At 43.9% G+C, this 72,089-nt stretch overlaps 3 protein-coding genes and 3 long non-coding RNA genes across 14 annotated transcripts in view; 2 read left to right on the top strand and 4 right to left on the bottom strand.

Moving 5' to 3' along the window:
• LOC118371893 (GTPase IMAP family member 7-like) overlaps positions 1 to 1,172 on the top strand; it is a 3,007-nt gene extending 1,835 nt beyond the window's left edge. The window contains exon 2 of the mRNA XM_035757537.2: positions 1 to 1,172. This exon is cut by the window's left edge and continues 480 nt beyond it. Within this exon, the coding sequence (XP_035613430.2) occupies positions 1 to 527 (527 nt within the window). The 3' untranslated portion in view covers positions 528 to 1,172.
• Positions 1,173 to 1,316: 144 nt separating this feature from the next.
• Positions 1,317 to 4,655, bottom strand: LOC118371894 (ER lumen protein-retaining receptor 3-like). The gene is made up of 5 exons (XM_035757538.2): positions 4,231 to 4,655; positions 3,401 to 3,501; positions 3,151 to 3,309; positions 2,303 to 2,555; positions 1,317 to 2,204 (listed from the first exon to the last, which is right to left on the bottom strand). Exons 1-5 carry the CDS (start codon positions 4,319 to 4,321, stop codon positions 2,161 to 2,163), a joined length of 648 nt encoding a protein of 215 aa, XP_035613431.1. The 5' UTR covers positions 4,322 to 4,655; the 3' UTR covers positions 1,317 to 2,160.
• An 11,850-nt stretch (positions 4,656 to 16,505) lies between these two features.
• Positions 16,506 to 59,296, top strand: LOC118382145 (inward rectifier potassium channel 4-like). Of its 5 annotated transcripts, none has more exons than XM_052518881.1 (4): positions 16,506 to 17,585; positions 48,683 to 48,852; positions 50,862 to 55,250; positions 59,199 to 59,296. In XM_052518881.1, the coding sequence occupies exons 2-3, from the start codon at positions 48,815 to 48,817 to the stop codon at positions 52,435 to 52,437; spliced, it is 1,614 nt and encodes a 537-aa protein (XP_052374841.1). In that variant the 5' UTR covers positions 16,506 to 17,585; positions 48,683 to 48,814; the 3' UTR covers positions 52,438 to 55,250; positions 59,199 to 59,296. The 5 variants fall into 5 exon arrangements, with proteins under 5 accessions (XP_052374841.1, XP_052374839.1, XP_052374840.1 ...); XM_052518879.1 differs by lacking the exon at positions 59,199 to 59,296 and adding an exon at positions 58,341 to 58,389; XM_052518880.1 differs by lacking the exon at positions 59,199 to 59,296 and adding an exon at positions 58,169 to 58,217.
• LOC127930032 (uncharacterized) lies at positions 44,092 to 47,314 on the bottom strand. The gene is made up of 2 exons (XR_008136572.1): positions 47,192 to 47,314; positions 44,092 to 46,424 (listed from the first exon to the last, which is right to left on the bottom strand). It is a non-coding gene; the product is annotated as an uncharacterized LOC127930032 (long non-coding RNA).
• LOC127930028 (uncharacterized) lies at positions 55,147 to 57,963 on the bottom strand. 4 transcript variants are annotated; one of them, XR_008136558.1, is made up of 3 exons: positions 56,582 to 56,721; positions 55,466 to 55,895; positions 55,147 to 55,293 (listed from the first exon to the last, which is right to left on the bottom strand). It is a non-coding gene; the product is annotated as an uncharacterized LOC127930028 (long non-coding RNA). The 4 variants fall into 4 exon arrangements; XR_008136560.1 differs by having other exon boundaries at positions 55,230 to 55,379; positions 55,552 to 55,895; XR_008136559.1 differs by lacking the exon at positions 55,147 to 55,293 and having other exon boundaries at positions 55,515 to 55,637; positions 55,724 to 55,895.
• LOC127930031 (uncharacterized) lies at positions 58,002 to 59,406 on the bottom strand. Of its 2 annotated transcripts, XR_008136570.1 has the most exons (5): positions 59,328 to 59,406; positions 59,156 to 59,241; positions 58,726 to 58,983; positions 58,384 to 58,555; positions 58,002 to 58,126 (listed from the first exon to the last, which is right to left on the bottom strand). It is a non-coding gene; the product is annotated as an uncharacterized LOC127930031 (long non-coding RNA). The 2 variants fall into 2 exon arrangements; XR_008136571.1 differs by lacking the exons at positions 58,384 to 58,555; positions 58,726 to 58,983 and adding an exon at positions 58,212 to 58,383.
• Between the last annotated feature and the right edge of the window lie 12,683 nt (positions 59,407 to 72,089).

Here is a 72,089-nt window from a genome sequence, read left to right as displayed (position 1 = left end):
GTAGATGTCAGGGGGGCTACCATGTCTTCAACAACAGCAACAAGATAACAGACTGCACTCAGGTCACAGAGCTCCTGGAGAAGATAGACAAGATGGTGACGCAGAACGGAGGTGGCTTCTACACCAACGAGATGTACCAGGAGGCAATTCTGGGAGAGAGAAGGATGACTCCATTGAAGCAGGAGGAGGATGGGGTGAAGACAGGGCCAGAGCCTCAGGGACCGGAGGCAGAGAGAATGAGAAGGAGGGAAGAGGAGGAGAGAAGAGAGGAAGAGGCAGCCAGAAAGAAGGCAGAGAAGTTGTTCTGGTGTGAGCTGGTGTCTGCCCTGGGGAAGGGGGCGGCAGAGGGAGCTGGAGTAACAAGCAAAGGGAAAGGGAAAGCAGTGAAAAAGGTTAAGGCGATAGAGAGGGCAGCAGCTTTGGCTACCACACCGCTGTCAATCACATCAGCTGCCAAAGTGGTGGGAGGAGCTGTGAGAGAGGGAAGTAAAGTGCTTTACAAACACCGCAAAACTCTCCTACACTGACGGGGACTTAATATCCACTATTATTCACTGTATGGTGCTGGGTTATCAGGTAGAAGATGAGGGTCTTAAATAACCCGTCTATTTTTTTCTGTCTCTGAAGTGCAAGTGTTCTCTGAAAAATCCTCACAATGACTTCATAAGGCAGGCTTGCTAAAGAGCGTCGATGCACTTTCTTCCATTGACAGTCATAGTTGATGAAGCTATTAATGCACTAACACACGGAGGTAAATGATCAGAAAGTGAATAAGAGTTGGTAGAATACAAAATGCAGTGTAATACCAGTGTAATGGAACTGCCACCATCATCCTTAGTAGAAGCCCAGCCCTGACAGTTGAGGAAGTGATTATATTTGACCACGTTGTCATAGTGCCGCGGGAGTAAACAGGCATTCATTATCGAATACTCAATAGAAAAGTGAAGTGTGCTGTGAATTTTTTTTAAATGGTGTGAATCGCTAGTGTGAGTATGCAGGAGTAAACATCCTGTAGTGATGAAACACAATTTAAAGTAATCAACACGAAGAACCAGTAAATATACCTTTTACGGACCTGATTTACAAATGGTGAAGGTTCTTTGTATTAAAATGTTGCTCATTACAACATGGGTGCCACAGCTGTAAAAGGCCCATATACACATTTAGTAGTACCAAGACACTTAGTGCAAGTACCTTTCCATTTTGTTGAAGCATTCATCTGCATTTGCCATTGTAATCCTGGTCTAAAAATGTAGTCAATAAATGTTGAGATATGAATGAACTCTAGTTAGTGAGAAATAACGGTTGATGCCTCATCGCATAGAAAATATATTTAGTTTGAACTGTGACATCACACAAATGTGTATTCGTTCTGCTTAATGAAATGCAATAATATTAAAGGAATGGAAATGACTGGTAAAAATCAAAGTACAGAATACAACGTATTTAAGAAGAACCTTGGTTCAGTCAAGAAGTGGACGGATATAAGAGTTACATACATGACAGTGGGTTCTGTATGGCATCTCCATGGACTTATTATCAGAAAGGGAAGAACATAGCACAACTCTTGATACAGATGGCAAATATCACCCAGAGCAGCTTAAATACAAGACTCCCAATGAACTCTGCTTGGTGAAACAATGGAAGCCTTGAAGGTTGGTCACTGTTATATGTAGAAATGGTAAAAAGACAGGAAAGCAGAACAAATGTCTCACATATATACAATGTTTACACCATTCTGATGTAATAAGACGTTCAAACTATGCCATTTACTAGAAAAGGAAAAATAAGGCACAAACTCCATTGGACTAATTGAAGAGGGACAATATCTGCCTCCATGAAAAAAAGTATAATAAAAAAGAAAATTCCCACAGTATTCAATTTACTCAATTCCCATTAACATTCAGTTCCACACACTCATGCACAAAAACATAGGACAAAGTTCTTTGGTCATTTTAGTCTAGGGAAAAGCACACCAACAAACACACCAGGTACCAACATCACGACGGTTGCCCTCTGGGTACAGTATATACCCCCCAGGGTATACAGGGGGTACTGTGACACTGCAGACTGTAGTCCATTACTAAGTATAATTGGAGGGCAGAGGTGCTTTCAGTTACTGAACTGCTCAACTGTCACTTAAAACAGCACTGACTCTCTTTAGATGGGCATGGGCAGGGACATCTTTCCACTTCCTCTGAGCACTGGAGAGGGACAGAGGCAAAGAGGGAAAGGGAAATGGGATGAAATATGTACTAGAAATACAATACAAAGTCAAAATCCCTCTCTGGCTCATACTTACCCCTGGTAACGTAAAGGTAGAAGAAGTCACAGTAGAAAATCGTCTGCACCACACCGGACACCACAGCAATCTGGTCAAAGAAGCCCTCGGTGTGGTAACGCCACACCCAGTTGGCCAGGTACAGGGCTCGGTAGAGACCCAGGAAGAACAGGTAGTGGGTGGTGATGGACTCTGCCTCGCCGGTCTTGGTGATCATGAAGAGCTGGGGCAAGATGGCCACCGACTCCAGGTAGATGGAGAAGGTCCACAGGATCTGTGCACCAAAGATATGCAGTTGAGACTTCTAGGCCAATATTCCACAAAAGCAAATATTTGGAGTTTTAGTTGCCCCTCATTTACATTATCTATACCATGACATGATAGAATAGCTCATTAAATGATATAGGTAACTAACAAAATAAAGGAAATGCTTGAGTAAATGAGGGATACAAAGTATTTTTAAAGCCGGGGCAATTAGCCATCTCCTCATGCTTAGGGTCATGTATAAAAATGCCCAGTTGCCCATTATTTTGGCTATCATGGCTAGAAGAGCTCTCAATGACTTGAGTAGAGGTTTAAAGGGTGTGTGTGTCTCAGTCACCAGACCGCAACACAATTGAACACTTATGAGAGATTCTGGAGCGGTGCCTCAGATGCATTTTCCACCACCATCGACAAAACACCAAATGACAGAATTTATTGTGGAAGAATGGCGTCGCATCCCTCTAATAGAGTTCCAGACACTTGTAGAATCTATGCCGAGGCGGCTCGTGGTGGCCCAACGCCCTGTTAAGACACTTTATGTTGGTGTTTCCTTTATTTTGGCAGTTACCTGTATGTTCAGTAAGTATTGAACCTGGCACATTTACCTCCAGTGGGGCAAATGCATAGTTTTCCAGGAAGGAAAGCCCAGCCACAGGCACAAGCAGGAACTCAACACGGAATGAGTCACTCTCTGAGTTGAAGGTGCTCCTGAAGCGCATGTAGATCAGGTACACAGTGGCATATGCCAAAGCCAGGAACACCACCTGAGCACACAAGACAGAGGGAAGGAGTTTAGGTTAGAACACAACTAATTGATTGGCTGGCTTCTTTGTAGGATACTATTGTCTACCTCACCTTCATAACTGTGTTGTAGATGGAGATTAGGCTCGTGAACAGGTCCAAGTATCTTGTAGTGAAGACTAATGCAAAAAGCACCTGAGACTTCCCAGAAATACCTGCAGAAACACACAACAGTCATTAATCGCATGTATGGTGCAGCAGGTAGCCTAGTGGTTAGAGCGTTGGGCCAGTAGGAAAGGTTGCTAGATCGAATCCCTGAGCTGACAAGGTAAAAAGAATGTATCGTTCTGACCCCGAACAAGGCAGTTATCCCACTGTTCCTAGGCCGTCATTGTAAACACGAATTTGTTCTCAACTGACTTGCCTAGTTAAATAAAAAATAGGCAACCATTTAATTTCATGACCTGGGGATGGCAAAACATCATCAATACGGATATCTGAGGTAGAAAGCAGACCAGGGTGCGACTCCCTAAAGCAAATATGGTTAGACTGAACTCTTTGCCACGTAACATTATTGTGCGTCCACGTAGACAAGACAAATTGATTAACTCTAAACAATTGTAGTCATTGTTGCAACAAAGGAACAAATTAACTGCTGAGTGCATGACATGACGTGAGTTTTTCAGACCAGTACTAAGAGTGTGAGGTCAACTTCCCAACTGAGATGGCCAGATGCATTACTTGCCTGGCTACCATGGATGTTAGTTTCTTCTCAAAAACGAAGTAGGCCTATTTAGCGAACATAGAGGTTTGAGTCGTCAGGCAATGTGTCCCCAAGTTTGTTAAACAGATATTAGGCCTCTGAATGAGCAAGTCAATCAATAATTTACAGCTAGACTTCCCTATAAACAAGTGCATATGAAATAATCCCACTGTCAACATACCAGCACAGGATTTGGACCTCCATATCTTCACTAATAGAATGATGATAGCAACGATATGTGACACGTCACCGGCTAGACGGAAGATATTCATAGTGCTGTTTTGGTATTCCAAAAAGAAAGAGCCGAAATATTGGTACAAGTCTGTAAGAATGAGGCCTCAATGTAGTCTTCAGTCGATGTCAAAACAATAACGTATGTAAAATGATACTCCTCTAAAAAAATATATAATAACTCCAATGTTCCCAAATGTTATGTCCTCTTGTTCTTTGGAAATCACTATAAATGCTCATAAACGTTCATTCTAGATATTCTGCACAGGGATTCCTCTGCAGCACTTTCCGCAAAGGGCTGGGAAAGTTTGTCAGACCTGTGGCGGTGACGTGGCTGCCAGTTTCTGCAAAATCCGTATTGCCTCTGGCGCTCAAATTACAGCCAGACTGGGGCGTGAAAGCATGAGCATGTCACTGAAGTGGGCTGTCACTAAAGAAATAGTCCGTATGTGACCTTCAACAGCAGATGGAGACAAATAGCAGTAAGTAAACAGTTTATTTTACAGGACTATCTCTCGATATAAAACGACATTATTATGTAGTATTGGTTGTGGCCAATAACTCCATCATTAACCATCCCCGTAGACTCATGATTGTAGGCCTAAATGCTTGTGAAATTCATGTTTGTATAAGGTACCCCATCTGCTTCAATTTAAGTAGTTAATTCAGTGTTGGCTGCGGTTACCATTATGTTTTTGGCTTAATAGTCTTGTTCACCAGTTAAGAAGAAGCCTGGCATATAGTTTAGCCTACTGTGTCCTAACTAGGGTTGCAAACGGTCGAAAACCTTCGGGTACATTTCTGGAATTTTCCTGGAAATTTTCCATGGGAAGTTAAGCCCGGGAATTTTGCTAAAATTCATCAAAAAGGTTAGCTTATAACAGTGAACCTTTTTTTTGTGGGATACACATAAGGCAATTATAGGTCTTGTGCCATATTTTGGTTAAACTATCCCCAATTCAATGGAATTGCAACCCTCTGCATTCTTCCATCACAATGTACAGCTGATTCTCAAGATCTTGGACAGGAATGGCATGCTATTGAGCCCACATTACTACACTGTCTGAGCCAAGGACTACATGCTTTCTGGTAAGTTTTCATTACAGTACTGGGTGGGGTGAATATATTTTATATGTCATGCATGATTTAAAAAAAAACGAGTAAATAGTAGCCTACAGCAAAGTTTTAATTTTTAAATTTTTGATTTCACCTTTATTTAACCAGGTAGGCCAGTTGAGATCAAGTTCTCATTTACAACTGCGACCTGGCCAAGATAAAGCAAAGCAGTGCAACACAAACACAGAGTTACACTGTCACGGCTGTCGTAAGAACGGATGTTGAGTGGATGAATTCAAAGAGAAACTTAAATCAAAACAAAATATATTGTAGCGACCCGCACAGACAGCTGTATATTATGTGTTAGGCTATTAGTGGGTTGTGTTGTACTTACCAGTGTTTGCGGGGTCCGACATGCCAATCAACCTGCTATCTGCCAATCACGGGAATGCCTGGAATGTTCTGATGCCAGGCATCCTGGGGGTTGGCGGAGGGGGATTGGGCAGGGGGATGGAGCATTGGCATTTAAGACCAGGTTTAGCCATTGTTCTCTCTCTTACGTCTGGCCTTCACAAGAGAAGCTCACGGTTGGTTTGTGGGGTATCTTTCATTTATTTGAGGTGGGCTACTGCCCAAATGGGGGACTGGACTGGACACCGTGCCTGGACTGGGCACCAGCGCAGAGGAAGGCTCCTGCCCTGGAGCTGGACTGGACACCTTTCCTGGAAGCTCCAGACCGTGGACCGTCGCAGGAGGTTCCAGACCGTGGACCGTCGCAGGAGGTACCGGACCGTGGACTGGCGCCGGAAGCTCTGGACTGGGAACAGTTGCCGGAAGCTCTGGACTGGGAACCGTCGCCGGAAGCTCTAGACTGTGAATTGGCACTGGAGGCCTAGTGCGTGGAGCCAGTACAGGACGTACCGGACTGGGGACACGCACTTCAGGACGAGTGTGCTGCAGCATTCTCATCGCTACCACCTTTGTCCGGAGTCTTTCATCGAATTCCTCCTCCGACTCCCACACAGGCTCTGGTACTCTCCGCTGCTCGACCGCCAGCTCCATGTATCCCCCCCCCAAAGAATCTTGTGGTTTCTTTGGCAGCGGACTGACAACACGCTCCTCATGAAGAATGCGAGGAACCGGCACAGGACATACCGGGCTGAGGAGGCGCACTGGAGATCTGGTGCGTGGAGCCATCACATATGGCACCGGACTGATGACCCGCTTTCTGTGTATGCAAACCCTGGCGTCGTCGCTGTCCTCCATTATTACCTTCCATCTGCCACCAAGGCAGGGTCTCGCATTCACCCATCACTTCTTCCCATGTCCAAAACTCCTTTATCTCGTGGATACGTTGCTTGGTCCTCTTTTGGTGGGATATTCTGTCACGGCTGTTGTAAGATCGGGACCAAAGCGCAGCGGATGTTGAGTTCCACATATGTAATTTAAAGAGAAACTTAAACAAAACAAAATATATCAATAAACAAACAACTAAACGTGACTACGTGGTGCACATGCACAAACACAAGGTAGATTGGATGGGCTATTTACAGATGGGCTCTGTACAGCTGCAGTGATCGGTTAGCTGCTCAGATAGCTGATGTTTAAAGTTAGTGAGCTTCAGCGATTTTTGCAATTCGTTCCAGTCATTGGCAGCAGAGAACAGGAAGGAAAGGTCTTGGCTTTGGGAATGACCAGTGAGATATACCTGCTGGAGAGCGTGCTACGGGTGGGTGTTGTTATGGTGACCAGTGAGCTGAGATAAGGCGGAGCTTTACCTAGCTTTACCTACTTTACCTACTTATAGATGACCTGGAGCCAGTGGGTCTGTAGCGAGGGCCAGCCGACGAGAGTATACAGGTCGCAGTGGTGGGTGGCATATGGGGCTTTGGTGACAAAACGGATGGCACTGAGATAGACTGCATCCAGTTTGCTGAGTAGAGTGTTAGTTGCTATTTTGTAAGTTACATCGCCGAAGTCGAGGATCGGTAGGATAGTCAGTTTTACAAGGGTATGTTAGGCGGCGTGAGTGAAGGTGGCTTTGTTGCGAAATAGGAAACCGATTCTAAATAACATTTTGGATTGGAGATGTTTAATATGAGTCTGGAAGGAGAGTTTACAGTCTAGCCAGACACCTAGGTATTTGTAGTTGTCCACATATTCTAAGTCAGAACCGTCCAGAGTAGTGATGCTAGGAGGGCGGGCAAGTGCGAGTAGCGATCGGTTGAAAAGCATGCATTTAATTTTATTAGCGTTTAAGAGCAGTTGGAGGCCATGGAAGGAGTGTGTTGCATGGCATTGAAGCTATTTTGGAGATTTGTTAACACAATGTCCAAAGAAGGGCCAGATGTATACAGAATGGTGTCGTCTGCGTAGAGGAGGATCAGGGAGTCATTCGCAGCAAGAGCGACATCGTTCATATATACAGAGAAAAGAGTCGGCCTGAGAATTGAACCCTGTGGTACCTCCATAGAGACTACCAGAGGTCCAGACAACAGGCCCTCCGATTTGACACACTGAACTCTATCTGAGAAGTAGTTGGTGAACCAGGCGAGGCAGTCATTTGAGAAACCAAGGCTGTTGAGTCTGCCTATAAGAATACAGTGATTGACAGAGTCGAAAGCCTTGGCCAGGTTGATGAAGACAGCTGCACAGTACTGTCTTTTATCGATGGCGGTTCTAATATTGTTTTATACCTTGAGCGTGGCTGAGGTGCACCCATGACCAGCTCGGAAACCGGATTGCACAGCGGAGAAGGTACGGTGGGATCCGAAATGGTCAGTGATCTGTTAATTAACTTGGCTTTCGAAGACTTTAGAAAGGCAGGGCAGGATGGTTATAGGTCTGTAACAGTTTGGGTCTAGAGTGTCACCCCCTTTGAAGAGGGGGATGACCGCGGCAGCTTTCCAATCTTTAGGGATCTCGGACTATACGAAAGAGAGGTTGAACAGACTGGTAATATGGGTTGCGACAATGGCGGCGGATAATTTATTAAGAGAGAGTCCAGAGAGGGTCCAGATTAGAGAGGGTCCAGATTGTCTAGCCCAGCTGATTTGTACGGGTACAGGTTTACAGCTCTTTCAGAACATCTGCTATCTGGATTTGGGTGAAGGAGAGGCTGGGGAGGTTTGGGCAAGTAGCTGCGGGGGTGCGGAGCTGTTGGCCGGAGTTGGGGTAGCCAGGAGGAAAGCATGGACAGCCGTAGAGAAATGCTTACTGAAATTCTCGATTATCGTGGATTTATCGGTGGCAACAGTGTTTCCTAGCTTCAATGCAGTGGGCAGCTGGGAGGAGGTGCTCTTATTCTCCATGGACTTTACAGTGTCCCAAAACCTTTTGGAGTTAGAGCTACAGGATGCACATTTCTGTTTGAAAAAGCTAGCCTTTGCTTTCCTGACTGACTGTGTGTATTGGTTCCTGACTTCCCTGAAAAGTTGCATATCGGGGACTATTCGATGCTAGTGCAGTCCGCCACAGGGTGTTTTTGTGCTGGTCGAGGGCAGTCAGGTCTGGAGTGAACCAAGAGCTATATCTGTTCTTAGTTCTACATTTTTTGAAAGGGGCATGCTTATTGAAGATGGTGAGGAAATTACTTTTAAAGAACGACCAGGCATCCTCTACTGACGGGATGAGGTCAATATCCTTCCAGGATACCCGGGCCAGGTCGATTAGAAAGGCCTGCTCGCAGAAGTGTTTTAGGGAGCGTTTGACAGTGATGAGGGGTGGTCGTTTGATCGCAGACCCATAGCGAATGCAGGCAATGAGGCAGTGATTTCTGAGATTGATTGAAAACAGCAGAACTAACTGTGAAGATAGATATGTGTTTAAATAATTTCTAACTTGTTAACAATTTCTACTAGTTAGTTTTTGCTACCATGTGGGGTTTAGCTTGCTTGAGCCTGCTAGAAGTGTCAATTCACCTTCCATACATGTTTCATTTTAAAACATTTATCTTACAAAGGAGTTGTTTAACCTAACTGCTTTTCTAATCTTTACAGGAAAATGCCATGGGCACTATCTGATGTGTGGAGACATTTCGCTGCAGCTAATGTAGAAGGAAAAGTTATGTACATTTGCACATACTGTGCCAAACCATATGCGAAGAATGCAACAAAGATGCAGAATCATCTGGCCATGTGCATAAAGTTCCTTCAGCGCTCACAACAAGCAACCTCTGACAAAAGTCCCTCTACTGCTATTTGAGGTGAAAATTATGAATCAGATACCTTATCGATAGCAACAGCTCGTGGTCCTCCAGGAATACAACGTTTTTTTTTACTTAATGGAGGAACGTAGTCAGAGAAATGCTGATGGATGTCTTGCTCGAGCTGTGTATGCAACTGGTTCACCTCTGATGCTCACAGGCAATGTGTTTTGGAAGAGATTTCTGAATGTTCTTCGCCCAGCATACACTCCTCCAACCAGACATGCTTTATCTACTCATTTGCCGGATGCAGAGTTCAGCAGAGTTCAAGTGAAGGTCAAGAAAATCATAGAGAAGGCAGACTGTATTGCAATTATCTCTGATGGGTGGTCAAATGTTTTCGGGCAAGGAATAATTAACTACATCATCTCCACCCTTTAACCAGTATTCTACAAGAACACAGACCAAGGGGACAACAGACACACCGGTCTTTACATTGCAGATGAGCTGAAGGCAGTCATCAATGACCTTGGATCACAGAAGGTATTTGCACTGCTGACAGACAATGCTGCAAACATGAAGGCTGCTTGTCCTACCCTCACATCACACCCATTGGCTGTGTTGCTCATGCATTGAATCTGCTCCTCAAGGACATCATGGCACTGAAAACAATGGATACACTCTACAAGAGAGCCAAGGAAATGGTTAGGTATGTGAAGGGTCATCAAGTTATAGCAACAATCTACCTCACCAAGCAAAGTGAGAAGAACAAGACCACCACGTTGAAGCTGCCCAGCAACACCCGTTGGGGTGGTGTTGTCATCATGTTTGACTGTCTCCTGGAGGGGAAGCAGTCTTAAAGAAATGGCCATATCACAGTCTGCTGATATGGACAGCCCCATCAAGAGGATCCTCCTGGATGATGTATTTTGGGAGAGAGTGGTAAGCAGCCTGAAACCTATAGCAGTAGCCATTGCACTGATTGAGGGAGACAATGCCATCCTGTCTGATGTTCAGACTCTGCTTGCAGATGTAAGAGAATTAATCCATATTGCCCTGCCCACTTCACTGTTGCTCCAAGCAGAGGAAATTGCAGTTCTGAAATACATCAAAAAGCGTGAAGACTTCTACCTGAAGCCCATACACACCGCAGCATACATGTTGGACCCCAAGTATGCTGGCAAGAGCATCCTGTCTGGTGCAGAGATCAACAAGGCCTATGGGGTCATCACTACCGTGTCTCACCACCTTGGCCTGGATGAGGGAAAGGTTCTTGGCAGTCTGGCAAAGTACACTTCCAAGCAAGGGCTTTGGGATGGAGATTCAATATGGCAGTCGTGCCAACATATCTCATCAGCCACCTGATGGAAGGGACTTTGTGGATCTGAGGCTTTTTCCCCTGTTGCCTCCACCATCCTCCAAATTCTACCAATATCAGCCGCCTCAGATCGCAACTAGTCCTTGTTTGGGAACACACTCACCAAAGCACGCAACAGGCTGACTAATACAATGGTTGAAAAATTGGTGGCCATCCGGGCAAATTTGAGGCTTTTTGAGCCTGATAATGAGCCATCCTCAACATTGTTGGAAAGTGACAGTGAAGATGAGGACTCAGAGTCTGATGTTCAAGAGGTGGACATTGAGGATGTCCAGGGAGAAGACATGGAAGCCTGAGAGGAAGACAACCAAAGCTTTAGTTTCTAGACTATCAATGTTGAAAATGTTTTTGGGAGATGTGATGGATCATTGGGGATCATTCAATATTCCCTTTCTTTTGTTGTTCAGTGAAATCATCCCATGTGAAGAGTCAACTCATTTAATTTAAGTTCAATTCGTAACAATTGTTATTACTTTCGTCTATTGGAAGGATTTAATCATTTGCAATTATGTCTATTTATGATAAGGCAAAAGGTTTATGTTTCAGTCGCCATATGATATGGTAAATATATCCAATGCAAAAAACATCTACATTAAAATGGTATTAATATTCATTTGCAAATATTTCCATTAATTTCCATACATTCCCGTTCATTCCCATGGAAAGTTTCCACCTCTGAATATTTCCCAAAATGTGCAACACTAGTCCTAACCCACGCCACATACACTTTAAGTATGTGGACACCTCTTCAACTGAGTGGATTCAGCATATTTCAGCTACAAATCAAATCACATTTTTGGATTCAGCTATGGCAGCTACACCCGTTGCTGACAGGTGTATAAAGTCAAGCACACCACCATGCAATCTCCATAGACAGATATTGGCAGTAGAATAACCTTACTGAAGAGCTCAGTGACTTTCAATGTGGCACCATCATTGGAAGCCACCATTCCAACAAGTCAGTTTGTTAAATGTCTTCCCTGCTAGAGGTGCCCCGGTCAACTGTAAGAGCTGTTATTGTGAAGTGGAAACTTCTAGGAGCAGAACGGGACCGGCGAGTGCTGAATCACGTAGTATGTAAAAATCGCCTGTCCTCGCCTGCAACACTCACTACCGAGTTCCAAACTAGGAGCTCAATGAAATGGGTTTCCATGGCTGAACAGCTGCAAACAAGCCTAATATCATCACGTGCAATGCAGAGCGTTGGCTGGAGTGGTGTAAAGCTCAGCGCCATTGGACTCTGGAGCAGTGGAAACGCGTTCTCTGGAGGGATGAATCACACTTCACTATCTGGCAGTCCGACGCACAAATCTGGGTTTGGGGGATGCCAGGAGAACGCTATCTGCCCCAATGCATAGTGACAACTGTAAGGTTTGGTGGAGGAGGAATAATGGTCTGGGGCTGTTTTTCATGGTTCGGGCTAGGCCCCTTAGTTCCAGTGAAGAGAAATCTTAACGCTACAGCATACAGTGACATTCTAGATGTTTCTGTGCTTAAAACTTTGTGGCAACAGTTTGGGGAAGGACATTTCCTGTTTCAGCACGACAAAGCCCCCGTGCACAAAGCGAGGTCCATACAGAAATCTTTTGTCGTGATCGGTGTGGAAGTTGACTGGCCTGCACAGAGCCCTGACCTCAAGTAGAGGTCGACCGATGATGATTTTTCCATGCCGATACCGATACGATTATTGGAGGACCAAAATAAGCCGATATCGATTAATCGAATGATTTCTATATATATATATATATATATATATATATATATATATATATATATATATATATATATATATATATATATATATATATTTGTAGTAATGACAATAACAACAATACTGAATGAACACACTTAATATAATACATCAATAAAATCAATTGAGTCTGAAATAAATAATGAAACATGTTCAATTTGGTTTAAATAATGCAAATACAAAGTGTTGGAGAAGACAGTAAATATGCAATATGTGCCATGTAAAAAATCCTTGCTCAGAACATATGAAAGCTGGTGGTTCCTTTTAACATGAGTCTTCAATATTCCCAGGTAAGAAGTTTTAGGTTGTAGTTATAATAGGACTATTTATCTCTATACCATTTGTATTTCATATACCTTTGACTATTGGATGTTCTCATAGGTACTTTAGTATTGCCAGCCTAATCTCAGGAGTTGATAGGCTTGAAGTCATAAACAGCGCAATGCTTGAAGCACAGAGAAGAGCTGCTGGCAAATGCAGGGCAGTGCTGTTTGAATGAATGCTTACGAGCCTGCTGCTGCCTACCCCTGCTCAGTCAGACTGCTCTATCAAATCATAGACTTAATCATAACATAATAACACACAGAAAAACAAGCCTTAGGTCATTAATATGGTCAAATCCGGAAACTATCATTTTGAAAACAAACCGTTTATTCTTTCAGTGAAATACGGAACCGTTACGTATTTTATCTAACGGGTGGCATCCCTAAGTCTAAATGTTGCTGTTACATTGCACAACTTTCAATGGTATGTCATAATTATATACAATTCTGGCAAATTAATTACGGTCTTTGTTAGGGAGAAATGGTCTTCACACAGTTCACAACGAGCCAGGTGGCCCAAACTGCTGCATATACCCTGACTCTGCTTGCACAGAACGCAAGAGAAGTGACACAATTTCCCTAGTTAAAATAAATTAATCTTAGCAGGCAATATTAACTAAATATGCAAGTTAAAAAATATATACTTGTGTATTGATTTTAAGAAAGGCGTTGATGTTTATGGTTAGGTACACATTGGTGCAACGACAGTGCTTTTTTCACGAATACACTTGTTAAAACACCCATTTGGCGAAGTAGGCTGTGATTCAATGATAAATTAACAGGCACCGCATCGATTATATGCAACGCAGGACAATTAGATAAACTAGTAATATCTTCAACCATGTGTAGTTAACTAGTGATTATGTTAAGATTGATTGTTTTTTATAAGATAAGTTTAATGCTAGCTAGCACCTTACCTTGGCTCCTTACTGCACTCGCATAACAGGTAGTCAACTTGCTACGTAGTCTCCTCCTGGAGTGCAATGTAATCGTCCATAATCGGTGTTCAAAAATGCTGATTAAACTTGAAATTGTCCCTAATTAATCGGCCATTCTGATTAATCGGTTGACCTCTAACCTCAACCCCATCGAACACCATTGGGATGAATTGGACTGCCAACTGCAAGACAGGCCTAATCGTCCAACATCAGTGCCCGACCTCACTAATGCTCTTGTGGCTGAATGGAAGCAAGACCCCGCAACAATATTCCAACATCTAGTGGAAAGCCTTCCCATAAGAGTGGAGACTGTTATAGCAGCAAAGCGGGGAACAACTCCATATTAATGCCCATGATTTTAGAATCAAATGTTCGACGAACAGGTGTCAACATACTTCTGGTCATGTAGTGTACTTTGTCTTGCATTTTTTAAACTTTTTTGTTATACTTCTATACAAAACACATGTTTTTTTGGTTTGCCGAGTCCTGACAATGTTTAACCTTTTCTTTTGAGCTTTCAACTGTTTATGACACATAATGACAAGTGAGAGCTCATCATTTTGTTTCCATGTTTTGTGTAGTGCTTTGAACTACTCACTATCTCCATCTCCCTGGTTCAACTCTTCATCCCTCTATATTTATCTCCTCCACCTCCCTGCCTACCCTACAATCCTCTTAAATATCTGAATCATCGTCAAAACTAATCACCACCCTCTTCTTGCTTGGCACCCCTCACCCTCCCTTCCTGGTCCCCTGCTCCTAAATTATTGTTCCTGTGTCCAGCAGTGTGATTATAATCCACTCCCTCTGTCTCTCCGTCTGTTGCAAGTCATTGCCCTCCATCATTCCCCTGTACCGAGTGGAAAAACCTCTCCTGAGGATCTAAGTGCTAAGTCCTGAAGTAATATCAGAGCAAAAACATTTCTGTCCGTTTCAAAGGGACAATTGTGAGTGTATAGTTAGTTGTGTGTTCTAGGGTCTATATCGTCATATAGGCAGTATTCTTCAATGACATTACTTATTTGCCAAATACGTTGCTCTGGTATTACTGAGTTATTACATTCTTATGTTTGTTGTAAAGATAGACATTGAGCATACAGTATATGACCTGTTCATAAACATGTCCAACTGTCCTATTACAAGTATGAAGGGATCAACATTGGAGATAATATAAAGGTATATGAATGGATCAACATTAGAGATAATATAAAGGTATATGAATGGATCAACATTAGAGATAATATAAAGGTATATGATGGGATTAACATTAGAGATAATATAAAGGTATATGAATGGATCAACATTAGAGATAATATAAAGGTATATGATGGGATTAACATTAGAGATAATATAAAGGTATATGAATGGATCAACATTAGAGATAATATAAAGGTATATAATGGGATTAACATTAGAGATAATATAAAGGTATATGATGGGATTAACATTAGAGATAATATAAAGGTATATGAATGGATCAACATTAGAGATAATATAAAGGTATATGAAAGGATCAACATTAGAGATAACATAAAGTATATGAAAGGATCAACATTTGAGATAATATAAAGGTATATGAATGGATCAACATTAGAGATAATATGAAGGTGTATGAAAGGATCAACATTAGAGATAATATAAAGGTATATGAATGGATCAACATTAGAGATAATATAACGGTATATGAAAGGATCAACATTAGAGATAACATAAAGTATATGAAAGGATCAACATTTGAGATAATATAAAGGTATATGAATGGATCAACATTAGAGATAATATGAAGGTGTATGAAAGGATCAACATTAGAGATAATATAAAGGTATATGATGGGATTAACATTAGAGATAATATAAAGGTATATGAATGGATCAACATTAGAGATAATATAAAGGTATATGATGGGATTAACATTAGAGATAATATAAAGGTATATGATGGGATTAACATTAGAGATAATATAAAGGTACATGAATGGATCAACATTAGAGATAATATAAAAATATAGGAAAACCACTTTAAATTGATTTAGATGTGACTTTTTTTTACCATTATACAACTGTCATGGTCTCTGGCTGCCAGGAGGACAGTATAAAGTGTCAGACAGAGTGACCAGACAGGCTACAGTAGAATCTGAGTAGAAGATGACCACAAGATGACTCCTCTGTGTGTGTATTATTAGTCAGTAATCAGCCCTGGGTGTCAGATTAGTCCCCATAACATTTTGATAGCCACACCTTCCTTCATTACAGTGTACAGGTCAGCTGAGTCAGTGGCCAGCTACATGTCATGAGGAATATTTTGTTTCTGGATTTCATTAACACACCTCAAATGCTCATACTTTAGTACCTTTTCTCCAAGCTCCTTTCGCCCCGCAACATCCATTCTCCATCTCTCCTCAGCCACTCGTCAGTCTGTTCTTGGTACCTATCTCAGTCCACCCCCTCACTACTCTTCTATGAGCCTGTCATATGGACAGATATACTCCCACCTTCCTATTGAGGAGGAGAGCGCATTGAAAAGAAGCCCCCTCTGCTCTATAATTTAGGAGCAGAGAAAAGGGAGAGAGAAGATTGTTAAAGGAAATGGTTTCCATAGAAACAATTGTGCTCCATCCATACCCAAGATCAGGAATACTGCACTGGCATACGTTTCTGGGTTGTTTCCATTTAGGTTAATTATCTGCAATTTATTTTCAACATTACAGCAACAACATGTCAAGTTATGATGAGAGTTCAGCGCAACTTCCGATTTCACACGGACCATTAGATCTATGGATGAAGTTCAGACAAATCCCATATACACTGTCCTCATAAATGTATGTTCTCATAAATAACGTGCAAAATCAAGAGAAAAAGAGAACAACTTTATACAATCCTACACTTTATAAAGTGTCCTGTTATGTGAAGGACTGAAGATTACCACACCAAGTGCACTAGGTCTGGCAGAGTGCCTTGGGGGAGTGTACGACTGTGGTTGGAGACTAACATGCATTGACAGTGAGACTGACTGCACTGGCAGAGATAGTGGGCTAGAAACCAGCCTGAGAGCCACTGTGAGTGGGTAAAGATTAAGGAACTGAAAGGATGGTTTATTCTATACAGAGTTCAGTACGCAAAATTCAGTCCAAGTGACTTGGTAGTGTATTAACAAGGTTATAACAACTTTTATACCCATTCTTACAACTACTTCATGTTCATCTCACCACAATTATTCCAATGAGACATAGATTTGAGATGCAGTCAACCAGTAAAATGAGAAGGGGACGCATCATTTAACGCCTACACATATACATGAAGACGTGAGGGAGGCATAATCAAACTGACAAGCACCCCCTGGAACCCACACACTTTGCACAGAGTAAATTGGCACAGCATTTGGAGACTCCAGTGCACGAGTCTGTGGAGGAGAGCGAGCACCGACCGGATTACAGGAGACAGTTAGAAGGCAGCAGAGGACAACAACGGATTCAAAAACAAAAGGGGAAACAACTATAAAGATATGCAAAAATGTGTGATTAATGTTAAAGGAATAAGAGAGTGGAAACAGAACAGGATAGAACTATTGCCGAAAGGCAAGGCGTACAACAGAGACTCCTGGGGTTACACATCCTTCCTTCCAAAGAGTGCGTGGACTATTCAGAATTGAGGTTACAATTCAGAAGTGGATCGAAACAACAAGCAAGCTGCACAACAAAATAACCTGTTGTTTTTAAGGTAAGCCTGGCCTATTTATCAATTTTCCTAAATCATAACCTAAAATGCGTAAAGGTCCCCAGTGTCCAATACACATTAGAATGTCAAGACGTTTGTGGTGGGAAACAGGACTCACAGACTTCACCAAGTGAAAATGTATTACTATTCCATTTTTCAGTCTTTAAAATGTATTTTCAAAAAGATAATCTACAAATAATGAAGGCTTGTTCTGAAACCAGTGAGAATCAAATGCCTCTTCTATTTCATGGTTCCTGGAACAGCTGTCCGGTCTCACCTGGTTATGCTACTATTGATAGGATGCATAACCTTGGTTTAACTGATTTTGTTTTAAATAACTAGGCTAATAATTATCAAAGATACATTTAAACTGGTCAGAGCAATATTTGAATTTATAATTGTGAACTTGGTTATTTGGATATCTCCAACTAAGTATTTGACAATAATACCTGCTCAAGACATTTGCATGAGACGTTTATACACTACCATTCCCCATTAAAGTTTGTCCTTCCATCAATCTAGAGCTCAATGAGGCACTGCGTCACCCAGTCCATGATCATACATGGCAAGGAAACTGCTGTGTAGGGATATAGAGCAAACAGCTACTTTATTATACAGTTCAATCTTATTTCATCTCCAGGGCATCCAGGAATCAATCATAGTCACCTGCTGTTATGACAGTAAGACCTGCTCCTCTCTAGGCTCATTTAGTCTGTGTTCGAGGTCATCACAATGTTTTGTTCACAAACTGAGAGCGATTAACCCGGGGTTTACAGACCCATTCACAATAATGGATGACGTCCAAATGTCAAAGCTACAGTAAATGTGTACAGAGGAAAATGTCGATAAAGGATGGATCTGTCGAGTAGCCTACAGCACACCAGAGCAATAAACAGGAGACGGGGACAGAGAGGGATATATAAATAAACAGGAGACGGGGACAGAGAGGGATATATAAATAAACAGGAGACGGGGACAGAGAGGGATATATAAATAAACAGGAGACGGGGACAGAGAGGGATATATAAATAAACAGGAGACGGGGACAGAGAGGGATATATAAATAAACAGGAGACGGGGACAGAGAGGATATATAAATAAACAGGAGACGGGGAAAGAGAGGGATATATAAATAAACAGGAGACGGGGACAGAGAGGGATATATAAATAAACAGGAGACGGGGACAGGGAGGGATATATAAATAAACAGGAGACGGGGACAGAGAGGGATATATAAATAAACAGGAGACGGGGACAGAGAGGGATATATAAATAAACAGGAGACGGGGACAGAGAGGGATATATAAATAAACAGGAGACGGGGACAGGGAGGGATATATAAATAAACAGGAGACGGGGACAGAGAGGGATATATAAATAAACAGGAGACGGGGACAGGGAGGGATATATAAATAAACACAGGGAGCAGAGAGGGATATATAAATAAACAGGAGACGGGGACAGAGAGGGATATATAAATAAACAGGAGACGGGGACAGAGAGGGATATATAAATAAACAGGAGACGGGGACAGGGAGGGATATATAAATAAACACAGGGAGCAGAGAGGGATATATAAATAAACAGGAGACGGGGACAGGGAGGGATATATAAATAAACAGGAGACGGGGACACAGAGGGATATATAAATAAACAGGAGACGGGGACAGAGAGGGATATATAAATAAACAGGAGACGGGGACAGAGAGGGATATATAAATAAACAGGAGACGGGGACAGAGAGGGATATATAAATAAACAGGAGACAGGGACAGAGAGGGATATATAAATAAACACAGGGAGCAGAGAGGGATATATAAATAAACAGGAGACGGGGACAGGGAGGGATATATAAATAAACAGGAGACGGGGACAGAGAGGGATATATAAATAAACACAGGGAGCAGAGAGGGATATATAAATAAACAGGAGACGGGGACAGAGAGGGATATATAAATAAACAGGAGACGGGGACAGAGAGGGATATATAAATAAACAGGAGACGGGGTCAGAGAGGGATATATAAATAAACAGGAGACGGGGACAGAGAGGGATATATAAATAAACACAGGGAGCAGAGAGGGATATATAAATAAACACAGGGAGCAGAGAGGGATATATAAATAAACAGGAGACGGGGACAGGGAGGGATATATAAATAAACAGGAGACGGGGACACAGAGGGATATATAAATAAACAGGAGACGGGGACAGAGAGGGATATAGAAATAAACAGGAGACTGGGACAGAGAGGGATATATAAATAAACAGGAGACGGGGACAGAGAGGGATATATAAATAAACAGGAGACGGGGACAGAGAGGGATATATAAATAAACAGGAGACGGGGACAGAGAGGGATATATAAATAAACAGCAGACGGGGACAGAGAGGGATATATAAATAAACAGGAGACGGGGTCAGAGAGGGATATATAAATAAACAGGAGACGGGGACAGAGAGGGATATATAAATAAACAGGAGACGGGGACAGAGAGGGATATATAAATAAACAGGAGACGGGGACAGAGAGGGATATATAAATAAACAGGAGACGGGGACAGGGAGGGATATATAAATAAACAGGAGACGGGGACAGAGAGGGATATATAAATAAACAGGAGACGGGGACAGAGAGGGATATATAAATAAACAGGAGACGGGGTCAGAGAGGGATATATAAATAAACAGGAGACGGGGACAGAGAGGGATATATAAATAAACAGGAGACGGGGACAGAGAGGGATATATAAATAAACAGGAGACGGGGACAGAGAGGGATATATAAATAAACAGGAGACGGGGACAGGGAGGGATATATAAATAAACAGGAGACGGGGACAGAGAGGGATATATAAATAAACAGGAGACGGGGACAGGGAGGGATATATAAATAAACAGGAGACGGGGACAGAGAGGGATATATAAATAAACAGGAGACGGGGACAGGGAGGGATATATAAATAAACACAGGGAGCAGAGAGGGATATATAAATAAACAGGAGACAGGGAGGGATATATAAATAAACAGGAGACGGGGACACAGAGGGATATATAAATAAACAGGAGACGGGGAAAGAGAGGGATATATAAATAAACAGGAGACGGGGACAGAGAGGGATGTATAAATAAACAGGAGACGGGGACAGGGAGGGATATATAAATAAACAGGAGACGGGGACAGAGAGGGATATATAAATAAACAGGAGACGGGGACAGGGAGGGATATATAAATAAACAGGAGACGGGGACAGAGAGGGATGTATAAATAAACAGGAGACGGGGACACAGAGGGATATATAAATAAACAGGAGACGGGGAAAGAGAGGGATATATAAATAAACAGGAGACGGGGACAGGGAGGGATATATAAATAAACAGGAGACGGGGACAGGGAGGGATATATAAATAAACAGGAGACGGGGACACAGAGGGATATATAAATAAACAGGAGACGGGGAAAGAGAGGGATATATAAATAAACACAGGGAGCAGAGAGGGATATATAAATAAACAGGAGACGGGGACAGAGAGGGATATATAAATAAACAGGAGACGGGGACAGAGAGGGATATATAAATAAACAGGAGACGGGGACAGAGAGGGATATATAAATAAACAGGAGACGGGGACAGAGAGGGATATATAAATAAACAGCAGACGGGGACAGAGAGGGATATATAAATAAACAGGAGACGGGGTCAGAGAGGGATATATAAATAAACAGGAGACGGGGACAGAGAGGGATATATAAATAAACAGGAGACGGGGACAGAGAGGGATATATAAATAAACAGGAGACGGGGACAGAGAGGGATATATAAATAAACAGGAGACGGGGACAGGGAGGGATATATAAATAAACAGGAGACGGGGACAGAGAGGGATATATAAATAAACAGGAGACGGGGACAGAGAGGGATATATAAATAAACAGGAGACGGGGTCAGAGAGGGATATATAAATAAACAGGAGACGGGGACAGAGAGGGATATATAAATAAACAGGAGACGGGGACAGAGAGGGATATATAAATAAACAGGAGACGGGGACAGAGAGGGATATATAAATAAACAGGAGACGGGGACAGAGAGGGATATATAAATAAACAGGAGACGGGGACAGAGAGGGATATATAAATAAACAGGAGACGGGGACAGAGAGGGATATATAAATAAACAGGAGACGGAGACAGAGAGGGATATATATATAAACAGGAGACGGGGACAGAGAGGGATATATAAATAAACAGGAGACGGGGACAGAGAGGGATATATAAATAAACAGGAGACGGGGACAGAGAGGGATATATAAATAAACAGGAGACGGGGACAGAGAGGGATATATAAATAAACAGCAGACGGGGACAGAGAGGGATATATAGATAAACAGGAGACGGGGACAGAGAGGGATATATAAATAAACAGGAGACGGGGACAGAGAGGGATATATAAATAAACAGGAGACGGGGACAGAGAGGGATATATAAATAAACAGGAGACGGAGACAGAGAGGGATATATAAATAAACAGGAGACGGGGACAGAGAGGGATATATAAATAAACAGGAGACGGGGACAGAGACAGAGAGGGATATATAAATAAACAGGAGACGGGGACAGAGAGGGATATATAAATAAACAGGAGACGGGGACAGGGAGGGATATATAAATAAACAGGAGACGGGGACAGGGACAGAGAGGGATATATAAATAAACAGAGACGGGGACAGGGACAGAGAGGGATATATAAATAAACAGGAGACGGGGACAGAGAGGGATATATAAATAAACAGGAGACGGGGACAGGGAGGGATATATAAATAAACAGGAGACGGGGACAGGGACAGAGAGGGATATATAAATAAACAGGAGACGGGGACAGAGAGGGATATATAAATAAACAGGAGACGGGGACAGAGAGGGATATATAAATAAACAGGAGACGGGGACAGAGAGGGATATATAAATAAACAGGAGACGGGGACAGAGAGGGATATATAAATAAACAGGAGACGGGGACAGAGAGGGATATATAAATAAACAGGAGACGGGGACAGGGAGGGATATATAAATAAACAGGAGACGGGGACAGAGAGGGATATATAAATAAACAGGAGACGGGGACAGGGAGGGATATATAAATAAACACAGGGAGCAGAGAGGGATATATAAATAAACAGGAGACGGGGACAGAGAGGGATATATAAATAAACAGGAGACGGGGACAGGGAGGGATATATAAATAAACACAGGGAGCAGAGAGGGATATATAAATAAACAGGAGACGGGGACAGGGAGGGATATATAAATAAACAGGAGACGGGGACACAGAGGGATATATAAATAAACAGGAGACGGGGAAAGAGAGGGATATATAAATAAACAGGAGACGGGGACAGAGAGGGATGTATAAATAAACAGGAGACGGGGACAGGGAGGGATATATAAATAAACAGGAGACGGGGACAGAGAGGGATATATAAATAAACAGGAGACGGGGACAGGGAGGGATATATAAATAAACAGGAGACGGGGACAGAGAGGGATGTATAAATAAACAGGAGACGGGGACACAGAGGGATATATAAATAAACAGGAGACGGGGAAAGAGAGGGATATATAAATAAACAGGAGACGGGGACAGGGAGGGATATATAAATAAACAGGAGACGGGGACAGGGAGGGATATATAAATAAACAGGAGACGGGGACAGAGAGGGATATATAAATAAACAGGAGACGGGGAAAGAGAGGGATATATAAATAAACAGGAGACGGGGACAGAGAGGGATATATAAATAAACAGGAGACGGGGACAGGGAGGGATATATAAATAAACAGGAGACGGGGACAGAGAGGGATATATAAATAAACAGGAGACGGGGACAGAGAGGGATATATAAATAAACAGGAGACGGGGACAGAGAGGGATATATAAATAAACAGGAGACGGGGACAGAGAGGGATATATAAATAAACAGGAGACGGGGACAGAGAGGATATATAAATAAACAGGAGACGGGGACAGAGAGGGATATATAAATAAACAGGAGACGGGGACAGAGAGGGATATATAAATAAACAGGAGACGGGGACAGAGAGGGATATATAAATAAACAGGAGACGGGGACAGAGAGGGATATATAAATAAACAGGAGACGGGGACAGAGAGGGATATATAAATAAACAGGAGACGGGGACAGAGAGGGATATATAAATAAACAGGAGACGGGGACAGAGAGGGATATATAAATAAACAGGAGACGGGGACAGAGAGGGATATATAAATAAACAGGAGACGGGGACAGAGAGGGATATATAAATAAACAGGAGACGGGGACAGAGAGGGATATATAAATAAACAGGAGACGGGGACAGAGAGGGATATATAAATAAACAGGAGACGGGGACAGAGAGGGATATATAAATAAACAGGAGACGGGGACAGAGAGGGATATATAAATAAACAGGAGACGGGGACAGAGAGGGATATATAAATAAACAGGAGACGGGGACAGAGAGGGATATATAAATAAACAGGAGACGGGGACAGAGAGGGATATATAAATAAACAGGAGACGGGGACAGAGAGGGATATATAAATAAACAGGAGACGGGGACAGAGAGGGATATATAAATAAACAGGAGACGGGGACAGAGAGGGATATATAAATAAACAGGAGACGGGGACAGAGAGGGATATATAAATAAACAGGAGACGGGGACAGAGAGGGATATATAAATAAACAGGAGACGGGGACAGAGAGGGATATATAAATAAACAGGAGACGGGGACAGAGAGGGATATATAAATAAACAGGAGACGGGGACAGAGAGGGATATATAAATAAACAGGAGACGGGGACAGAGAGGGATATATAAATAAACAGGAGACGGGGACAGAGAGGGATATATAAATAAACAGCAGACGGGGACAGAGAGGGATATATAAATAAACAGGAGACGGGGACAGGGAGGGATATATAAATAAACAGGAGACGGGGACAGAGAGGGATATATAAATAAACAGGAGACGGGGACAGAGAGGGATATATAAATAAACAGGAGACGGGGACAGAGAGGGATATATAAATAAACAGGAGACGGGGACAGAGAGGGATATATAAATAAACAGGAGACGGGGACAGAGAGGGATATACAAATAAACAGGAGACGGGACAGAGAGGGATATATAAATAAACAGGAGACGGGGACAGAGAGGGATATATAAATAAACAGGAGACGGGGACAGAGAGGGATATATAAATAAACAGGAGACGGGGACAGAGAGGGATATATAAATAAACAGGAGACGGGGACAGAGAGGGATATATAAATAAACAGGAGACGGGGACAGAGAGGGATATATAAATAAACAGGAGACGGGGACAGGGACAGAGAGGGATATATAAATAAACAGAGACGGGGACAGGGACAGAGAGGGATATATAAATAAACAGGAGACGGGGACAGAGAGGGATATATAAATAAACAGGAGACGGGGACAGGGACAGAGAGGGATATATAAATAAACAGGAGACGGGGACAGAGAGGGATATATAAATAAACAGGAGACGGGGACAGAGAGGGATATATAAATAAACAGGAGACGGGGACAGAGACAGAGAGGGATATATAAATAAACAGGAGACGGGGACAGAGAGGGATATATAAATAAACAGGAGACGGGGACAGGGAGGGATATATAAATAAACAGGAGACGGGGATAGGGAGGATATAAATAAACAGGGACAGAGAGGGATATATAAATAAACAGAGACGGGGACAGGGACAGAGAGGGATATATAAATAAACAGGAGACGGGGACAGAGAGGGATATATAAATAAACAGGAGACGGGGACAGGGAGGGATATATAAATAAACAGGAGACGGGGACAGGGACAGAGGGATATATAAATAAACAGGAGACGGGGAAAGAGAGGGATATATAAATAAACAGGAGACGGGGACAGAGAGGGATATATAAATAAACAGGAGACGGGGACAGAGAGGGATATATAAATAAACAGGAGACGGGGACAGAGAGGGATATATAAATAAACAGGAGACGGGGACAGAGAGGGATATATAAATAAACAGGAGACGGGGACAGGGAGGGATATATAAATAAACAGGAGACGGGGACAGAGAGGGATATATAAATAAACAGGAGACGGGGACAGGGAGGGATATATAAATAAACACAGAGAGCAGAGAGGGATATATAAATAAACAGGAGACGGGGACAGAGAGGGATATATAAATAAACAGGAGACGGGGACAGAGAGGGATATATAAATAAACACAGGGAGCAGAGAGGGATATATAAATAAACAGGAGACGGGGACAGGGAGGGATATATAAATAAACAGGAGACGGGGACAGAGAGGGATATATAAATAAACAGGAGACGGGGAAGAGAGGGATATATAAATAAACAGGAGACGGGGACAGAGAGGGATGTATAAATAAACAGGAGACGGGGACAGAGAGGGATATATAAATAAACAGGAGACGGGGACAGAGAGGGATATATAAATAAACAGGAGACGGGGACAGGAGAGGATATATAAATAAACAGGAGACGGGGACAGAGAGGGATGTATAAATAAACAGGAGACGGGGACACAGAGGGATATATAAATAAACAGGAGACGGGGACAGAGAGGGATATATAAATAAACAGGAGACGGGGACAGAGAGGGATATATAAATAAACAGGAGACGGGGACAGGGAGGGATATATAAATAAACAGGAGACGGGGACAGAGAGGGATATATAAATAAACAGGAGACGGGGAAGAGAGGGATATATAAATAAACAGGAGACGGGGACAGAGAGGGATATATAAATAAACAGGAGACGGGGACAGAGAGGGATATATAAATAAACAGGAGACGGGGACAGAGAGGGATATATAAATAAACAGGAGACGGGGACAGAGAGGATATATAAATAAACAGGAGACGGGGACAGAGAGGGATATATAAATAAACAGGAGACGGGGACAGAGAGGGATATATAAATAAACAGGAGACGGGGACAGGGAGGGATATATAAATAAACAGGAGACAGGGACAGAGAGGGATATATAAATAAACAGGAGACGGGGACAGAGAGGGATATATAAATAAACAGGAGACGGGGACAGAGAGGGATATATAAATAAACAGGAGACGGGGACAGAGAGGGATATATAAATAAACAGGAGACGGGGACAGAGAGGGATATATAAATAAACAGGAGACGGGGACAGAGAGGGATATATAAATAAACAGGAGACGGGGACAGAGAGGGATATATAAATAAACAGGAGACGGGGACAGAGAGGGATATATAAATAAACAGGAGACGGGGACAGAGAGGGATATATAAATAAACAGGAGACGGGGACAGAGAGGGATATATAAATAAACAGGAGACGGGGACAGAGAGGGATATATAAATAAACAGGAGACGGGGACAGGGGGATATATAAATAAACAGGAGACGGGGACAGAGAGGGATATATAAATAAACAGGAGACGGGGACAGAGAGGGATATATAAATAAACAGGAGACGGGGACAGAGAGGGATATATAAATAAACAGGAGACGGGGACAGAGAGGGGATATATAAATAAACAGGAGACGGGGACAGAGAGGGATATATAAACATAAACAGGAGATATATAAATAAACAGGGACAGAGAGGGATATATAAATAAACAGGAGACGGGGACAGAGAGGGATATATAAATAAACAGGAGACGGGGACAGAGAGGGATATATAAATAAACAGGAGACGGGGACAGAGAGGGATATATAAATAAACAGGAGACGGGGACAGAGAGGGATATATAAATAAACAGGAGACGGGGACAGAGAGGGATATATAAATAAACAGGAGACGGGGACAGAGAGGGATATATAAATAAACAGGAGACGGGGACAGAGAGGGATATATAAATAAACAGGAGACGGGGACAGAGAGGGATATATAAATAAACAGGAGACGGGGACAGAGAGGGATATATAAATAAACAGGAGACGGGGACAGAGAGGGATATATAAATAAACAGGAGACGGGGACAGAGAGGGATATATAAATAAACAGGAGACGGGGACAGAGAGGGATATATAAATAAACAGGAGACGGGGACAGAGAGGGATATATAAATAAACAGGAGACGGGGACAGAGAGGGATATATAAATAAACAGGAGACGGGGACAGAGAGGGATATATAAATAAACAGGAGACGGGACAGAGAGGGGGATATATAAATAAACAGGAGACGGGGACAGAGAGGGATATATAAATAAACAGGAGACGGGGACAGAGAGGATATATAAATAAACAGGAGACGGGGACAGAGAGGGATATATAAATAAACAGGAGACGGGGACAGGGACAGAGAGGGATATATAAATAAACAGGAGACGGGGACAGAGGACAGGGATATATAAATAAACAGGAGACGGGGACAGAGAGGGATATATAAATAAACAGGAGACGGGGACAGAGAGGGATATATAAATAAACAGGAGACGGGGACAGAGAGGGATATATAAATAAACAGGAGACGGGGACAGAGAGGAGAGGGGGATATATAAATAAACAGGAGACGGGGACAGAGAGGGATATATAAATAAACAGGAGACGGGGACAGAGAGGGATATATAAATAAACAGGAGACAGGGGACAGGGAGAGGGATATATAAATAAACAGGAGACGGGGACAGAGAGAGGATATATAAATAAACAGGAGACGGGGACAGAGAGGGATATATAAATAAACAGGAGACGGGGACAGAGAGGGATATATAAATAAACAGGGACGGGGACAGAGAGGGATATATAAATAAACAGGAGACGGGGACAGAGAGGGATATATAAATAAACAGGAGACGGGGACAGAGAGGGATATATAAATAAACAGGAGACGGGGACAGAGAGGGATATATAAATAAACAGAGACGGGGACAGAGAGGGATATATAAATAAACAGGAGACGGGGACAGAGAGGGATATATAAATAAACAGGAGACAGGACAGAGAGGGATATATAAATAAACAGGAGACGGGGACAGAGAGGGATATATAAATAAACAGGAGACAGGGACAGAGAGGGATATATAAATAAACAGGAGACAGGGACAGAGAGGGATATATAAATAAACAGGAGACGGGGACAGAGAGGGATATATAAATAAACAGGAGACGGGGACAGAGAGGGATATATAAATAAACAGGAGACGGGGACAGAGAGGGATATATAAATAAACAGGAGACGGGGACAGAGAGGGATATATAAATAAACAGGAGACGGGGACAGAGAGGGATATATAAATAAACAGGAGACGGGGACAGAGGGATATATAAATAAACAGGAGACGGGGACAGAGAGGGATATATAAATAAACAGGAGACGGGGACAGAGAGGGATATATAAATAAACAGGAGACGGGGACAGAGAGGGATATATAAATAAACACAGGGAGCAGAGAGGGATATATAAATAAACAGGAGACGGGGACAGAGAGGGATATATAAATAAACAGAAGACGGGGACAGAGAGGGATATATAAATAAACAGGAGACGGGGACAGAGAGGGATATATAAATAAACAGGAGACGGGGACAGAGAGGGATATATAAATAAACAGGAGACGGGGACAGAGAGGGATATATAAATAAACAGGAGACGGGGACAGAGAGGGATATATAAATAAACACAGGGAGCAGAGAGGGATATATAAATAAACAGGAGACGGGGACAGAGAGGGATATATAAATAAACAGGAGACGGGGACAGAGAGGGATATATAAATAAACAGGAGACGGGGACAGAGAGGGATATATAAATAAACAGGAGACGGGGACAGGGACAGAGAGGGATATATAAATAAACACAGGGAGCAGAGAGGGATATATAAATAAACAGGAGACGGGGACAGAGAGGGATATATAAATAAACAGGAGACGGGGACAGGGACAGAGAGGGATATATAAATAAACACAGGGAGCAGAGAGGGATATATAAATAAACAGGAGACGGGGACAGAGAGGGATATATAAATAAACAGGAGACGGGGACAGGGACAGAGAGGGATATATAAATAAACACAGGGAGCAGAGAGGGATATATAAATAAACAGGAGACGGGGACAGAGAGGGATATATAAATAAACAGGAGACGGGGACAGAGAGGGATATATAAATAAACAGGAGACGGGGACAGAGAGGGATATATAAATAAACAGGAGACGGGGACAGAGAGGGATATATAAATAAACAGGAGACGGGGACAGAGAGGGATATATAAATAAACAGGAGACGGGGACAGAGAGGGATATATAAATAAACAGGAGACGGGGACAGAGAGGGATATATAAATAAACAGGAGACGGGGACAGAGAGGATATATAAATAAACAGGAGACGGGGACAGAGAGGGATATATAAATAAACAGGAGACGGGGACACAGAGGGATATATAAATAAACAGGAGACGGGGACAGAGAGGGATATATAAATAAACAGGAGACGGGGACAGAGAGGGATATATAAATAAACAGGAGACGGGGACAGAGAGGGATATATAAATAAACAGGAGACGGGGACAGAGAGGGATATATAAATAAACAGGAGACGGGGACAGAGAGGGATATATAAATAAACAGGAGACGGGGACAGAGAGGGATATATAAATAAACAGGAGACGGGGACAGGGAGGGATATATAAATAAACACAGGGAGCAGAGAGGGATATATAAATAAACAGGAGACGGGGACAGAGAGGGATATATAAATAAACAGGAGACGGGGACAGGGAGGGATATATAAATAAACAGGAGACGGGGACAGAGAGGGATATATAAATAAACACAGGGAGCAGAGAGGGATATATAAATAAACAGGAGACGGGGACAGAGAGGGATATATAAATAAACAGGAGACGGGGACAGAGAGGGATATATAAATAAACAGGAGACGGGGACAGAGAGGGATATATAAATAAACAGGAGACGGGGACAGAGAGGGATATATTAATAAACAGGAGACGGGGACAGAGAGGGATATATAAATAAACAGGAGACGGGGACAGAGAGGGATATATAAATAAACAGAGACGGGGACAGAGAGGGATATATAAATAAACAGGAGACGGGGACAGAGAGGGATATATTAATAAACAGGAGACGGGGTCAGAGAGGGATATATAAATAAACAGGAGACGGGGACAGAGAGGGATATATAAATAAACAGGAGACGGGGACAGAGAGGGATATATAAATAAACAGGAGACGGGGACAGATAGGGATATATAAATAAACAGCAGACGGGGACAGATAGGGATATATAAATAAACAGGAGACGGGGACAGAGAGGGATATATAAATAAACAGGAGACGGGGACAGATAGGGATATATAAATAAACAGGAGACGGGGACAGATAGGGATATATAAATAAACAGCAGACGGGGACAGAGAGGGATATATAAATAAACAGGAGACGGGGACAGAGAGGGATATATAAATAAACAGGAGACGGGGACAGAGAGGGATATATAAATAAACAGGAGACGGGGACAGAGAGGATATATAAATAAACAGGAGACGGGGACAGAGAGGGATATATAAATAAACAGGAGACGGGGACAGAGAGATATATAAATAAACAGGAGACGGGGACAGAGAGGGATATATAAATAAACAGGAGACGGGGACAGAGAGGGATATATAAATAAACAGGAGACGGGGACAGAGAGGGATATATAAATAAACAGGAGACGGGGACAGAGAGGGATATATAAATAAACACAGGGAGCAGAGAGGGATATATAAATAAACAGGAGACGGGGACAGAGAGGGATATATAAATAAACACAGGGAGCAGAGAGGGATATATAAATAAACAGGAGACGGGGACAGAGAGGGATATATAAATAAACACAGGGAGCAGGGAGGGATATATAAATAAACAGGAGACGGGGACAGAGAGGGATATATAAATAAACAGAAGACGGGGACAGAGAGGGATATATAAATAAACAGGAGACGGGGACAGAGAGGGATATATAAATAAACAGCAGACGGGGACAGAGAGGGATATATAAATAAACAGGAGACGGGGACAGAGAGGGATATATAAATAAACAGCAGACGGGGACAGAGAGGGATATATAAATAAACAGGAGACGGGGACAGAGAGGGATATATAAATAAACAGGAGACGGGGACAGAGAGGGATATATAAATAAACAGGAGACGGGGACAGAGAGGGATATATAAATAAACAGGAGACGGGGACAGAGAGGGATATATAAATAAACAGGAGACGGGGACAGAGAGGGATATATAAATAAACAGGAGACGGGGACAGAGAGGGATATATAAATAAACAGCAGACGGGGACAGAGAGGGATATATAAATAAACAGGAGACGGGGACAGAGAGGGATATATAAATAAACAGGAGACGGGGACAGAGAGGGATATATAAATAAACAGCAGACGGGGACAGGGACAGAGAGGGATATATAAATAAACAGAAGACGGGGACAGAGAGGGATATATAAATAAACAGGAGACGGGGACAGAGAGGGATATATAAATAAACAGGAGACGGGGACAGGGACAGAGAGGGATATATAAATAAACAGGAGACGGGGACAGAGAGGGATATATAAATAAACAGGAGACGGGGACAGAGAGGGATATATAAATAAACAGGAGACGGGGACAGGGACAGAGAGGGATATATAAATAAACACAGGGAGACAGAGAGGGATATATAAATAAACAGGAGACGGGGACAGAGGGATATATAAATAAACAGGAGACGGGGACAGAGAGGGATATATAAATAAACAGGAGACGGGGACAGAGAGGGATATATAAATAAACAGGAGACGGGGACAGGGAGGGATATATAAATAAACAGGAGACGGGGACAGAGAGGGATATATAAATAAACAGGAGACGGGGACAGAGAGGGATATATAAATAAACAGGAGACGGGGACAGGGAGGGATATATAAATAAACAGGAGACGGGGACAGAGAGGGATATATAAATAAACAGGAGACGGGGACAGAGAGGGATATATAAATAAACAGGAGACGGGGACAGAGGGATATATAAATAAACAGAAGACGGGGACAGAGAGGGATATATAAATAAACACAGGGGGCAGAGAGGGATATATAAATAAACAGGAGACGGGGACAGAGAGGGATATATAAATAAACAGGAGACGGGGACAGAGAGGGATATATAAATAAACAGGAGACGGGGACAGAGAGGGATATATAAATAAACAGGAGACGGGGACAGAGAGGGATATATAAATAAACAGGAGACGGGGACAGGGAGGGATATATAAATAAACAGGAGACGGGGACAGAGAGGGATATATAAATAAACAGGAGACGGGGACAGAGAGGGATATATAAATAAACAGGAGACGGGGACAGAGAGGGATATATAAATAAACAGGAGACGGGGACAGAGAGGGATATATAAATAAACAGGAGACGGGGACAGAGAGGGATATATAAATAAACAGGAGACGGGGACAGAGAGGGATATATAAATAAACAGGAGACGGGGACAGAGAGGGATATATAAATAAACAGGAGACGGGGACAGAGAGGGATATATAAATAAACAGGAGACGGGGACAGAGAGGGATATATAAATAAACAGGAGACGGGGACAGAGAGGGATATATAAATAAACAGGAGACGGGGACAGAGAGGGATATATAAATAAACAGGAGACGGGGACTGAGAGGGATATATAAATAAACAGGAGACGGGGACAGAGGGATATATAAATAAACAGAAGACGGGGACAGAGAGGGATATATAAATAAACACAGGGAGCAGAGAGGGATATATAAATAAACAGGAGACGGGGACAGAGAGGGATATATAAATAAACAGGAGACGGGGACAGAGAGGGATATATAAATAAACAGGAGACGGGGACAGAGAGGGATATATAAATAAACAGGAGACGGGGACAGAGAGGGATATATAAATAAACAGGAGACGGGGACAGGGAGGGATATATAAATAAACAGGAGACGGGGACAGAGAGGGATATATAAATAAACAGGAGACGGGGACAGAGAGGGATATATAAATAAACAGGAGACGGGGACAGAGAGGGATATATAAATAAACAGCAGACGGGGACAGAGAGGGATATATAAATAAACAGGAGACGGGGACAGAGAGGGATATATAAATAAACAGGAGACGGGGACAGAGAGGGATATATAAATAAACAGCAGACGGGGACAGAGAGGGATATATAAATAAACAGGAGACGGGGACAGAGAGGGATATATAAATAAACAGAAGACGGGGACAGAGAGGGATATATAAATAAACAGGAGACGGGGACAGAGAGGGATATATAAATAAACAGGAGACGGGGACAGAGAGGGATATATAAATAAACAGGAGACGGGGACAGAGAGGGATATATAAATAAACAGCAGACGGGGACAGAGAGGGATATATAAATAAACAGGAGACGGGGACAGAGAGGGATATATAAATAAACAGGAGACGGGGACAGAGAGGGATATATAAATAAACAGGAGACGGGGACAGAGAGGGATATATAAATAAACAGCAGACGGGGACAGAGAGGGATATATAAATAAACAGGAGACGGGGACAGGGAGGGATATATAAATAAACAGGAGACGGGGACAGAGAGGGATATATAAATAAACAGGAGACGGGGACAGAGAGGGATATATAAATAAACAGAAGACGGGGACAGAGAGGGATATATAAATAAACAGGAGACGGGGACAGAGAGGGATATATAAATAAACAGGAGACGGGGACAGAGAGGGATATATAAATAAACAGGAGACGGGGACAGAGAGGGATATATAAATAAACAGGAGACGGGGACAGAGAGGGATATATAAATAAACAGGAGACGGGGACAGAGAGGGATATATAAATAAACAGGAGACGGGGACAGAGAGGGATATATAAATAAACAGAAGACGGGGACAGAGAGGGATATATAAATAAACAGGAGACGGGGACAGAGAGGGATATATAAATAAACAGGAGACGGGGACAGAGAGGGATATATAAATAAACAGCAGACGGGGACAGAGAGGGATATATAAATAAACAGGAGACGGGGACAGGAGGGATATATAAATAAACAGGAGACGGGGACAGAGAGGGATATATAAATAAACAGGAGACGGGGACAGAGAGGGATATATAAATAAACAGGAGACGGGGACAGAGAGGGATATATAAATAAACAGGAGACGGGGACAGAGAGGGATATATAAATAAACAGGAGACGGGGACAGAGAGGGATATATAAATAAACAGGAGACGGGGACAGAGAGGGATATATAAATAAACAGGAGAGGGGGACAGAGAGGGATATATAAATAAACAGGAGACGGGGACAGAGAGGGATATATAAATAAACAGGAGACGGGGACAGGGAGGGATATATAAATAAACACAGGGAGCAGAGAGGGATATATAAATAAACAGGAGACGGGGACAGAGAGGGATATATAAATAAACAGGAGACGGGGACAGGGAGGGATATATAAATAAACAGAGACGGGGACAGAGAGGGATATATAAATAAACAGGAGACGGGGACAGAGAGGGATATATAAATAAACAGGAGACGGGGACAGAGAGGGATATATAAATAAACACAGGGAGCAGAGAGGGATATATAAATAAACAGGAGACGGGGACAGAGAGGGATATATAAATAAACAGGAGACGGGGACAGAGAGGGATATATAAATAAACAGGAGACGGGGACAGGGAGGGATATATAAATAAACAGGAGACGGGGACAGAGAGGGATATATAAATAAACACAGGGAGCAGAGAGGGATATATAAATAAACAGGAGACGGGGACAGAGAGGGATATATAAATAAACAGGAGACGGGGACAGAGAGGGATATATAAATAAACAGAGACGGGGACAGAGAGGGATATATAAATAAACAGGAGACGGGGACAGAGAGGGATATATAAATAAACACAGGGAGCAGAGAGGGATATATAAATAAACAGGAGACTGGGACAGAGAGGGATATATAAATAAACACAGGGAGCAGAGAGGGATATATAAATAAACAGGAGACGGGGACAGAGAGGGATATATAAATAAACAGGAGACGGGGACAGGGAGGGATATATAAATAAACAGGAGACGGGGACAGGGAGGGATATATAAATAAACAGGAGACGGGGACAGAGAGGGATATATAAATAAACACAGGGAGCAGAGAGGGATATATAAATAAACAGGAGACGGGGACAGAGAGGGATATATAAATAAACAGGAGACGGGGACAGAGAGGGATATATAAATAAACAGAGACGGGGACAGAGAGGGATATATAAATAAACAGGAGACGGGGACAGAGAGGGATATATTAATAAACAGGAGACGGGGACAGAGAGGGATATATAAATAAACAGGAGACGGGGACAGAGAGGGATATATTAATAAACAGGAGACGGGGTCAGAGAGGGATATATAAATAAACAGGAGACGGGGACAGAGAGGGATATATAAATAAACAGGAGACGGGGACAGAGAGGGATATATAAATAAACAGGAGACGGGGACAGGGAGGGATATATAAATAAACAGGAGACGGGGACAGAGAGGGATATATAAATAAACAGGAGACGGGGACAGAGAGAGAGGGATATATAAATAAACAGGAGACGGGGACAGAGAGGGATATATAAATAAACAGGAGACGGGGACAGGGAGGGATATATAAATAAACAGGAGACGGGGACAGAGAGGGATATATAAATAAACAGGAGACGGAGACAGAGAGGGATATATAAATAAACAGGAGACGGGGACAGGGACAGGGAGGGATATATAAATAAACAGGAGATGGGGACAGGGAGGGATATATAAATAAACAGGAGACGGGGACAGGGACAGAGAGGGATATATAAATAAACAGGAGACGGGGACGGGGACAGGGACAGGGACAGAGAGGGATATATAAATAAACAGGAGACGGGGACAGAGACGGATATATAAATAAACAGGAGACGGGGACAGGGAGGGATATATAAATAAACAGGAGACGGGGACAGAGAGGGATATATAAATAAACAGGAGACGGGGACTGAGAGGGATATATAAATAAACAGGAGACGGGGACAGAGGGATATATAAATAAACAGGAGACGGGGACAGAGAGGGATATATAAATAAACAGGAGACGGGGACAGAGAGGGATATATAAATAAACAGGAGACGGGGACAGAGAGGGATATATAAATAAACAGGAGACGGGGGCAGAGAGGGATATATAAATAAACAGGAGACGGGGACAGGGAGGGATATATAAATAAACAGGAGACAGGGACAGAGAGGGATATATAAATAAACAGGAGACGGGGACAGAGAGGGATATATAAATAAACAGGAGACGGGGACAGGGAGGGATATATAAATAAACAGGAGACGGAGACAGAGAGGGATATATATATAAACAGGAGACGGGGACAGGGACAGGGAGGGATATATAAATAAACAGGAGACGGGGACAGGGAGGGATATATAAATAAACAGGAGACGGGGACAGAGAGGGATATATAAATAAACAGGAGACGGGGACAGAGACGGATATATAAATAAACAGGAGACGGAGACAGAGAGGGATATATATATAAACAGGAGACGGGGACAGGGACAGGGAGGGATATATAAATAAACAGGAGACGGGGACAGGGAGGGATATATAAATAAACAGGAGACGGGGACAGAGAGGGATATATAAATAAACAGGAGACGGGGACAGAGAGGGATATATAAATAAACAGCAGACGGGGACAGAGAGGGATATATAAATAAACAGGAGACGGGGACAGGGACAGAGAGGGATATATAAATAAACAGGAGACGGGGACAGAGAGGGATATATAAATAAACAGGAGACGGGGACAGAGAGGGATATATAAATAAACAGGAGACGGGGACAGAGAGGGATATATAAATAAACAGGAGACGGGGACAGAGAGGGATATATAAATAAACAGGAGACGGGGACAGGGAGGGATATATAAATAAACAGGAGACGGGGACAGAGAGGGATATATAAATAAACAGGAGACGGGGACAGAGAGGGATATATAAATAAACAGGAGACGGGGACAGGGAGGGATATATAAATAAACAGGAGACGGGGACAGAGAGGGATATATAAATAAACAGCAGACGGGGACAGAGAGGGATATATAAATAAACAGGAGACGGGGACAGAGAGGGATATATAAATAAACAGGAGACGGGGACAGAGGGATATATAAATAAACAGGAGACGGGGACAGAGAGGGATATATAAATAAACAGCAGACGGGGACAGAGAGGGATATATAAATAAACAGGAGACTGGGACAGAGAGGGATATATAAATAAACAGCAGACGGGGACAGAGAGGGATATATAAATAAACAGGAGACGGGGACAGGGAGGGATATATAAATAAACAGGAGACGGGGACAGAGAGGGATATATAAATGAACAGGAGACGGGGACAGAGAGGGATATATAAATAAACAGGAGACGGGGACAGGGAGGGATATATAAATAAACAGGAGACGGGGACAGAGAGGGATATATAAATAAACAGGAGACGGGGACAGAGAGGGATATATAAATAAACAGGAGACGGGGACAGAGAGGGATATATAAATAAACAGGAGACGGGGACAGAGAGGGATATATAAATAAACAGGAGACGGGGACAGGGAGGGATATATAAATAAACAGGAGACGGGGACAGAGAGGGATAAATAAATAAACAGGAGACGGGGACAGAGAGGGATATATAAATAAACAGGAGACGGGGACAGGGAGGGATATATAAATAAACAGGAGACGGGGACAGAGAGGGATATATAAATAAACAGGAGACGGGGACAGAGAGGGATATATAAATAAACAGGAGACGGGGACAGGGACAGAGAGGGATATATAAATAAACAGAGACGGGGACAGAGAGGGATATATAAATAAACAGGAGACGGGGACAGAGAGGGATATATAAATAAACAGGAGACGGGGACAGAGAGGGATATATAAATAAACAGGAGACGGGGACAGAGAGGGATATATAAATAAACAGGAGACGGGGACAGAGAGGGATATATAAATAAACAGGAGACGGGGACAGAGAGGGATATATAAATAAACAGGAGACGGGGACAGAGAGGGATATATAAATAAACAGGAGACGGGGACAGAGAGGGATATATAAATAAACAGGAGACGGGGACAGGGAGGGATATATAAATAAACAGGAGACGGGGACACAGAGGGATATATAAATAAACAGGAGACGGGGACAGAGAGGGATATATAAATAAACAGGAGACGGGGACAGGGAGGGATATATAAATAAACAGGAGACGGGGACAGAGAGGGATATATAAATAAACAGGAGACGGAGACAGAGAGGGATATATAAATAAACAGGAGACGGGGACAGAGAGGGATATATAAATAAACAGGAGACTGGGACAGAGAGGGATATATAAATAAACAGGAGACGGGGACAGAGAGGGATATATAAATAAACAGGAGACGGGGACAGAGAGGGATATATAAATAAACAGGAGACGGGGACAGAGAGGGATATATAAATAAACAGGAGACGGGGACAGAGAGGGATATATAAATAAACAGGAGACGAGGACAGGGAGGGATATATAAATAAACAGGAGACGGGGACACAGAGGGATATATAAATAAACAGGAGACGGGGACAGAGAGGGATATATAAATAAACAGGAGACGGGGACAGGGAGGGATATATAAATAAACAGGAGACGGGGACAGAGAGGGATATATAAATAAACAGGAGACGGAGACAGAGAGGGATATATAAATAAACAGGAGACGGGGACAGAGAGGGATATATAAATAAACAGGAGACTGGGACAGAGAGGGATATATAAATAAACAGGAGACGGGGACAGAGAGGGATATATAAATAAACAGGAGACGGGGACAGAGAGGGATATATAAATAAACAGCAGACGGGGACAGAGAGGGATATATAAATAAACAGGAGACGGGGACAGAGAGGGATATATAAATAAACAGGAGACGGGGACAGAGAGGGATATATAAATAAACAGGAGACGGGGACAGAGAGGGATATATAAATAAACAGGAGACGGGGACAGAGAGGGATATATAAATAAACAGGAGACAGGGACAGAGAGGGATATATAAATAAATAGGAGACGGAGACAGAGAGGGATATATAAATAAATAGGAGACGGGGACAGAGAGGGATATATAAATAAATAGGAGACGGGGACAGAGAGGGATATATAAATAAATAGGAGACGGGGACAGAGAGGGATATATAAATAAATAGAAGACGGGGACAGAGAGGGATATATAAATAAATAGGAGACGGGGACAGAGAGGGATATATAAATAAATAGGAGACGGGGACAGAGAGGGATATATAAATAAATAGGAGACGGGGACAGAGAGGGATATATAAATAAACAGGAGACGGGGACAGAGAGGGATATATAAATAAACAGCAGACGGGGACAGAGAGGGATATATAAATAAACAGGAGACGGGGACAGAGAGGGATATATAAATAAACAGGAGACGGGGACAGAGAGGGATATATAAATAAACAGGAGACGGGGACAGAGAGGGATATATAAATAAACACAGGGAGCAGAGAGGGATATATAAATAAACAGGAGACGGGGACAGAGAGGGATATATAAATAAACAGGAGACGGGGACAGAGAGGGATATATAAATAAACAGAGACGGGGACAGAGAGGGATATATAAATAAACAGGAGACGGGGACAGGGACAGAGAGGGATATATAAATAAACAGGAGACGGGGACAGAGAGGGATATATAAATAAACAGGAGACGGGGACAGAGAGGGATATATAAATAAACAGGAGACGGGGACAGAGAGGGATATATAAATAAACAGGAGAGGGGGACAGAGAGGGATATATAAATAAACAGGAGACGGGGACAGAGAGGGATATATAAATAAACAGGAGACGGGGACAGGGAGGGATATATAAATAAACACAGGGAGCAGAGAGGGATATATAAATAAACAGCAGACGGGGACAGAGAGGGATATATAAATAAACAGGAGACGGGGACAGAGAGGGATATATAAATAAACAGGAGACGGGGACAGAGAGGGATATATAAATAAACAGGAGACGGGGACAGAGAGGGATATATAAATAAACAGAGACGGGGACAGAGAGGGATATATAAATAAACAGAGACGGGGACAGAGAGGGATATATAAATAAACAGGAGACGGGGACAGAGAGGGATATATAAATAAACAGAGACGGGGACAGAGAGGGATATATAAATAAACAGGAGACGGGGACAGAGAGGGATATATAAATAAACAGGAGACGGGGACAGAGAGGGATATATAAATAAACAGAGACGGGGACAGAGAGGGATATATAAATAAACAGGAGACGGGGACAGGGAGGGATATATAAATAAACAGGAGACGGGGAGAGAGAGGGATATATAAATAAACAGGAGACGGGGACAGAGAGGGATATATAAATAAACAGGAGACGGGGACAGAGAGGGATATATAAATAAACAGGAGACGGGGACAGAGAGGGATATATAAATAAACAGGAGACGGGGACAGAGAGGGATATATAAATAAACAGGAGACGGGGACAGAGAGGGATATATAAATAAACCGGAGACGGGGACAGAGAGGGATATATAAATAAACAGGAGACGGGGACAGAGAGGGATATATAAATAAACAGGAGACGGGGACACAGAGGGATATATAAATAAACAGGAGACGGGGACAGAGAGGGATATATAAATAAACAGAGACGGGTACAGAGAGGGATATATAAATAAACACAGGGAGCAGAGAGGGATATATAAATAAAAACAGGGAGCAGAGAGGGATATATAAATAAACACAGGGAGCAGAGAGGGATATATAAATAAACACAGGGAGCAGAGAGGGATATATAAATAAACACAGGGAGCAGAGAGGGATATATAAATAAAAACAGGGAGCAGAGGTTCAGGAAAGTTGGAGGAAGGTTGATGTTGTAATGAAACGGATAATCCTACAGTTAACTCTGTGTGGCCAGGCGATCCTTACTGGTAAAACCCGCTTGTGATTCTGCATCTGTGTTCTAAAAACTGGGATTTAAAGCAAACCTACCATGTGAACCTTCTCAAGGCCTGGGAGGAGAAAGAGGAACTCTCCAAAGGAAAGTCCTTTCTGGTCCGCAGAGTAGAAGAGGATGAGTCGGATGGGGTCACAGAGGCATGGAAAGAACGAGCAGAAGTCATACTGGCTCACCTGGAAGAAGACAAGCAAGATGAGCTGAAGCAGCTGTTTGGCAAGTATCCGGCCCTCTTCAGTCAGAGACCAGGAAGAACCAAAGTCCTAGAACACGTCATTCGTTTGAAACCTGGCCAGAACCCTGTCCGCCAGCATCCTTACCGTGTGCCTGAGAGGCTGGTGGTAGCCCTCAAGGAAGAGGTCCACACCATGATAGAGATGGATGTTGTCGAGCCATCTTCAAGTGAATGGAGCAGCCCTATTGTCATTGTCCCAAAGAAGGATGGCTCTTTGCGCGTCTGCATGGACTTGCGTAAGGTGAATGCCATCTCCCAGTTTGATGCCTATCCCATGCCCCGCATTGACGACTTACTGGAGAGAATAGGTAGAGCTCATTACATCACCACATTGGATCTCTGCAAAGGGTACTGGCAGGTGCCCCTGGATGAACAATCCAAGGCCTACACTGCATTCCGGACGCCAATGGGCCTGTTCCAGTTCAAGGTCATGCCGTTTGGCCTTCATGGGGCCCCTGCGACTTTCCAGAGGCTGATGGACAAGGTCCTCCAGGACTGTGACGATTACTGTGCTGCTTACTTGGACGACGTGGTGATCTACAGCCACTCCTGGAAGGAGCACATACAGCATCTTAGCAGAGTCCTGGGGAAGATCCATGAAGCAGGCCTCACGCTTAACCTCCTGAAGTGTGAGTGGGCGAAACAGGAGACAAAGTACCTGGGTTACCAGCTGGGTAAGGGTGAAGTTCGGCCTCAGGTGGAGAAAGTGGAGTCCATCAGGAATAGCCCTCAACCCAGAACCAAGACACAGGTGAAGTCCTTCCTAGGTCTGGCAGGGTGGTACCGGAGATTCATTCCACAGTTTTCGACCATCGCTGTCCCTCTGACCAACCTCACTTCGAAGGGGGCCAGCAACCCTGTGAAGTGGACTGAGGAGTGTGAGGAAGCCTTCATGACACTGAAAAAACAACTGTGCTCATTCCCTGTTCTCCAGACCCCTGATTTTCAGAAGAGATTTCTCATGCAGGTGGACGCTTCGGCTGTAGGAATTGGAGCTGTACTGGCCCAAGGGGAGCCAAGAGAAGAGCTTCCTGTGCTGTACCTGAGTCGGAAGCTGTTGCCCAGGGAAACCAGGTATTCTACAATCGAAAAGGAGTGCCTGGCTATAAAGTGGGCCCTAGATAGCCTCCGTTACTACCTTCTTGGGAGGGAATTTGACCTGCACACGGACCACAGAGCACTGACCTGGATCCAGACCATGAAGGACCGGAATTCTCGTGTGACCAGGTGGTATCTGGAGCTCCAGCCCTTCAGGTTCTGTGTCCGTCACAAGGCAGGAAAAGAGAACGTTACTGCGGACTACCTATCAAGGCTCCCGTACATGGTCGCTTCAGGAGAGGAGGAAGGTAATGTGACGTAGAAGTCCGTCACTGGCCGCGGGCAGCATTTGGTTCTTTAACGCACACACATATTCATCACTCCTCCCTGCGCCATTATAAGATAAGTTAACAATGTGGGTCGACACACAAATTAACTTCTGTCTTGGTGCATGCATTTCACACTTGTCAATGTTCATATTTGAGAGATACAATAATTATTATACTTATCAATGTTGTGGATGAGCGTATTGTTTGTTTGTTCTGTTTCTCTCTCTCCATCTCTGTAGCTTCCGGGTATGGTGGAAAAGGACCCGAGCTAAGGGAATTGGGTTGGCTTTATAGTGCCTGTCCCAAATGGCTCATTAATGCATATGGGCATATTGAAAGATATTGTCAGTAGTGATGTAATGTTGTAAATGTTATGTTGTGATATTGTTTAAAACCGTGTTGCAATGTATATCCTTTAGTATGTTTAGTTCATGGAAAATGTAGGTTTGTATTGTTAATTGATTAATTAATTAGGGTTAATTGTTCTGAGGGGAGGGGCTAGCCCTACAAAAGGAGCCTCTCTTTCAGTCATAGCAGGGATTTTGGATTGAGCTGTGGATGGGGCAGCATTGTTTTTAAGCTGTCCCATAAGGTAGACGTTGATGGCAGTACTGTTGTTTTTTTGTTCCGGAATTCACTTGTAAATAAACACCTTTGCACAGAAGAACTTTTGCGGTTCCGCCATCTTTTTATTTTGATAGAGGTTAGGTTATCCAGTTTAGCCTTCTGGCCTACTCTACGTGACAGCAACGATGAAACAAGTTATTATATTTTTCCAAACACAAAGCCAACAAACACCACCTTACGTTTCACATATCATTAGAATTTTCAGCACGTTTCTAAAACAAGATTTATACAGGTTAAAGTAATAGTACAATAGAAGTAATAAAATGAACCAAGCAGAGAATTCATCCCATTTACCTGCAAAAATAATGACTTTGATCTACTTGGCCCTTCATTATGTAACAATTTCCTTGTTTAAACACACAGCCCTCATTTGAAGCCATGCATGCAATGGTTGAGCTGCCTGGGGTTGATCAATCACTACCTAGTAGGGGGCTGTTGTTGACTGACCCTAATTAGGGTACTCTAAGGTTCCAGATCGTTCAACATGATTGACACGCAGGGAGACAGGGATTGATCTGTTACAAATGAAGGGTGATGGGAATTCCTAGACTGTCAGATGTCATTTGGTCATGTTTTTTTTGACACAGTGGCTCATGGAAGAATTTTTTTTTTTAAATGTTCCACTTGTTGCATTGTAAAAATGATATCAGTAGACCTTCTTAGTGAAATCTCTGAGAGCCCAGACTGGATTGATCAACTGAATTTCTGGCTTGTTCGGGGAACTGACAAGATTAAAATAGTTTATTATGATCATAATCTAATTTGACCAGACAAGGTTTTGCATCTGAATGGATTCAGGAAATGTACCAAAGCCAGAGAAAATAAAGGTCAACATAGACAAACTCATTCCCTCTGTACCTGCCAACATTAAGTACTGCTGTAACAGACTCTTATTAGCCACTTCATGTTTTATAATTCAGTTATACAATCCCAAACCCTGCGTCTGGTATTAGAATAGCATGTTTTATCATTCAGTTATACAATCCCAAACCCTGCGTCTGGTATTAGAATAGCATGTTTTAACATTCAGTTATACAATCCCAAACCCTGCGTCTGGTATTAGAATAGCATGTTTTATCATTCAGTTATACAATCCCAAACCCTGCGTCTGGTTTTAGAATAGCATGTTTTATCATTCAGTTATACAATCCCAAACCCTGCGTCTGGTATTAGAATAGCATGTTTTATCATTCAGTTATACAATCCCAAACCCTGCGTCTGGTATTAGAATAGCAGGTTTTATCATTCAGTTATACAATCCCAAACCCTGCGTCTGGTATTAGAATAGCATGTTTTATCATTCAGTTATACAATCCCAAACCCTGCATCTGGTATTAGAATAGCATGTTTTATCATTCAGTTATACAATCCCAAACCCTGCGTCTGGTTTTAGAATAGCATGTTTTATCATTCAGTTATACAATCCCAAACCCTGCGTCTGGTATTAGAATAGCATGTTTTATCATTCAGTTATACTATCCCAAACCCTGCGTCTGGTATTAGAATAGCATGTTTTATCATTCAGTTATACAATCCCAAACCCTGCGTCTGGTATTAGAATAGCATGTTTTATCATTCAGTTATACAATCCCAAACCCTGTGTCTGGTATTAGAATAGCATGTTTTATCATTCAGTTATACAATCCCAAACCCTGCGTCTGGTTTTAGAATAGCATGTTTTATCATTCAGTTATACAATCCCAAACCCTGCGTCTGGTATTAGAATAGCATGTTTTATCATTCAGTTATACAATCCCAAACCCTGTGTCTGGTATTAGAATAGCATGTTTTATCATTCAGTTATACAATCCCAAACCCTACGTCTGGTTTTAGAGTAGCATGTTTTATCATTCAGTTATACAATCCCAAACCCTGCGTCTGGTTTTAGAATAGCATGTTTTATTTTCACTTAGGATGGGGTATGGGCTTTAACTGTAGCGTTTGAGAAAACAAGGAACTTGTGGTTGGGTCCACCTTTATTCTTCTCTTGTTTTATTAGTTTCCCTGTTGCCCTACATCCCATTGGTTTCTCATCAATAAATACAACAAAAAAAATCATAATGACAACAAGAAACACATCGCAACCGAACCCTACCCATTTTGAACAGCCATCGGTAGGCTCATACGCATACTGTTCCCTTTTATACATCTCAGAGAGGACTGCTTGGGCCCAGCTTGTGTATTATCTTCCTATGTGTTTGAGATATGTCTTGATGTGCAGTAAGAACCCATATGCCAAATGGAATGTAATCCTACTCCAGTGATTAACCTGGGACAAGTATGACGTGGTTTAGGAGATGTCCTGTTGGCGTCGTCATCCTTCCACAACACTGTCCTCCACCAGCACCGTCTCCCTCCTTTTCTTCTCTCTCTGTAAGGGATTAGTGTGAAATCTGAACCAGGTCACTCTATTTAGATCTGCCTTTCATATCACTTCTTTGAGACTAGAGATTAGGAGACTATTCATCTGCAATTTAAGAGATTATGGGTTAAGAATGGCCTTGCCAGACAAGTACACATAAAGATACAGTAAAGGAAGTCTCCCCTCCCCAGCCAACGCGCGCGCACGCACACACACACACACACGCACACACACACACACACACACACACACACACACACACACACACACACACACACACACACACACACACACACACACACACACACACACACACACACACACACACACACACACACACACACACACACACACACACACACACACACACACACACACACACACACACACACACACACCCCTCCTGCTCAAGGGGGATTAAGTATCTGTATCTGTGTTGTGTAACAAGGATTCTTATTCAGGCCTTCTCTCCCCAAAGTTCAGTCTTCCTATACACTCACCTTCTCCCTACACTGTGATGATGAGTGACTGTTAGATGTAATTTTGCTAGACCTCTGTGAATCAGTTCAAGATGTGTTCTGTTTCATCTTGAATCTTCCCCTCTCCGTGACTCATCCTGAAGAGCTCTTACTAGCCCCCTCCACCATGTCTCTAGTGGTTTTACCGATACGCTCCATCCCCCTCACTTCACCACACAGTCACCCTCCAAATTCCACAATAAAGGGTTCCTATGGAAACCGCTCGCTGCTAATCACCTGCAAGCACTGCATCTGTACCTGTCTCATTTCATCTCCTGTAACCAAAAAGTGACCAGCGTCATGATTACTCCGACATTGACGGATGTGATCTTCAGTGTAATCATGTCCTCAGTTGATGTTGTCCTCCTGAACCAGAAGTACCTGTGGGAGAAGACACAACATAAGACCACTGGGAAGTGTGAAAAACATTGATAACAATCCTAATAATGTCACTGTATTGTACATTGTCTTGCAGACAATTCCATTGGCAACCATGTTTGGCTTTGTGGACTGTCACATACATCCTCACATCTGGCGGTTGATCTGTCAGGAAAACTGGCCCTTTCGTGCAAAGGTCTCAAATGATGTAGTTTCACAATAACACAAAACTGTTGCATGTTTTCACAAAATAAAGCTACAACTACTACCTTGATCTTGGATTTCTAAGTGTTTTGTATCGTAGGTATTATGATGCAAGGATTATGAGAGTGATTTCTTTTACATAGATAAGTAATGACAGAAACAACCCTGAGCCGTTTCCTAATATTACGTGACGTTAGGAAATTTGGTGATCATGGTGGAACCACGCTGTTTAGTTTCGTTGAAGTCTTTATTTAGCGTCGAAATGAAGTAATGACAGGTGTATTTTCAGTTGTGACATTGGCCTCTATAAAGAGACGAATAACACAATTAACCACAGAAGTGTATTGTCTCATGACTGAACTCTTATTTGAAGATATACAGACCACCCCTACCTTGTCACAACACAACTGATTGGCTCAAACACATTAAGAAGGAAAGAAATTCCACAAATGTACATTTAACAAGGCTCACCTGTTAATTGAAATGCATTTAAGGTGACTACCTCATAAAGCTGGTTGAGAGAATGCCAAGAGTGTGCAAAGCTGTCAGCAAGGCAAATGGTGGCTACTTTGAAGAATCTAAAATCTAAAATATATTTTGATTTGTTTAACACTTTTTTGCTTCCTACATGATTCCATGTGTTATTTCATTGTTTTGATGTCTTCTCTATTATTCTACAATGTAGAAAATAGTCAAAATAAAGAAAAACCCTTTGACTAGAACTGATTGTTTGTAACCCAAAAACCAGGTCACATCAAATCATAGTTCTCTCAATAAAATATCCTCACACTAAATAGGTTATGAATGTTGAGGGATAGTTATCAAAATCTATGCAAAATGATATGGTGATGCACAGGTACAGATGTAGGATCTTAATTTTATCATTAGTATTTTGGCTGAGAATTTTCCTGAGAAGCAGGAAATGTAGATGAGCTTTGTGATTTCATACATTCACTGAAAACCTGCAGTTATATTAACAGTATTTCACTTTTCATGTAGTCTCACTTTGACCAGCTAATAGCCTAACCACCGATCAAGCAACATTATGGAATAAATGTTTGAATAATTTTAGCTGCAGGACTATTCCTGACTATATAGGTCAAATTAATATCCCACACCTGTACTGTGTAGGAATCTTGGCAAAATGTAAAATCTTTCTCCCTGTAGTGGTCTTCACAGGGGGATGCTGTCCGTGCACACATTGACAGTTGCCATGCCGATACCAAATCTTTCGCAGTAGACTACTTGCCAGGGCGGAGTCCAGCCTCCCACCCTACTTATAGACCTACTGACCACCTGATGATCACTGGTGCCATGGGAACAGCACGGGCCAACAGGTGAGGATGCCATCAATGGATTCTGTCATACCTGTGCCATACCCAGAAATGAAAGTACTACTAAAGTAATTTTGGGGATATTACTATTTATATTTTTACTTACATTTGTACTTTTACTTCACTACATTCCTAATGAAAAGAATGTACTTTTTACTCTACACATGTTCCCTGACACCCCAAAGTACCGGTAACATTTTGAATGCTTAGCAGGACAGGATTTCAGACACTTATCAAGAGAACATCACTGGTCATCCCTACTGCCGCTGATCTTACAGACTCACTAAACACACATGCTTTAATTGTAAATGATGTCTGAGTGTTGGAGCGTTGCCCCTGGCGATACGTAAATAAATACCAACAAGAAAATGGTGCTGTCTGCTTTGCTTAATATAAGGAATTTGAAATGATTTCTACTTTTACTTTTGATACTTATGTATATTTTAGCAACTACATTTACCTTTGATAGCTAAGTATATTTAAAACCAAATACTTTTAGACCTTTTCTCAAGTAATATTTTACTGGGTGACTTTCACTTTTACTTGAGTCATTTTCTATTAAGTTATCTTGACTTTTACTCAAGTGTGACAATTGGGTACTTTTTCCATCACTGGTCATACCTTATGTCCCCAAAGCTGACAATGCTTCTCCTTATTTGTGTTATCACAGGGAATTGGACAACCTTAGCTCGCCAATGTACAGTTGAAGTCGGAAGTTTACATACACTTAGGTTGGAGTCAATAAAACCTGTTTTTCAACCACTCCACAAATTTCTTGTTAACAAACTATAGTTTTGGCAAGTTGGTTAGGACATCTACTTTGTGCATGACACAAGTAATTTTTTCAACAATTGTTTACAGACAGATTATTTCACTTATAATTCACTGTATCACAATTCCAGTGGGTCAGAAGTTTACATACACTATGTTGACTGTGCCTTTAAACAGCTTGGAAAATTCCAGAAAATTATGTCATGGCTTTAGAAGCTTCTTGACATAATTTGAGTCAATTTGAGGTGTACCTGTGGATGTATTTCAAGTGGGAAGCTTGTGGAAGGCTACTTGAAACGTTTGACCCAAGTTAAACAATTTAAAGGCAATGCTACCAAATACTAATTGAGTGTATGTAAAGTTCTGACACACTGGGAATGCGATGAAAGAAATAAAAGCTGAAATAAATCGTTCTCTCTACTATTATTCTGACATTTCACTTTCTTTAAATAAAGTGGTGATCCTACCTGACCTAAGACAGGGAATTTTTACTGGGATTAAATGCCAGGAATTGTGAAAAACTGAGTTTAAAGGTATTTGGCTAATGTGTATGTGAACTTCCGACTTCAAATGCACATAACTTCAACATCAAATGAATGGAACCAAAATAGTGCAAACATTAAAAATGCAATAAGTATGTGGTTGAATATCGTTTCCTGATCAATGGAACACTATAAATTGGCCAATATAATGTCTGTATGGCCCAGTCAACATAGGCTGTCAAGAGACTTGGCTCATGTATAATCTCTAAACCCGTGATGACCGCAATCCCTCTCACATAGCTAAACACAACTCACCTTCGTAGGTTATCCTCTCCAGAGGAGAGAGACAGGTCAGTCTGATCAATATTAAGAGGTTACCAGAGGTAGGGCAAATGGTCTTGAGGAAAGTGAGAAAGCATAATTTCATGCTACCTTTGCATTCAAGAAGGATACCCTTATAGGACTGTAATACATTTCTCATTCACAGCATATCCTTCCTAAGCGCAGTCTTAATGCATGAGAGAATGTGAGTCATACATTATGTCTCTCACACTGTGCAGAGTTGGCAAGCTATTCATAGTCACTGTGTCCTGTAGGGCACACTGGTAAGAACAGATAGCCCTATGAGACCACGGACACAGTTTTATAACCTCAACTCTTCCTGTTCTACACCCTCTCTCAAACCACTCTCACATCTCGTGCATCACTCTGGTCAATTTTCTTATTTATCCATACTTTCCCCTTTTGTTAACCCAACAGGTACAACTTCGCAGCACCAGATGAGGAGGGCCTGAAAATCTCCACACTTGGGCTCCACAACGGCCACAGCTCACCAAATAGCCGGTTCCTCTCCCCTAGTGGCACATCCGGAGGAGATAGGATATCAGGAGCCACAGGTCGTAGGATGAACAATTACAACGGAAAGATCTCTACTACAGGATCGAGCCAACTAAGAAGTCGCTTTGTCAAGAAAAATGGGCATTGCAACGTGGTGTTCTCTAACATGGAGGAGAAATCACAACGTTACCTGGCCGACATCTTTACCACCTGCGTGGACATCCGCTGGAGATACTTACTACTCCTCTTCTGCTCGACCTTCCTGTCCTCCTGGATGTTTTTTGGAATAATCTTCTATTCGGTTTCCAGAGCCCATGGGGATTTTGATGAGCACCCTGGAATGAGTTCCTCTTCAGGGTTGGAAGGGAATGGGCTTGGGGTTGGTGAAGTTGAAGGGGTGCAGAAAACGTGGCAGCCATGCCTCCTTCATGTGGAGGGCTTCGTCGGAGCCTTCCTATTCTCCGTCGAGACCCAGACCACCATTGGTTATGGGTGGCGCTGTGTCACTGAGGAGTGCCCTGTGGCAGTGATCACAGTGGTGGTCCAGTCCATAGTGGGCTGCATCATTGACTCCTTCATGCTTGGTACAATCATGGTCAAAATGGCACGCCCTAAGAAGAGGAACCAGACCCTGCTGTTCTCAAAAACCGCTGTGATTTCCCTGCGTGATGGCAAGCTGTGCCTCATGTGGCGGGTGGGTAACCTGCGCAAGAGCCACATCGTGGAGGCCCATGTGCGGGCACAGCTCATTCGACCCTACGTCACGGCAGAGGGAGAGTTTATCCCTCTAGAGCAGAGGGATCTCAACGTAGGCTACGACGAAGGCATAGACAGACTCTTTCTGGTTTCTCCTCTGGTTATCGTCCATGAGATCGACGAGGACAGCCCCCTGTATACTGTGAGCCGGGCTGATCTGGAGTCTGATGACTTTGAGATCGTAGTGATCTTGGAGGGCATGGTGGAGGCCACTGCCATGACCACCCAGGCCCGCAGCTCCTATCTGGCCAAGGAGATCCTATGGGGGCATAGGTTTGAGCCTGTGATCTTTGAGGACCGAACCAAGTATCAGGTGGACTATGCTCGCTTCCACAAGACCTACGAGGTGCCCTCCACACCCCACTGCAGCGCCAAGGAGCTCAGTGAGATGGCCAGCCGGCCTGCCTCATCCGCCTCCTCCCACTCACTATTCCCAACCAACCCCAGAATCACCCAGCACCTTGTAACCCCCCACTCCCCCAGCGCCTTCTGCTATGAGAATGAGGTAGCACTGAGCTGTGGAGAGGACGAGGATGACCTGGATAGGCAAAAGGGAAAAGACAGGGAGGAGGAAAGGAGGAATTCAGTTTCTGTAGGCTTTCATAATTTGTTTCAGGACACAGGCACAATGACATCCGGCAGCAACATGCTGTGTGTTTTGGACAATCAGATGGATTTTGACATTCTACAGACGACCATTACTCGTGATCCACTGACATATAAAAGTGAGTCAGGAATCTGAGGCAAAGGGATGGCACCCTCAGACCCTTCCCAAACCCTCCATTCATATAGTTGAAGTCGGAAGTTTACACACACTTAGAGTCATTAAAACTAGTTTTTCAACCACTCCACAAATGTCTTGCTAACAAACTATAGTTTTGGCAAGTCGGTTAGGACATCTTCTTTGTGCATGACACAAGTAATTTTTTCAAAATTGTTTACAGACAGACTATTTCACTTATAATTCACTGTATCACAATTCCAGTGGGTCAGAAGTTTACATACATTAAGTTGACTGTACCTTTAAACAGCTTGGAAAATTCCAGAAAATGATATCATGGCTTTAAAAGCTTCTGACGGGCTAATTGACATAATTTGAGTCAATTGGAGGTGTACCTGTGGATGTATTTCAAGGCCTACCTTCAAACTCAGTGCCTCCTTGCTTGACATTATGGGAAATCTAAAGAAATCAGCCTCAGAATTGTTGCTTCATTCAAGTCTGGTTCATCCTTGGGAGCAATTTCCAAATGCCTGAAGGTACCATGTTCATCTGCACAAACAATAGTACGCAAGTATAAACACCATGGGACCACGCAGCCGTCATACCGCTCAGGAAGGAGATGAGTTCTGTCTCCTAAAAATGAACGTACTTTGGTGCGAAAAGTGCAAATCAATCCCAGAACAACAGCAAAGAACCTTCTGAAGATGCTGGAGGAAACAGGTACATATGTCTCTATCTCCACAGTAAAAAATATATATATATCAACATAACCTGAAAGGCCACTCAGCAAGGAAGAAGCCACTGTTCCAAAACCGCCATAAAAAAGCCAGACTACAGTTTGCAACTACACATGGGGACAAAGATTGTACTTTTTGGAGAAATGTCCTCTGGTCTGATGAAACAAAAATAGAACTGTTTTCCCATAATGACCATCGTTATGTTTGGAGGAAAAAGGGGGATGCTTGCAAGCCGAAGAACACCATCCTAACCATGAAGCACGGGGGTGGCAGCATCATGTTGTGGGGGTGCTTTGCTGCCGGAGGGACTGGTGCACTTCACAAAATAGATGGCATCATGAGGTTGGAAAATTAGGGGGATAAATTGAAGCAACATCTCAAGAATTCAGTCAGGAAGTTAAAGCTTGGTCGCAAATGGGTCTTCCAAATGGACAATGACCCCAGGCATACTTCCAAAGTTGTGGCAAAATGGCTTAAGGACAACAAAGTCAAGGTATTGGAGTGGTCATCACAAAGCCCTGACCTCAATCCCATAGAAAATGTGTGGGCAGAACTGAAAATGTGTGTGCGAGCAAGGAGGTCTACAAACCTGACTCAGTTACACCAGCTCTGTCAGGAGGAATGGGCTAAAAGTCCCCCAACTTATTGTGGGAAGCTTGTGGAAGGCTACTCGAAACATTTGACCCAAGTTAAACAATTTAAAGGCAATGCTACCAAATACTAATTGAGTGTATGCAAACTTCTGACTCACTGGGAATGTGATGAAAGAAATAAAAGCTGAAAGAAATAATTATATCTGCTATTATTCTGGCATTTCACATTCTTAAAATAAAGTGGTGTACCAAACTGACCTAAGACAGGTAATTTTTATTAGGATTAAATGTCAGAAATGTAAATGCTTAAATGTATTTGGCTAATGTGTATGTAAACTTCCGACTTCAACTGTATATACCTACCTGTAGGTCTTGAAGTGAGGTCTTCCATTTGTTTTTTGCACGTTTTGCTCTGGATTTAGTACTAGATCTACACCCCTTTCGCCTTGCCAGCATTATTTTGTACTTTTACCTGAGCCCATGTTTTTGTTTGTGTAGAGAACCAAATGGGAGGCTGAGGTAGTGGTTCTACTCTGCACACCTCACCCTTATGTGCACCTCAGTTGGGCTGTGGGACAGTCACCTAGAGAGATATTTACACATGAGATTGTATGAACGGGCGACTCTTTTAACGAGGTAATAGGAAAGGAACAGCAAGAGATGGACAGTTCCAGCAGAGAGCTGAGTATGAGACAAATAATGACTTGTTGAGACGTGTGCAATGAAGGATAAACAGACATTTGACCAAAGGAGCACTTCTGCTACAGAAACTGTCTCAGGAGGAAATGTGCAGGGAAGACACCCAGAATATTTGAGTGACATTCAAGTAAGTAGGTATGATGTTTATCTACACAGTCGTATTACGCCGTTTGTTTAATTTGGACATGATATTTTGATGTGGAATCAACCTCCAGTGTTCTGTAATGATAAAATGACTGGTGATATGACATGTGATATGAATCATACGTGGGTTCAAATTCTATATCAGCTCTCAGTTCAGTTGTGCAATATAACAGACAGGATAGTTTGCTGCTTTCTACTATTTGCACTATTGTTCTTCAGTCAAGTTTTCCTCTGAGCCTCTTTTCTCCCTAATTTACTAATTTACACACGTTGTTTTCATAGTGTCTTTAGCATAGATCAATGAATCATTTATCGGTTGTTACTGTGCGTAATAACAACAATACAATGACCAACGCAATCATTAAATAATCATAGCTAAGCGTCTTAATGTCTGAAATCAAGTTCGTCATTTGCTGCAGAAAAGAACTAGGTGTTTTCATTCTCCAGAATCAGGTAGCTTTTCTCACCTTTTTATTAAAGCCTGGTTTTGTGTTGCAAAAGGAGCATGAATGTGACATAATGGAAAGTCCCTCTCTTCAGTGTATATCAGTAGAGAACTTATCATGAGTTACTTATCTGGTCTCTCCTGTCACCTTAAAGACGTTTCCCGATAGACACCTTTAGGGGAATCATCTGAAAGCTGTTGTCTTTAGAACGTGAGGTCTCATAAAGGTTGATTCTAGAGAGACTGAATAGAGAGACACCTTTAGGGGAATCATCTGAAAGCTGTTGTCTTTAGAACGTGAGATCTCATAAAGGTTGATTCTAGAGAGACTGAATAGAGAGACACCTTTAGGGGAATCATCTGAAAGCTGTTGTCTTTAGAACGTGAGATCTCATAAAGGTTGATTCTAGAGAGACTGAATAGAGAGACACCTTTAGGGGAATCATCTGAAAGCTGTTGTCTTTAGAACGTGAGGTCTCATAAAGGTTGATTCTAGAGAGACTGAATAGAGAGACACCTTTAGGGGAATCATCTGAAAGCTGTTGTCTTTAGAACGTGAGGTCTCATAAAGGTTGATTCTAGAGAGACTGAATAGAGAGACACCTTTAGGGGAATCATCTGAAAGCTGTTGTCTTTAGAACGTGAGATCTCATAAAGGTTGATTCTAGAGAGACTGAATAGAGAGACACCTTTAGGGGAATCATCTGAAAGCTGTTGTCTTTAGAACGTGAGGTCTCATAAAGGTTGATTCTAGAGAGACTGAATAGAGAGACACCTTTAGGGGAATCATCTGAAAGCTGTTGTCTTTAGAACGTGAGGTCTCATAAAGGTTGATTCTAGAGAGACTGAATAGAGAGACACCTTTAGGGGAATCATCTGAAAGCTGTTGTCTTTAGAACGTGAGATCTCATAAAGGTTGATTCTAGAGAGACTGAATAGAGAGACACCTTTAGGGGAATCATCTGAAAGCTGTTGTCTTTAGAACGTGAGGTCTCATAAAGGTTGATTCTAGAGAGACTGAATAGAGAGACACCTTTAGGGGAATCATCTGAAAGCTGTTGTCTTTAGAACGTGAGGTCTCATAAAGGTTGAGTCTAGAGAGACTGAATAGAGAGACACCTTTAGGGAATCATCTGAAAGCTGTTGTCTTTAGAACGTGAGATCTCATGAAGGTTGATTCTAGAGAGACTGAATATAGAGACACCTTTAGGGGAATCATCTGAAAGCTGTTGTCTTTAGAACGTGAGATCTCATGAAGGTTGATTCTAGAGAGACTGAATATAGAGACACCTTTAGGGGAATCATCTGAAAGCTGTTGTCTTTAGAACGTGAGATCTCATAAAGGTTGATTCTAGAGAGACTGAATAGAGAGACACCTTTAGGGAATCATCTGAAAGCTGTTGTCTTTAGAACGTGAGGTCTCATAAAGGTTGATTCTAGAGAGACTGAATAGAGAGACACCTTTAGGGGAATCATCTGAAAGCTGTTGTCTTTAGAACGTGAGATCTCATAAAGGTTGATTCTAGAGAGACTGAATATAGAGACACCTTTAGGGGAATCATCTGAAAGCTGTTGTCTTTAGAACGTGAGGTCTCATAAAGGTTGATTCTAGAGAGACTGAATAGAGAGACACCTTTAGGGGAATCATCTGAAAGCTGTTGTCTTTAGAACGTGAGGTCTCATAAAGGTTGATTCTAGAGAGACTGAATAGAGAGACACCTTTAGGGGAATCATCTGAAAGCTGTTGTCTTTAGAACGTGAGGTCTCATAAAGGTTGATTCTAGAGAGACTGAATAGAGAGACACCTTTAGGGGAATCATCTGAAAGCTGTTGTCTTTAGAACGTGAGATCTCATGAAGGTTGATTCTAGAGAGACTGAATATAGAGACACCTTTAGGGGAATCATCTGAAAGCTGTTGTCTTTAGAACGTGAGATCTCATAAAGGTTGATTCTAGAGAGACTGAATAGAGAGACACCTTTAGGGGAATCATCTGAAAGCTGTTGTCTTTAGAACGTGAGATCTCATAAAGGTTGATTCTAGAGAGACTGAATAGAGAGACACCTTTAGGGAATCATCTGAAAGCTGTTGTCTTTAGAACGTGAGATCTCATAAAGGTTGATTCTAGAGAGACTGAATAGAGAGACACCTTTAGGGGAATCATCTGAAAGCTGTTGTCTTTAGAACGTGAGATCTCATAAAGGTTGATTCTAGAGAGACTGAATAGAGAGACACCTTTAGGGGAATCATCTGAAAGCTGTTGTCTTTAGAACGTGAGATCTCATAAAGGTTGATTCTAGAGAGACTGAATAGAGACACCTTTAGGGGAATCATCTGAAAGCTGTTGTCTTTAGAACGTGAGATCTCATAAAGGTTGATTCTAGAGAGACTGAATAGAGAGACACCTTTAGGGGAATCATCTGAAAGCTGTTGTCTTTAGAACGTGAGATCTCATAAAGGTTGATTCTAGAGAGACTGAATATAGAGACACCTTTAGGGGAATCATCTGAAAGCTGTTGTCTTTAGAACGTGAGAGATCTCATAAAGGTTGATTCTAGAGAGACTGAATAGAGAGACACCTTTAGGGGAATCATCTGAAAGCTGTTGTCTTTAGAACGTGAGATCTCATAAAGGTTGATTCTAGAGAGACTGAATATAGAGACACCTTTAGGGAATCATCTGAAAGCTGTTGTCTTTAGAACGTGAGATCTCATGAAGGTTGATTCTAGAGAGACTGAATATAGAGACACCTTTAGGGGAATCATCTGAAAGCTGTTGTCTTTAGAACGTGAGATCTCATGAAGGTTGATTCTAGAGAGACTGAATATAGAGACACCTTTAGGGGAATCATCTGAAAGCTGTTGTCTTTAGAACGTGAGGTCTCATAAAGGTTGATTCTAGAGAGACTGAATAGAGAGACACCTTTAGGGAATCATCTGAAAGCTGTTGTCTTTAGAACGTGAGATCTCATAAAGGTTGATTCTAGAGAGACTGAATATAGAGACACCTTTAGGGGAATCATCTGAAAGCTGTTGTCTTTAGAACGTGAGATCTCATAAAGGTTGATTCTAGAGAGACTGAATATAGAGACACCTTTAGGGAATCATCTGAAAGCTGTTGTCTTTAGAACGTGAGATCTCATAAAGGTTGATTCTAGAGAGACTGAATAGAGAGACACCTTTAGGGGAATCATCTGAAAGCTGTTGTCTTTAGAACGTGAGATCTCATAAAGGTTGATTCTAGAGAGACTGAATATAGAGACACCTTTAGGGGAATCATCTGAAAGCTGTTGTCTTTAGAACGTGAGATCTCATAAAGGTTGATTCTAGAGAGACTGAATAGAGAGACACCTTTAGGGGAATCATCTGAAAGCTGTTGTCTTTAGAACGTGAGATCTCATAAAGGTTGATTCTAGAGAGACTGAATATAGAGACACCTTTAGGGGAATCATCTGAAAGCTGTTGTCTTTAGAACGTGAGATCTCATAAAGGTTGATTCTAGAGAGACTGAATATAGAGACACCTTTAGGGAATCATCTGAAAGCTGTTGTCTTTAGAACGTGAGATCTCATAAAGGTTGATTCTAGAGAGACTGAATAGAGAGACACCTTTAGGGAATCATCTGAAAGCTGTTGTCTTTAGAACGTGAGATCTCATAAAGGTTGATTCTAGAGAGACTGAATAGAGAGACACCTTTAGGGGAATCATCTGAAAGCTGTTGTCTTTAGAACGTGAGATCTCATAAAGGTTGATTCTAGAGAGACTGAATATAGAGACACCTTTAGGGGAATCATCTGAAAGCTGTTGTCTTTAGAACGTGAGATCTCATAAAGGTTGATTCTAGAGAGACTGAATATAGAGACACCTTTAGGGGAATCATCTGAAAGCTGTTGTCTTTAGAACGTGAGATCTCATAAAGGTTGATTCTAGAGAGACTGAATAGAGAGACACCTTTAGGGGAATCATCTGAAAGCTGTTGTCTTTAGAACGTGAGATCTCATAAAGGTTGATTCTAGAGAGACTGAATATAGAGACACCTTTAGGGGAATCATCTGAAAGCTGTTGTCTTTAGAACGTGAGATCTCATAAAGGTTGATTCTAGAGAGACTGAATATAGAGACACCTTTAGGGGAATCATCTGAAAGCTGTCGTCTTTAGAACGTGAGATCTCATAAAGGTTGATTCTAGAGAGACTGAATAGAGAGACACCTTTAGGAGAATCATCTGAAAGCAGTCGTCTTTAGAACGTGAGATCTCATAAAGGTTGATTCTAGAGAGACTGAATAGAGAGACACCTTTAGGGGAATCATCTGAAAGCAGTCGTCTTTAGAACGTGAGATCTCATAAAGTTTGAGTCTAGAGAGACACCTTTAGGGGAATCATCTGAAAGCTGTCGTCTTTAGAACGTGAGATCTCATAAAGTTTGAGTCTAGAGAGACTGAATAGAGAGACACCTTTAGGGGAATCATCTGAAAGCTGTCGTCTTTAGAACGTGAGATCTCATAAAGTTTGAGTCTAGAGAGACTGAATAGAGAGACACCTTTAGGGGAATCATCTGAAAGCTGTCGTCTTTAGAACGTGAGATCTCATAAAGTTTGAGTCTAAAGAGACCGAATAGAGAGACATCTTTGTATATTCCAAAGTGTCTATATTTCATCTCTTTCCCACTAAGTCAAATATAAACAACGCTGTCTTGTTTGTTGGCATATGGTTTGTGTATGAAATTATTAATGAATCTCCTGCACCGTAGCTCCTACTGTGTGTAGTTGTCTGAAAGATGTACATGTCCCTTGTCTGTTTCCTGCACTACACTGCACCTGTTTGTCTCTTCATCTTCATCCAACAACATTTTGTTCTTGAGTAACTTTCGCCATTTTTACATCTGCAAAATTGTTTGTGAGGATAATATCAACTTGAATGTGTGTGTGTGTGTGAGAGAGAGAGAGAGAGAGAGAGAGAGAGAGAGAGAGAGAGAGAGAGAGAGAGAGAGAGAGAGAGAGAGAGAGAGAGAGAGAGAGAGAGAGAGAGAGAGAGAGAGAGAGAGAGAGAGAGAGAGAGAGAGAGAGAGCACTGGGCATTCAGTATGACAGTAGGCTTTTCAAGTCAAAACTTGCACTTTTTCAAATAACCAGACCTTTGTGACAGTTGAGGCACATGGGAAACGTTGTTACCACAAAATGCAACTGCTACTTTATATTTTTACAATGAACGTACTGTATTTGAGGGGTTGTGTGTACATGTCGATATGCTAGCAGCAGCATGGAGTAAAATGCTGAGCGATGACGGTGAGGAACCTTTATTATGCTACTATATCTGGTTTACAACTTGTGTTTGTAAAACAACTGTGTAATATTATTTCCTGAAATAATTGTGTTGATTTATCTCTGCCGCTCAGTCTCCCGGCTCGCACGTCTCTATTAACATGCCGTGCGTGGCGAAACAGAACAGACAAATTCCCTGACCAACACAAGCTTGAACAGCGAGTAAATCATAGAACGCACTTCATTCCTTGTGTGTACCTTCTGATGTTGAAAATAAATATGTATAATGTATGTTATTTGACTGTCTCTGTACATGTAGAATATGAACAATATTTGTGCACTGACTAACAAACAGTTGAATGCAGAGGAGGAAATGCAGGAAGTGAGGAGAGAATAAAGGGATGGAAGGATGGAGTTGTTGTTCCCGTGCTGCGCCACTAGGTGACTCTGAACACAATTCCATCAGCGAGGTCTTCAGCAGAGAATACTGAGGCAAGCGCTCCCTCTAGTGGTGGATTTGTTCCAGTGTGTTCACCCTCCCAGCTCCCTGGATCAACTATCAGACTGAGGCAGTTACAGTGGGGCAAAAAAGTATTTAGTCAGCCACCAATTGTGCAAGTTCTCCCACTTAAAAAGATGAGAGAGGCCTGTAATTTTCATCATAGGTACACTTCAACTATGACAGACAAAATGAGAAAAAAAAATCCAGAAAATCACATTTGGTGGCTGACTAAATACTTTTTGGCCCACTGTATGTCTGATCACTCATGATCCGCTAAGTTACTTACGGACTCTACAAAACAAGAATATATCCAAATGTAAAATGAAAAGCATCAAATCGTAAAATACGTAGTAGTGTATCAAGGGGATCTGAGGCCATTACTGATTACAAAGATTCTCTGGAGCAGGAAATCAAGGACAGGACAGAGTCGTCTCTGGTAGTCATGGTCTGATGGTACGGTGGGAAATGAAGTCCAGAAACAGTTGCAGCCTCAACACAAGACTTGACTCAATCGTCCAAAAGAAAAATGTGGTTTCTGCACCAGAGTCTGGCAATAAGGTCACAGAGAGCTGTTACGGAACCTTCAGAGATACGCTCAGGTACTACCCATCTGGTCTTGGTAGAACAGAGTGGTGCAGACGAACCCAGGGACATTGCCAGGTTCTTTGAACCCTGCCTCACTGAACACACTGCATATCTGTTATGACCTCCAAGTTAGATATGTCTTAGCCAGAGCAGGTGTGCAGAGGTACTTAATATAATTATAATAATACATGACATTTAGCAGACACTTTTATCCGAAGCGACTTAAAATCATGCGTGCATACATTTTCTGTATGTGCAACTATATTTTACTTCTCTTATCCAGAGTCCCTTATCCAGAGTCCCTTATCCAGAGTCCCTTATCCAGAGTCCCTTGTCCAGAGTCCCTTATCCAGAGTCCCCTATCCAAAGTCCCTTATCCAGAGTCCCTTTTCCAGAGTCCCTTATCCAGAGTCCCTTATCCAAAGTCCCTTATCCAGAGTACCTTATCAAAAGTCCGTTATCCGAAGTCCCTTATCCAAAGTTCCTGTCCCAGTCTTTGTATCAGCATGGACATTTGTTTTATTTATACTCCTGCATTTGAAAGTACCTCTGTCTTAATGAGATCATTCCTATCTCAAATTTAAATTAAGTTAAAATCGTTATCCTGTTTTCTATCACCCTGCTCTACCCTCTTCTCGATCACCCTGCTCTATCCTCTTCTCTATCCCCTGTTCCATCCTCTTCTCTATCCCCTGCTCTACCCTCTTCTCTATCCCCTGTTCCATCCTCTTCTCTATCCCCTGCTCTACCCTCTTCTCTATCCCCTGTTCCATCCTCTTCTCTATCCCCTGCTCTATCCTCTTCTCTATCCCCTGTTCCATCCTCTTCTCTATCCCCTGCTCTATCCTCTTCTCTATCCCCTGCTCTATCCTCTTCTCTATCCCCTGTTCCATCCTCTTCTCTATCCCCTGCTCTATCCTCTTCTCTATCCCCCTGCTCTATCCTCTTCTCTATCCCCTGTTCCATCCTCTTCTCTATCCCCTGTTCCATCCTCTTCTCTATCCCCTGCTCTATCCTCTTCTCTATCCCCTGCTCTATCCTCTTCTCTATCCCCCTGCTCTACCCTCTTCTATATCCCCCTGCTCTAACCTCTTCTCGATCACCCTGCTCTATCCTCTTCTCTATCCCCTGTTCCATCCTCTTCTCTATCCCCTGTTCCATCCTCTTCTCTATCCCCTGTTCCATCCTCTTCTCTATCCCCTGTTCCATCCTCTTCTCTATCCTCTTCTCTATCCTCTTCTCTATCCTCTTCTCTATCCCCTGTTCCATCCTCTTCTCTATCCCCTGTTCCATCCTCTTCTCTATCCCCTTCTCTATCCTCTTCTCTATCCCCTTCTCTATCCCCTGCTGTATCCTCTTCTCTATCCTCTTCTCTATCCCTTTCTCTATCCCCTGCTGTATCCTCTTCTCTATCCTCTTCTCTATCCCCTGCTGTATCCTCTTCTCTATCCTCTTCTCTATCCCCTTCTCTATCCCCTTCTCTATCCTCTTCTCTATCCCCTTCTCTATCCCCTTCTCTATCCCCTGCTGTATCCTCTTCTCTATCCTCTTCTCTATCCCCTGCTCTATCCTCTTCTCTATCCCCTGCTGTATCCTCTTCTCTATCCTCTTCTCTATCCCCTGCTGTATCCTCTTCTCTATCCTCTTCTCTATCCCCTTCTCTATCCCCTGCTGTATCCTCTTCTCTATCCTCTTCTCTATCCTCTTCTCTATCCCCTGCTGTATCCTCTTCTCTATCCCCTGCTCTATCCTCTGCTCTATCCCCTGCTCTATCCTCTTCTCTATCCCCTTCTCTATCCCCTGCTGTATCCTCTTCTCTATCCCCTTCTCTATCCCCTGCTGTATCCTCTTCTCTATCCCCTGCTCTATCCTCTTCTCTATCCTCTTCTCTATCCCCTTCTCTATCCCCTGCTGTATCCTCTTCTCTATCCCCTTCTCTATCCCCTGCTGTATCCTCTTCTCTATCCCCTTCTCTATCCTCTTCTCTATCCCCTGCTCTATCCCCTGCTCTATCCTCTTCTCTATCCCCTTCTCTATCCCCTGCTGTATCCTCTTCTCTATCCCCTTCTCTATCCCCTGCTGTATCCTCTTCTCTATCCCCTGCTCTATCCCCTTCTCTATCCCCTGCTGTATCCTCTTCTCTATCCCCTTCTCTATCCCCTGCTGTATCCTCTTCTCTATCCCCTGCTCTATCCTCTGCTCTATCCCCTGCTCTATCCTCTTCTCTATCCCCTTCTCTATCCCCTGCTGTATCCTCTTCTCTATCCCCTTCTCTATCCCCTTCTCTATCCCCTTCTCTATCCCCTTCTCTATCCCCTGCTGTATCCTCTTCTCTATCCTCTTCTCTATCCCCTTCTCTATCCCCTGCTGTATCCTCTTCTCTATCCCCTGCTGTATCCTCTTCTCTATCCTCTTCTCTATCCCCTGCTGTATCCTCTTCTCTATCCTCTTCTCTATCCCCTTCTCTATCCCCTGCTGTATCCTCTTCTCTATCCTCTTCTCTATCCTCTTCTCTATCCCCTGCTGTATCCTCTTCTCTATCCCCTGCTCTATCCTCTGCTCTATCCCCTGCTCTATCCTCTTCTCTATCCCCTTCTCTATCCCCTGCTGTATCCTCTTCTCTATCCCCTTCTCTATCCCCTGCTGTATCCTCTTCTCTATCCCCTGCTCTATCCTCTTCTCTATCCCCTTCTCTATCCCCTGCTCTATCCTCTTCTCTATCCCCTTCTCTATCCCCTGCTCTATCCTCTTCTCTATACCCTTCTCTATCCCCTGCTGTATCCTCTTCTATATCCCCTGCTCTATCCTCTTCTCTATCCCTTTCTCTATCCCCTGCTCTATCCTCTTCTCTATCCCCTTCTCTATCCCCTGCTGTATCCTCTTCTATATCCCCTGCTCTATCCTCTTCTCTATCCCCTTCTCTATCCCCTTCTCTATCCTCTTCTCTATCCTCTTCTCTATCCTCTTCTCTATCCCCCTGCTCTATCCTCTTCTCTATCCTCTTCTCTATCCTCTTCTCTATCCCCTTCTCTATCACCTGTTGCATCCTCATCTCTATCACCTGCTCTATCCTCTTCTCTATCACCCTGCTCTATCCTCTTCTCTATCCCCTGCTCTATCCTCTTCTCTATCCCCTGCTCTATCCTCTACTCTATCCCCTGCTCTATCCTCTTCTCTATCCCCTGCTCTATCCTCTTCTATATCCCCTGCTCTATCCTGTTCTCTATCCCCTGTTCCATCCTCTTCTATATCCCCTGCTCTATCCTCTTCTCTATCCCCTGCTCTATCCTCTTCTCTATCCCCTTCTCTATCCTCTTCTCTATCCCCTGCTCTATCCTCTTCTCTATCCTCTTCTCTATCCCCTTCTCTATCCTCTTCTCTATCCCCTGCTCTATCCTATTCTCTATCCTCTTCTCTGTCCCCCTGCTTTTTCCTCTTCTCTATCCCCTTCTCTATCCTCTTCTCTATCCCCTTCTCTATCCTCTTCTCTATCCCCTTCTCTATCCTCTTCTCTATCCCCTGCTCTATCCTCTTCTCTATCCTCTTCTCTATCCTCTTCTCTATCCCCTTCTCTATCCTCTTCTCTATCCTCTTCTCTATCCCCTGTTCCATCCTCTTCTCTATCCCCTGCTATATCCTCTTCTCTATTCCCTGCTCTATCCTCTTCTCTATCCTCTGCTCTATCCTCTTCCCTATTCCCCTGCTCTATCATCTTCTCTATCCTCCTCTATATCCTCTTCTCTATCCTCTTCTCTATCTGCTCTATCCTCTTCTCTATCCCCTTCTCTATCCTCTTCTCTTTCTCCTGCTCTATCCTCTTCTCTATCATCTTCTCTTTCCCCTGCTCTATCCTCTTCTCTATCATCTTTTCGATCTTCTTCTCTATCCTCTTCTCTATCCCCTGCTCTATCCTCTTCTCTATCCTCTTCTCTATCCCCTGCTCTATCCTCTTCTCTATCCTCTTCTCTATCCCCTGCTCTATCCTCTTCTCTATCCTCTTCTCTTTCCCCTGCTCTATCCTCTTCTCAATCCTCTGCTCTTCTCAGAATACACAGTCTATTTACAGTATCTATACAAATGGTCACAATTTGGATCTCTTAACCTTGATGAAAAGGTTCAGAGTGGGGAGGACTGGTTTGTAGCTTCAAGCTCTGAGGCAATACCACTTTATTAGTTAGAGAGTGTGTTCTCTGGGGTGGTAAAAGAGAGGGGGGTGGGCTACATGCTGGCTATTAGAGTGGTTTGGGGCTCATACCAACTCTATTGTGCATTGTCTCCAAATGGAAAAACTTGGACTCAACAGTGACCCATTGTGTGGCCTTTATCTCTCCTATTACTATGCTAATTATGGGATGTATCTGCCTCCGTCATCCCCTTCCCCTCCTTTCTCATTCTCCATTTCTCCTTCCTGACCGTCCTCATCTCTCCTTCCTCACCGTCCTCATCTCTCCTTCCTGACCGTCCTCATCTCTCCTTCCTGACCGTCCTCATCTCTCCTTCCTGACCGCCCTCATCTCTCCTTCCTGACCGCCCTCACATCTCCTTCCTGACCGTCCTCATCTCTCCTTCCTGACCGTCCTCATCTCTCCTTCCTTACCGTCCTCATATCTCCTTCCTGACCGTCCTCATCTCTCCTTCCTGACCGTCCTCATCTCTCCTTCCTGACCGTCCTCATCTCTCCTTCCTTACCGTCCTCATCTCTCCTTCCTTACCGTCCTCATCTCTCCTTCCTGACCGTCCTCATCTCTCCTTCCTGACCGTCCTCATCTCTCCTTCCTGACCGTCCTCATCTCTCCTTCCTGACCGTCCTCATCTCTCCTTCCTGACCGTCCTCATCTCTCCTTCCTGACCGTCCTCATCTCTCCTTCCTGACCGTCCTCATCTCTCCTTCCTTACCGTCCTCATCTCTCCTTCCTGACCGTCCTCATCTCTCCTTCCTTACCGTCCTCATCTCTCCTTCCTGACCGTCCTCATCTCTCCTTCCTGACCGTCCTCATCTCTCCTTCCTGACCGTCCTCATCTCTCCTTCCTGACCGTCCTCATCTCTCCTTCCTTTACGTCCTCATATCTCCTTCCTGACCGTCCTCATCTCTCCTTCCTGACCGTCCTCATCTCTCCTTCCTGACCGTCCTCATCTCTCCTTCCTTACCGTCCTCATATCTCCTTCCTGACCGTCCTCATCTCTCCTTCCTGACCGTCCTCATCTCTCCTTCCTGACCGTCCTCATCTCTCCTTCCTTACCGTCCTCATATCTCCTTCCTGACCGTCCTCATCTCTCCCTCCTGACCGTCCTCATCTCTCCTTCCTGACCGTCCTCATCTCTCCTTCCTGACCGCCCTCATATCTCCTTCCTGACCGTCCTCATCTCTCCTTCCTGACCGTCCTCATCTCTCCTTCCTGACCGTCCTCATCTCTCCTTCCTGACTGTCCTCATCTCTCCTTCCTGACCGCCCTCATATCTCCTTCCTGACCCTCCTCATATCTCCTTCCTGACCGTCCTCATCTCTCCTTCCTGACCGCTCTCATATCTCCTTCCTGACCGTCCTCATCTCTCCTTCCTGACCGTCCTCATCTCTCCTTCCTGACCCTCCTCATCTCCTTCCTGACCGTCCTCATCTCTCCTTCCTGACCGCCCTCATCTCTCCTTCCTGACCGTCCTCATATCTCCTTCCTGACCGTCCTCATCTCTCCTTCCTGACCGTCCTCATCTCTCCCTGTCCGTCCTGTCCGTCCTCATCTCTCCTTCCTGACCGTCCTCATCTCTCCTTCCTGACCGTCCTCATCTATCCTTCCTGACCGCCCCATCTCTCCTTCCTGACCGCCCTCATATCTCCTTCCTGTCCGTCCTCATCTCTCCTTCCTGACCGTCCTCATCTCTCCTTCCAGAACGTCCTCATCTCTCCTTCCTGACCGTCCTCATCTCTCCTTCCTGACCGTCCTCATCTCTCCTTCCTGACCGTCCTCATATCTCCTTCCTGACCGTCCTCATCTCTCCTTCCTGACCGTCCTCATATCTCCTTCCTGACCGTCCTCATATCTCCTTCCTGACCGTCCTCATCTCTCCTTCCTGACCGTCCTCATCTCTCCTTCCTGACCGTCCTCATCTCTCCTTCCTGACCGTCCTCATCTCTCCTTCCTGACCGTCCTCATCTATCCTTCCTGACCGCCCCCATCTCTCCTTCCTGACCGCCCTCATATCTCCTTCCTGACCGTCCTCATCTCTCCTTCCTGACCGTCCTCATCTCTCCTTCCTGACCGTCCTCATCTCTCCTTCCTGACCGTCCTCATCTCTCCTTCCTGACCGTCCTCATCTCTCCTTCCTGACCGTCCTCATATCTCCTTCCTGACCGTCCTCATCTCTCCTTCCTGACCGTCCTCATATCTCCTTCCTGACCGTCCTCATATCTCCTTCCTGACCGTCCTCATCTCTCCTTCCTGACCGTCCTCATCTCTCCTTCCTGACCGTCCTCATCTCTCCTTCCTGACCGTCCTCATCTCTCCTTCCTGACCGTCCTCATCTCTCCTTCCTGACCGTCCTCATCTCTCCTTCCTGACCGTCCTCATCTCTCCTTCCTGACCGCCCTCATCTCTCCTTCCTGACCGTCCTCATATCTCCTTCCTGACCGTCCTCATCTCTCCTTCCTGACCGTCCTCATCTCTCCTTCCTGACCGTCCTCATCTCTCCTTCCTGACCGTCCTCATCTCTCCTTCCTGACCGTCCTCATCTCTCCTTCCTGACCGCCCTCATCTCTCCTTCCTGACCGTCCTCATCTCTCCTTCCTGACCGCCCTCATCTCTCCTTCCTGACCGTCCTCATCTCTCCTTCCTGACCGCCCTCATCTCTCCTTCCTGACCGTCCTCATCTCTCCTTCCTGACCGCCCTCATCTCTCCTTCCTGACCGCCCTCATCTCTCCTTCCTGACCATCCTCATCTCTCCTTCCTAACCGACCTCATCTCTCCTTCCTGACCGCCCTCATCTCTCCTTCCTGACCGTCCTCATCTCTCCTTCCTGACCGCCCTCCTCATCCTCATCTCTCCTTCCTGACCGTCCTCATCTCCTTCCTGACCGTCCTCATCTCTCCTTCCTGACCGTCCTCATCTCCTTCCTGACCGTCCTCATCTCTCCTTCCTGACCGTCCTCATCTCTCCTTCCTGACCGTCCTCATCTCTCCTTCCTGACCGTCCTCATCTCTCCTTCCTGACCGTCCTCATCTCTCCTTCCTGACCGTCCTCATCTCTCCTTCCTGACCGTCCTCATCTCTCCTTCCTGACCGTCCTCATCTCTCCTTCCTGACCGTCCTCATCTCTCCTTCCTGACCGCCCTCATCTCTCCTTCCTGACCGACCTCATCTCTTCCTGACCGTCCTCATATCTCCTTCCTGACCGTCCTCATCTTTCCTTCCTGACCGTCCTCATCTCTCCTTCCTGACCGTCCTCATCTCTCCTTCCTGACCGTCCTCATCTCTCCTTCCTGACCGTCCTCATCTCTCCTTCCTGACCGCCCGCATCTCTCCTTCCTGACCGCCCTCATCTCTCCTTCCTGACCGTCCTCATCTCTCCTTCCTGACCGCCCTCATCTCTCCTTCCTGACCGTCCTCATCTCTCCTTCCTGACCGCCTCATCTCTCCTTCCTGACCGTCCTCATCTCTCCTTCCTGACCGTCCTCATCTCTCCTTCCTGACCGTCCTCATCTCTCCTCATCTCTCCTTCCTGACCGCCCTCATCTCTCCTTCCTGACCATCCTCATCTCTCCTTCCTAAACGACCTCATCTCTCCTTCCTGACCGCCCTCATCTCTCCTTCCTGACCGTCCTCATCTCTCCTTCCTGTCCGTCCTCATCTCTCCTTCCTGACCGCCCTCATCTCTCCTTCCTGACCGTCCTCATCTCTCCTTCCTGACCGCCCTCATCTCTCCTTCCTGACCATCCTCATCTCTCCTTCCTAAACGACCTCATCTCTCCTTCCTGACCGCCCTCATCTCTCCTTCCTGACCGTCCTCATCTCTCCTTCCTGTCCGTCCTCATCTCTCCTTCCTGACCGCCCTCATCTCTCCTTCCTGACCGTCCTCATCTCTCTCCCTTCCTGACCGCCCTCATCTCTCCTTCCTGACCATCCTCATCTCTCCTTCCTAAACGACCTCATCTCTCCTTCCTGACCGCCCTCATCTCTCCTTCCTGACCGTCCTCATCTCTCCTTCCTCCTGTTCCTGTCCTCATCTCTCCTTCCTGACCGCCCTCATCTCTCCTTCCTGACCGTCCTCATCTCTCCTTCCTGACCGTCCTCATCTCCTTCCTGACTTCTCCTTCCTGACCATCCTCATCTCTCCTTCCTGACCGTCCTCATCTCTCCTTCCTGACCGTCCTCATCTCTCCTTCCTGACCGTCCTCATCTCTCCTTCCTGACCGTCCTCATCTCTCCTTCCTGACCGCCCTCATCTCTCCTTCCTGACCGTCCTCATCTCTCCTTCCTGACCGTCCTCATCTCTCCTTCCTGACCGTCCTCATCTCTCCTTCCTGACCGCCCTCATCTCTCCTTCCTGACCGCCCTCATCTCTCCTTCCTGACCGTCCTCATCTCTCCTTCCTGACCGTCCTCATCTCTCCTTCCTGACCGTCCTCATCTCTTCCTGACCGTCCTCATCTCTCCTTCCTGACCGTCCTCATCTCTCCTTCCTGACCGTCCTCATCTCTCCTTCCTGACCGTCCTCATCTCTCCTTCCTGACCGCCCTCATCTCTCCTTCCTGACCGTCCTCATCTCTCCTTCCTGACCGCCCTCATCTCTCCTTCCTGACCGTCCTCATCTCTCCTTCCTGACCGCCCTCATCTCTCCTTCCTGACCGTCCTCATCTCTCCTTCCTGACCGCCCTCATCTCCCTTCCTGACCATCCTCATCTCTCCTTCCTGACCGTCCTCATCTCTCCTTCCTGACCGCCTCATCTCTCCTTCCTGACCGTCCTCATCTCTCCTTCCTGACCGCCTCATCTCCTTCCTGTCCGTCCTCATCTCTCCTTCCTGACCGCCCTCATCTCTCCTGCCTGACCGTCCTCATCTCTCCTTCCTGACCGCCCTCATCTCTCCTTCCTTCCTGACCGTCCTCATCTCTCCTTCCTGACCGCCCTCATCTCTCCTTTCTGACCGTCCTCATCTCTCCTTCCTGACCGTCCTCATCTCCTTCATCATCTCTCCTTCCTGACCGTCCTCATCTCTCCTTCCTGACCGTCCTCATCTCTCCTTCCTGACCGCCCTCATCTCTCCTTCCTGTCCGTCCTCATCTCTCCTTCCTGACCGCCCTCATCTCTCCTTCCTGACCGTCCTCATCTCTCCTTCCTGACCGCCCTCATCTCTCCTTCCTGACCGTCCTCATCTCTCCTTCCTGACCGTCCTCATCTCTCCTTCCTGACCGCCCTCATCTCTCCTTCCTGACCGTCCTCATCTCTCCTTCCTGACCGCCTCCTTCTCTTTCCTGACCGTCCTCATCTCTCTTCCTGACCGCCCTCATCTCTCCTTCCTGACCGCCCTCATCTCTCCTTCCTGACCGTCCTCATCTCTCCTTCCTGACCGTCCTCATCTCTCCTTCCTGACCGCCCCTCATCTCTCCTTCCTGTCCGTCCTCATCTCTCCTTCCTGACCGTCCTCATCTCTCCTTCCTGACCGTCCTCATCTCTCCTTCCTGACCGTCCTCATCTCTCCTTCCTGACCGTCCTCATCTCTCCCTTCCTGACCGTCCTCATCTCTCCTTCCTGACCGTCCTCATCTCTCCTTCCTGTCCGTCCTCATCTCTCCTTCCTGTCCGTCCTCATCTCTCCTTCCTGACCGTCCTCATCTCTCCTTCCTGACCGTCCTCATCTCTCCTTCCTGACCGTCCTCATCTCTCCTTCCTGACCGTCCTCATCTCTCCTTCCTGACCGTCCTCATCTCTCCTTCCTGACCGTCCTCATCTCTCCTTCCTGACCGCCCTCATCTCTCCTTCCTGACCGCCCTCATCTCTCCTTCCTGACCGACCTCATCTCTCCTTCCTGACCGTCCTCATCTCTCCTTCCTGACCGTCCTCATCTCTCCTTCCTGACCGCCTCATCTCTCCTTCCTGTCCGTCCTCATCTCTCCTTCCTGACCGTCCTCATCTCTCCTTCCTGACCGTCCTCATCTCTCCTTCCTGACCGTCCTCATCTCTCCTTCCTGACCGTCCTCATCTCCCCTTCCTGACCGTCCTCATCTCTCCTTCCTGACCGTCCTCATCTCTCCTTCCTGTCCGTCCTCATCTCTCCTTCCTGTCCGTCCTCATCTCTCCTTCCTGACCGCCCTCATCTCTCCTTCCTGACCGTCCTCATCTCTCCTTCCTGACCGCCCTCATCTCTCCTTCCTTCTGACCGTCCTCATCTCTCCTTCCTGACCGTCCCTCATCTCCTTCCTGACCGTCCTCATCTCTCCTTCCTGACCGCCCTCATCTCTCCTTCCTGACCATCCTCATCTCTCCTTCCTGACCGACCTCATCTCTCCTTCCTGACCGCCCTCATCTCTCCTTCCTGTCCGTCCTCATCTCTCCTTCCTGACCGCCCTCATCTCTCTTCCTGACCGTCCTCATCTCTCCTTCCTGACCGCCCTCATCTCTTCTTCCTGACCGTCCTCATCTCTCTCCTGACCGTTCATCTGACCGTCCTCATCTCTCCTTCCTGAAACGATCTCTCCTTCCTGACCGCCCTCATCTCTCCT

This window comes from Oncorhynchus keta, chromosome 5 (genome assembly GCF_023373465.1).
Source record: "Oncorhynchus keta strain PuntledgeMale-10-30-2019 chromosome 5, Oket_V2, whole genome shotgun sequence".
Classification (NCBI taxonomy): Eukaryota; Metazoa; Chordata; class Actinopteri; order Salmoniformes; family Salmonidae; genus Oncorhynchus; species Oncorhynchus keta.
Note: the sequence above shows the minus strand (reverse complement) of the source record. Positions and strands in the feature narration are given on the sequence as shown.

Coding starts and splice junctions, on each gene's coding strand:
- LOC118382145 (XM_052518881.1), top strand. CDS start 48,815: ATGATCACTGGTGCCATGGGAACAGCACGGGCCAACAG. Junction 48,853..50,861: donor GGAACAGCACGGGCCAACAG/GTGAGGATGCCA, acceptor TTAACCCAACAG/GTACAACTTCGCAGCACCAG.
- LOC118371894 (XM_035757538.2), bottom strand. CDS start 4,321: ATGAATATCTTCCGTCTAGCCGGTGACGTGTCACATATCGTTGCTATC. Junction 3,502..4,230: donor GAGGTCCAAATCCTGTGCTG/GTATGTTGACAG, acceptor GTGTTTCTGCAG/GTATTTCTGGGAAGTCTCAG. Junction 2,205..2,302: donor CTACCTTTACGTTACCAGGG/GTAAGTATGAGC, acceptor GTCCCTCTCCAG/TGCTCAGAGGAAGTGGAAAG.